General features: G+C 53.9%; 2 protein-coding genes and 1 pseudogene across 2 annotated transcripts; 1 reads left to right on the forward strand and 2 right to left on the reverse strand.

The window, feature by feature from the left end:
• Window positions 1–2497: 2497 nt before the first annotated feature.
• NECAB3 (N-terminal EF-hand calcium binding protein 3) lies at window positions 2498–36950 on the reverse strand. Its single transcript, XM_088538737.1, has 13 exons — window positions 36826–36950; window positions 30658–30682; window positions 29929–30037; window positions 23802–23827; window positions 23293–23390; window positions 7273–7409; window positions 7049–7170; window positions 6201–6280; window positions 5751–5804; window positions 5143–5255; window positions 3607–3684; window positions 3136–3227; window positions 2498–2539 (listed from the first exon to the last, which is right to left on the reverse strand). Exons 1-13 carry the CDS (start codon window positions 36916–36918, stop codon window positions 2511–2513), a joined length of 1056 nt encoding a protein of 351 aa, XP_088394863.1. The 5' UTR covers window positions 36919–36950; the 3' UTR covers window positions 2498–2510.
• LOC148590701 (actin-like protein 10) lies at window positions 13542–14813 on the forward strand (annotated as a pseudogene).
• Window positions 36951–45499: 8549 nt separating the features above from the next.
• LOC148590702 (transcription factor E2F1-like) lies at window positions 45500–51042 on the reverse strand. Its single transcript, XM_088538724.1, has 7 exons — window positions 50851–51042; window positions 49525–49615; window positions 48606–48825; window positions 47694–47846; window positions 46786–46900; window positions 46467–46671; window positions 45500–45815 (listed from the first exon to the last, which is right to left on the reverse strand). The coding sequence occupies exons 1-7, from the start codon at window positions 51040–51042 to the stop codon at window positions 45565–45567; spliced, it is 1227 nt and encodes a 408-aa protein (XP_088394850.1). The 3' UTR covers window positions 45500–45564.
• Window positions 51043–56627: the final 5585 nt, after the last annotated feature.

Genomic DNA, 56627 nt, shown 5'->3' on the forward strand with positions numbered 1-56627 from the left:
GAGTGAGCCCGCCCGCGATTCACACTGATTTCGCATGCCATGTGCAAACAGGAGCTAGAAAACCATCTATTCAGCAAAGCTGTGTTTCCATAACTGTTCTTTCCCATGGTTGCTGGGTTGGGCCCCAGTGAGGCAAGTAATTCCCAGATTATTTTTGATCACTTTTTTCAGTAGGAGGCGAAGAAGAGCGATGTAATGAATAGTCATTGAATTTGCCGAGGTGTCTGCTGGCTTTCATTGGTATGCCCACGGATAAACAGGTTACCTGCTGAACCAGCTTTGTTCCCAAGGAGAGACTAGGGCAGCCCCAAAGTGCAGCAGCCCTGGGGCTGCCATCCTTGCTCAAAAGTAGCAGGAAAAAAAGTCCTGGAAATAGTCTTTTGCCATAACTGCTGCAAAACTTTAAAACTATCTCAGTCTGACTCACCAGGATCCAGCATTAAGGAGGGCTGAGGAGACGCAGAGAAGGGCAGGGGGTGCCATGGTCCTCGGCAGCACTGCTCACCCCAGAGCTCATGGCTGGGGTGGCTGCCCCAGACTTGTGGCCACGGCCACATTCGGGGTTGCCGCAGGTAGAAAACACCTGGTTACAGCATGCCAAGGATTACTGCAGCCCTGCCATAATGCCAGCAAGCAAGCTGTGCCCAACTGCTATTCGGAGGCAGAGAGAGCAAGCAGAGCTGAAAGGAATTGCTTGTAAATAGATCGTCTTCCATAATTTTCATGCAACTTGTGTATTAAAAATTAACCCCAATGTAAATGAATGAAATACTAACAGTCATGATTAGAATGATTGCCTTTTCTTCTTTTTTTATTTTCCTAACATGGAATGATAAATGTGAAATTCTGCTATGAGAAGACTTGTTGGATTAAGTTTTCTATTTGGTTTCTTTTTTGGCATTTAATTCTGTAAAAGGAATTTTGCTACTTCATTCCTGTGTATAACTTATTTAATGTACTGTATAAAGGAACCCAAACTGTTACAGATGTATTTAGTTTTGTTCTACTCAAAGTAGTCAATAAAAAGACTATATTCATCATATCAGCGACTGCCTTCCCTTTTCTAGGGGAGCAGAGCAGCGCCTCCGGGCAAGTCCCCTGTCCGTGGGAGGGCATCTGGGGCCTGCACAATCACTTGTTTAAAAAGAAAATCTCAAAAGTCAGGGCCAAAACATGCTGTTGTGTGCTGGTTTCCTCTGAAAACACCCCACTGAAATCATGTCCCTGGAGAGGTGCCAGCAAGGGAAAGCCCAGGGCCCTTCCCAGCCGTCTTCCTCCAGCAAATTGCAGCTTTGAGAGGGGACCTGAGAGTCCCCAGTGTCATTAGGTAAAGAACCAGATGCTGGGAGATAAAGTGGACAGACGATGCTCTGACATCTCCAGTTCACTGGGCTTTACCTTTGCTTCGCCGCCTCCAGAGCATCATCTCGTGCCGTCCCAGGGAGCCCAGGGTCCTGCTGAGGCTTGGTGGCTTGTCAGGACTTTCCAAAGCCTCAAGGAAACAGAACTGGGGCTGGTGGAGGGTGTTGGACATGGAGGCGATATGCACCTGGGGCAAGCTGGGTGCATTATGGTTGCCCTCACGCCCCCCTGGCCAGCCCACATGGGCAACTAGGGGGCATTCCTGCTAGCCCGACATCGCTGTGCAGATGGGTTGGTAACATGCAAAAGCTGTGCAGCTGAGGACTAATTGCATTTTAACAAATGCAAATGGAGCACGGGGAAGAGCAATTCAAACAAACTTGTCTGCCGTGTCGCAGCCCGGCTCCCGCGCTCCTGCTGTGGCCGGGGACACGGCCCTGCATGGCCATGCCTGGCGTCGCCCCACGCGGGGAGCATCCCCCCACCTTTGCCTATGGGGCTGTGTTTTTCTGGGGACTTTTGCAAGACACACATGGCCTGGGCAGGGCAGGAAGTCAGTGCCAGCCTTGCTGGGCCACCTGGGCCGTTAGCTGAGCAGAGACATCATGGATATGATGCTGGGTGTAGGTGGATGCTGAGCATCTGCTTGGGGCAATGGGAATTTGTGGCTTTTCCATGCTGAGAGGAATGAGGTACTTGCAGGTGTCTCCTCCCTCTGCCACCCTCCAGTGACACCCTGGGTGGGCACAGGGAGGACCATAGGGGGTTGCTCAGCTCTGCAAGGGGATTTCTGGCCTCCTCACATGTTACTCCCCGTGCCCGGGTACAGAGCTGCTCTGGCACGGTCCTGCCACCAACAGCACCGAAGGGCCTCAAAGTCACGGAGCACTTTATTGGGGCCGCACACCTCAGGTACAGAGCCGGGGGGCAGTGTGGGGCAGGGAGGGGCGGAGGATGGCCCCTCGCCCCATCTGCCTGGAGGGCATTTTTCATGGCGGTGAGGGGACAACTAAATCCCCCGGGAAATGAGGGGGACAGGGACAGGGCGAGCAGGTAGTGGGGAGCATGGAGGCAGGCGCCACACTGCAAGAGGTGGCCGTGATGAAGGTGCCAGCTCCTTGCGTGTGCCGGCCACTTCCCGAAGCCCCCTAATTGTTGTTCATGATCCACCAGGAGGCTGCAGAGAGAAGCAGGGAGAGGGTCAGGGAAGGCACGGCAACGGCACCGTCACTGTCATGGCAAGGGGGGGGCAGACGGCCAAGGGGCTCTGTCCTCGCTCAGGGAGAGCTGGCAGTTCCAGCCACGCACCCTCCGCAGGCCCTGTGTGCCAGGAACGCAGCTCCGCAGCACAGCCCGGCTCCCCGCAGCGCCACCACCGGAGACACCCGTCCCACAGGAGCCGCAAGCGGCTCTGGATGCGGATCCCAGATCCCTCCAAAGAGCCCAGGGAACACAGGCAGCAGGGCCCGGCAGGTCAAGGAGAAGGCCACAGGCATGGGATGACTTCCAAATTAATCAACATTTTAGCTTATTTTGGGCAAGATCCAAGGGAGTGAGAGTAGCGTAGGGTTTGGCTGGGTCTTACCACCCTCTCCCAGGTTCTCATTGATAAAGTTCTGCTGGCTTCCCAGGGCCAGGCCCATCCCCTGAGCCTGGTCTCTGCACCTTCGAGCCTTACAGTGAAGCCTGGACATGGCCATTCACATGGGCCATCAGGGCCACCAGCTGAGATACCCCCATCCCTGCCACATCGGCCCGCGCATCCCCGCTCACCTGGGAAGAGCATGGTGGTGAGAAGCTCTGGAGCCTCCAGCAAGCTTATGATGGACCGTTGGAAGGTCCTGCTGTGGCTGGACTGCAAGTGGCTGCAAAGCATTGGGCAGAGTGAGAATGGTGCTGGGAGCTTCCACTCCATCACAGGGGGGTTGCAGGAGAGGAGCCTCGCGCAGGGGTCCCTGCCCATGCATGGGGAGCAGGGTTGCACCCGCACTGCCTGACGCAGTGCATCTGCCACTGCTCCATTGCCCCAACCCCTCTCCTGGGCCTTCAGCTGCCTCTGCCGCCAGGGTCAACAGGGGCACTGAGACAAGGAGGGCTCATGCTCTCTGAGACGGGAGCACTGGACAGATCAGTTGGACAGGCTCTAAGGAGGTGGCCACAAAGCATTTTAGCCCCCTCTGACCCAGGCTATCTGAGATCATCTAGACCCAAGTCCCCAGCAAACATACAAGGAAAGTCTCCAACCTTCTCCACGAAGACACATCTTGCCAGAACTCATAGAGGATGAAGCAGGCTTCGTCGGTCAGCTTGCAGGTGGACACACTGTGGGGACAGGAGAAGCCCTGAGACAGGGCCTGGTGAGCTGGGGTGAAAGGGGTGCCCAGCACAGCCATGCCAGGCTCTGCGCCCTCGGGAATGATGGGCACTGTGCTACCTGTAGGCCTCCTCAGCAGGAGGATTTCAAAGAGAAGCAGTGCCAGCAATGACTGCTAAGAATAGCACACTGCTCCAGATGACCATGAAGATGCCCCTAACGGCCCCTGAAGTAGATGCCAATTCCCAAATCACACTTCCCATCTTCCCTTCTGCTGGAGCACCTGGAATAGGGCTGAGGTTTCTCCAGCCCACAGCATGGCAGAGGGACAAGCAATGTGAGGGCAAGCAAGCAGGAGCATGAAGCTGCAGGGCTGGTTATTCCAGCTGGGGAAGAGCTTCCCCTAGCTGCTGCTCAGAGTGTTGTGCTGCCTGGAGGAGCCAAGTCCAGAATGAAAAAGCAAGTCGTGCCCAAGCCAGCAGCAATACAGCTGTGGCCCCACACATGAGAGCCACAAGGGGCTTTGCAATTCCTGCCACGAACCAGGACAGCAGAGCCTCCGTGGGCTTTGCTCCGACTCACGTGGAAAGCCTGCTCATGCAAAACCACTGGCTGTCAAAATGGCTAGTTCTTCTGAGAGAAACTCCCTATAGTTCTGAAGGGAAAAAAAACACATTGTGTATTAAGACAAGCATTTTCTCCTTGAAACCCTCTGTGGGAGAAGGAAGGAGCTTCTCAAGGAGCAGCTGTGCAATTGCCAGGACACCCAGCTGTGGCGTGACACCAAAAGTCAAACCTGGGTCTCCGTCCTCAGTAGTTTGCTGTGAACTCTGGACTGGTGCTGGGTCCAGAGCCCTGGCCTTACATCACAGGTTAGTTTTTGGTGGACTTGGACACTTCCCAGCAGCACTGCACACATTTTAGTGAAAGGGAAACTGTGACATGAGCTCGTCCCCTTCCTCTCCAAGCCTTCAAAGCCAGAGCAACGAGCACACTCGCTTGCACGCACATGCCACATCCGTTTGTGGCGCTGTGGTTGGCACGGAAACTGTTCTCCTCCTTGCCAGGCACTAACAAGTGGTTCTTCTTGCTGGGGAACTGCAGCAGGAGGCAGGAGGGTCCCACTCAGCTGACATTGCCGCAGATCCAGCCTCAGTGGGCCAAGTCCAAGCTTGTGCCAGTGGCCCACAGGTGACCCAAGGGGCCACCCTGCCCACTCACCCCGGTTCATGCAGGGGAGAACCATGCTCAGAAGCCTTCCCCTCAGACCTGTCCCTCACTGTAAGCCCAGGACCCCATATGTCATGCAGGCATCTGTGCTGAGAGCTATGACTGTACCCCAAAGCAGGAACGCTGCCTGCTCAGCAAAGCTTTATCACGCATGTGGAGTGCAGCATCACAATCTGCAGGGACAAGGGTCCCCTGTTTGGCTATGTCACCAACAGCCCTGCTACCCAAGCACTTACTGCAGGCAGCTGCTCTGCCCAGCGGTGACCTCCGTGTAGGACCTGAATGCCTGGTGAAACTCCTTGACGCCGCTCTTCGCTACTGAGATCTGCCTCTTGGCCACAAGGATGTGCTGCAAGGGAACAGCGGCACAGGTGGTCAGGCACAGCCAGCTGCAAGCACACCAGGGCTGCCCTGGCTCTCCTGCCCCCCGTTCTGTGTCAAGCAAGTGTTCCTGTGGCTGCAGGAACACTCCCCAGCTGAAAGGGTCACGTGGGCCTTGGGACTTTTCCTCTGGGATTTTGCATGGCCTAAGGAGGCTTGGAGCCAGTCTGGGACACGTGGGCACTCACATGCAGAAGCTCATCCCTAGCTGCTCATGGCCATGGGTACTGCCTGGGCTCTGCACAGACCTCAGGGTTTCTCTTTAGAAGGAACCACAGTCCTCTCAGCTCACAGCTCAGCCCAATCCCAGCCAGTGCCAGGGCGGTGAATCCATTCCCAGACCAACACCAGAACCTATGCCAGGTGGCTCTGGCCTCAGGGCACTCAGGCCATGTGTGTGTGTGAGGGGATCTGTGAGCACTGCTGTGTGGCCTGCAATGGCAGGCTCAGGAGCAGGACTTACATCATCTCTGTCCTTGCTCAGTGCTTCTTCCTTCAGAGGCTCCAGGCGTGGGCTCTGCATTTCACATCAGCAGAAAAATCATTGTCACCACAAGAATTTTATCACAACACAAAACACAGTGATGATCAGGCTTGGCATAGCTTGGTGCACTGCTCCAGAGAGGTTGGCTCTGGTAGCCAGGGCAGGATGTGACCCATATCTGTGGAGCCAGATTGCCTTGTTGGATCAGCACAGGCCACTGAAGGAGAAACCAGCGAGAAGTTCTCAGAGCTGAGGGAGAAACAGCAGGTTCCCGGCAGGAACAGCAAGGGAGGAAGCACATTGCAATTCAGCACTGCTGGACCGCGGCAGCTCCAGAGAGGAGGAAGCCAGGACTAAAACACCAGGGTGCAGGCCTGATCAGAGCAAGGTGAGGAGCAGCCCCCGAGCCCACCTCCCTCCGTCACACACCTTGCACTCCAGTTTCTCAATAAGCTGTTGGAGCCGGTTAATCTGTGCCATCCACTGGTTGTTGTCTTCAATGCAAATGCCTGCACAGGAAGGACAGAGAGATGTCACCCCCAGGCAGTGGCATTCCAGCCTCACCGATGCTGCCCAGTTTGGTGCTCCATACTATTGCCAGCAGCAAGAGCAAAACCTGGCAGAAGCTCCATGTGGTTTTGCATGTAAGGGATCTGGGCACTCAGTGCTTCCATATAGGATACTCAGAGTGGGCAGAGGCGCTTGTGGCAGAATTATGAGGACATGTATGTCCAGGTAGATGTACAAAGGAGCCAGGAATGATAACCAGGTGATAAGGAGATAGTCTCCCTATGGGATCCCGAGCCAGGCACTATTATCCCAGGACAGCAGGGATACTCGGCACCTCTAGCACCTCTAGTCGGCAGATCCCTGGAGCTCTGCAGTCTTCTGGGGGACCCAAAAAAAGGTGACTAGGCCATACATGTCTGGCCATGTTGTGCACCCTATAGCTGGGGAGGAAATCCCGCTATCCTTCTATTTCCAGGGGTGCTGATTAATTAATTTGACTGAAAATGCCTGAGAAAATGGCAAAAGCTTCTAAACTGCTGATTTAAATGAAAAATCTGATTGTTTCATCTTACAACTTTTCCCCACTGCCCAAGAGATACAAAATCCTAGAGAAGTTCCACCCAACTCCTGTGTGGGACCATCCACATTCTGTCCTGGACAAGATCCCACTGTGCTGTGTCCCAGAGTGGGTACAGAAACACAGACCCCAGGCACAGACCTAAGGATGGCAGAGTTATGGGGATGGCTCCTTGCCTGCCTGCAGGTACCTGTTGTCAGCACGCCGGAATAGGGGTCCACTGGGGACAGACAGATGTTTTTCTGTCCTCTGCGCCCACATCGTCTTCCTGACCGCAGGCCAGTCAAGATGTCCGATCTATTTACGTCCTTCCTGAAAGAATAAAACTCAAAGAGGAGTTGGAGGAAGCTGTTGTATGGCAGACAATGCACTGCCTGGCACGTCCCGCTGTGTGTCCCACCGTGCATCTGTTACCTCTCTCGTCCTGCCTGCTCCTCCATGATGTCCACGGCACACTCAAGCGAGGTCTGCAATGACTGCAGCTGGGACACGGTTTCTCGCAGCAGGAAGCGGGTCAGGAACTGCTCCATCTTGGAGGAGGTCTCATACCGCTGCAAGGAAGGGGAACAGCACTGTCGGATGTCCCCAAGACACAGAGCACAGCTCTGTGCAAGGGAGACAGGGATTCCCAGCACAGGGTGGGCATTCCATCATTGAAACTCCAATCTCTGCTGCATGAGTGGTATGGAAACCAGACCACAAGCTATATCTGCTGGTTCTGCCCTCCTGGCAGCCACTTGCCTCCAAGGAGGACAGTGTGCCCACACAGGTAACAAGCAACAAGTCTGCTGGCTAAGCGCCATGTACTCCATGGGGAGGTGTATGAGCAGCCAGCTTGATGCTTTCAACATTGCAAAATGCCGTCCTGGAATTTAACAGCACCATTATGCTGCTTCCTATGACCAGACCAGCTGACCTATATCTGACTATAGCTGCCAGTGTTTATATACTGCCAGGTATCATCTCCTACCTCAAAGACTCCCAGGCCTGCATGTATTGAAGGACTTGGGTGCCTGACACACATGGAGCTCCCAAGCTGCAGAATGTGTGGAGCCTTCCCATGCTGTTTCTCCCGCCACATCTGCAGGCACCTTTCCCAGTCAGAACAGAGCTCCACAAAGGCACTGCCTGATGCCCCAGGACCTGGTGGGACTGGAAGGTACATTGCGCTCTCCCAGCCACTAGGTCCTGGTCAGATGTGGGGAGGTACAAGCACAGTGTCCATGACAGGGCTGACCAGCAAACCCAGTCTTGGCACAGTCTGGCCCCCGGGAGGTATCACAGCACTTGCAGATGCAGACAGTGATTAATTAGCGACACGACCACGCTTGCCAAAACTGGCTGCAACAGCTTCCCTTTTGCGCCACTTATCCCTATAAACATGCGTCTGCTCTTCCTCTTCTGGAGTCCTCCACACTCATGTCTCCTCCTGGCTTTCCTCCTGGCTCTGTGGCACCGTCCTCCAGGGACACACTGAAATAAAGTGATTGCCAGTGGCAGCGGCGCGGCTAAGCAGGGTCTGATCTGGTGTCAGCCAGCAACTGAGCAATGGGAGAAGGCCTGAGGCCTCTCAAGCCATGGGGCAGTAACCTGGTTATGAGGAAACGCTGCGAGGGGTGGATGTCAGCCTGAGCCCTATCAGGACACAGTTCATTTTTAGGTGAACTGTCGAGGAACACTAACACTGTGCCTCTGATTGATACACTAACTGTCCTCTGCACCCACGCTGCCTTCCTGACCGGCCCGTCAAGGTCAGGCAGGCCAGGCTACGAGACAGTGCAACAGTTACGTGGGCTGTTCTTAAGGCAAATTGAGGAGAACATCTGGCGTTAGCTGCACTGAGAGTTATCCTAGCATGTCCTTGTCTGATTTTTCTGATCACAGATCCATGGTAAGATCCAAAATCAAGGAGCTGTGCCAGGAGCTGTTTTAAACCTATCATCTGCTGCCTTGCCTTCTCTCCAATATGATTTGACAATTTCTGAAATACCTTGGAAAAGTTTAGCCTGAAGAGATACCACCTCCCTTTGCACAAGCACAGGCTCTGGGGAAACACACTGGGGCACCCACTCACATGCCAGAATCCATCTGTCTGGGTCAGATACTTGGCACCCTCCTGCCTTCAATGCTCTGCTACATAAACCAGGGCTCTTGTATGGTATATTGTGCTGTAATTTGGAAAAGAGTTGAGTTTGGAAAGTTTATTCCCCACCACTTGCTGTTTTCTTACGATACAAAACAAATCAACCCCCCCAAAAAATTATGGCCTCACATGGGTGCAGAGAGTTGTCTTTTTACTGGTATGGACCCTAACAAGCTTCCTTTTCTAAACAGCACTAAGACATAGTTGTATTTGGACAGTATCCCTTTCGAGCCTGGCCGAGTGCTACAGGAAAGGACATCAAGGATTCCTTAGTGTGTTGCTCTCTCCTAAGCCCAATCCAGAACAGGGTCCCAGGTTGGCACGGGGAAGACCTGGGCACATAAAACCCAAGTCTTCCCAACAGAGTTACTAAGGATCCCAGGACTAATTTGCAAGAGCTGGATGCTTATTCATATTATGCCAGTTCACTGCCCATGGTTCTGCTCTCTTCACGTGCAACTCTTAATCTGAGCCTTGCCTTTAGTTTCCACCTCTCACCCTCACCCACCCCTGCACGGTTTGATGCCCCCACACACGGCACAGATGCATTTTCAACACAGGTGATGGCAGTGTGGCAGGGAGAAGAGCACATCTTGGCCCAGAGGCCCTTCCGTGCTCCCACACACTGTGGGAGCACTGTGGTTGCCAGAAATTATTCTGTGGGTTTTTATTTTCCTCTGGTGCAGTAGGTTGCCTGGCAAGAATGTCCTGCCAAGTTCCACGTCGTCCTTCCCCTCATTGCCAGCTCCTCTCTGTGGCAAGCACAGGAGAAGGCAGCCCCAGGACCCCCTTGGCCATTGTAAGGTCACGTCCCTGTTCCATGAGCATCACAAATGCTCCTCAGTGTTCACTGTCAGACCTGGCTTTACCAGCTGCAGCAGAAGGACAAGCAGCAGATCAACTCCTGCAAAGACCTTGGCCAAGCTACAGTATGGGAAACAGCAGTTCCAGAAATGAAGTCAAACAAAAGAAACAAGAAAATCACCTAGATCAAGGCAATGGAAAGGAGAAAGGAAGACCCACGGTAACTCCCTTCCCTGTACACCCTGACAGCTTGCTTGGTCCTCTCACATGCACCTGATGAGGGCTCCAGGAATCCTCACTGGGGTTGCATTAGCCCAGAAAAAAACAAAACAAGAGGGGCAAATATACTAATAGCTTTCCAAGGTGCTAACTTGTTCTCGCAAGCAAAGGCCTAAAGTGATCTTGGTGGACAGAGGGCCTAAGCTTAAACTGCAGCAGTGAAGGACTTGAGAGATGATGGGAAACGCCCTCCAATGTAGGGAGAGGGAAGCACCAGGCTTGATGGCCTGAAGCGCCATGGGCTGTGTTGGAGTATCTGGGAAACAGGTCACACAACCTTTCAAGAATGATCCAGTCAGAGTTACTTTGTCTCTGAGAAGGGTATCATCTGCACTGTAGGTCTCTTCCAAGTGTATTCCTACCATTCTATGTCCATCCATAACCTCACTCGGATTTCACTGTCAAACCTCATACACAGGTACATGCCATCCTTACATTAGTGTGTGGCAGCTTTCCGTCTGGTGGCTCTTGGTGGCTTTCCCCATGGAAGGTTGATGGCTGCTGGATGTATATGTGCATGGGACACTTGAGGATCCTCTTCTAGCCATCAGCTCTCTGTATGGGAATGTTGTTCCATTGTGGGCATTTGGCAATAGGGAAAAAAAGGAGTCTTGGAGCTCTAGTATTGTTCTCTATGCCATATAATGCAAGCAATCAAATTAAAAAATGGTGTATTTTTGATCAATAATCCTAGTACAATTACACCAAGAGCATTCCACCCTGAGGCTGTTTCTTGTTCACTCCCATGTGACCAGAATGAAAAGGGTCACACAAAACTTTTAGAAGGATCTCAAGAGACCACAATCTACCCAGAAGAGCAGGAGATGCTTCTGGCGACACTCCAGAGCAGAGCACCCTGTAGGGAGTGCAGATCCCACCAGTAACTTGTCTTGCAGAGCAGACAGGCTGGGCTGGGACGAGGAGAGGGACTTTCCACACAGCCTGAGCAAGTTGGAGCTGTGAGATTTGACTGTCCTTATTTTGATTCCCAGATGAAAAAGACATTGCAGTCTCAATTCAGGAACCACTCTCTCAGGACCAATAACCTTGCTTGGATTGCCGTACCTCCCAGATGCAAAGTGAAGATCCTGCGCAGGCCAGGGCTGTGCTACCTTGAAGGCAAAATATCCCCATCCACATCCTCACGCCCTTCAGCAGAGCGTGGAGCTGGTGATTCTGAAACCCAGATGAGGATTGATGGCCATATGCTGCCTTGGAGGTCTTCTGGTCTGTATTCAGGTCTTCTGGTGAGGTCAGAAAACATGGAAGAACGGGATTCCTGGGTTCTAAATAAGCGTGAAGCTCTGGTACACTGTTCATGCTGTGGCTGTCTCTGGGTAGCTAAGCTGTGAGGCACCTTTGTGCCCACAGAAGCTACATGGCTTCCTCAGAGAATAAAGCAATAAAAGCACATCATAGAGTTGTTTGTGTCTGATGGAGTGAGGACAGAAAGACAGAAGTAACCCTTGCTGTAGTGTGTGCAGATCTCTGATGCACATCTGTCCCCCAGGAAACATTTAGGGTAGACACGCAGGGGAGGGAATTGTGGCAGTTGTGGCCCTGAACCATGAATCCTGCTGATATGGCCAGGGACAACTCTCAGCTCTTGCATGGAGATTTGGACAGGGGCCCAAAGGGCTGGATAGGTGGCTGTGGGAGTTCTGGCATTGTGAACACAAGGTTAGGAAGCACGGGAGACTGTCACAACACACCACAGGAAAACTGAGGCTGGGATTTAGCTGGGAATGTGGTTCAACATCCAAGGCATGGGAAGCCCTCAGCTTGGCCAAGGCTAATGTGACAGCTGTCCTAAGTCTCGTAACAGCCTCCATCTTTCTCACCACATAGTGTTTGCTTTCAGAGAATACAGGAACTAGAAGGAACTGCAGGCCAGGACTGTGTCTGAGCAGGAGTATTTCCCAGGCAGTTAACTCTCCCCTGGCCAAATCCCACAGGTCTTCTTACTCCAGGCTGGACTCCTACTGCAGTGGTGCCTAGTACACAGGTCCAAGTAGTGTCTGGGTAAATGAAGCAGACTTAGTCTCTCTTCTTTGCCGCTCCCAGCAGAGTTTATTTTAGATATAATTCCATTAATGGCATCCTTGGAGAAGAAAAAAAAATTATTCCTTTTGCTGCAAATGCACCTTCATGTGTGAGGTCACAGCAGGGAGTGTGCACCAGAACCAGCCTCAGAACCTCTACCCTGACCCGATAGGCCCCACCCAGGCCCGGGACCCAGTTCCACAGGCATCCAGGAGGCACAGAGCAGAAGATGGACATCCACGGACTCTCAGGGCTGCTCCTGCTCAGGAAGGGTGTCAGGTTGGGCAGAGCGTCCCTTGCGGCTTTCAATGGTCCACACACTGCTCCATTGCTCCCAGGGCTTTTAGGACAAGGCACATAAAGCAAAGGAGTTGCAGCAGGCTAACTCCTAAGGAGCCTAAGGAGTCCCACATCAGGGCTCCCTTCTTAATTTCCAATGTGCTCTAACTCACGGCTTTTTATGCTGACTTGCTCTTATGCAAGGGCTTAAACGGCCACTCCACATCCCAGCCCTTCATCACCCACACATCAAGAGGGACAGCTGCCAGGAAATGGCTGATGGCTGTGTTTAGCTGTGAATCCCAGATGATTCTCCTTGTGACATTTGGAGTCGAAATCTAATTTTAAGAAAGCAAACTATGTCAGGAAAGCAGAAACAGGGTCCTTAATTTTGAGTAGGCCTCCCATAAAGCCACAGTTGGTACATCTCAGAGCATGCCATCTGTTTTTTCCTTTATGCCTGGCCTCTGTAGCTCTCTTTTGTTGAAGGACAGTCCTGGGTGTGTTTTGGGGAAGTTGGTGAGTTGGAAGGCCTTGCGCATGCCTGAACTGCAGCTTTCCAAAGGTTGACTTTTTGTCACCTTGATGCTGCAAGGACACGGCTCTTGGCAGAAGATGCCATGGGTGCAATGAACAGGCACAGTCCTGGAGCTCAGCTCCATGCCATTTACTGTGGTTTCTGCTCGCAGCACCAATCTCTTGACCTTCATATGACCACTCTCTTTTCAAGTCCGCTTTTCATTTGCTTACTTAAAACCATCTGGAATTTTGTCCTTCCTCTGTTAGGCATCCTGAGGGCCTTAGGCAAGACCTCTGCAGAGTTGCCCTCAACACATTTAGCAGCAGTCCTACCTGACCCCAGCCACTGTGTGGCAAATCTCAAACCCCAAGGAAAGCAGATGAGGTGCCTGAGAGAGGATGTTCAGTGAGGCAGGGAACAAGTGGATGAAGAAAGGTGACAAGTGGCAAGGTTGAGGAACACAGCCCAAGAGCTGCCTGTAGGTCAGCACAGGCCCCCTCTGCCAGAGCTGTGACTCTTCTCTTGTTCCCCTGCAGAGTGAGACTTTCCCTCTATCTATCTCAGCCCTGATGGTGCCCCTGAGGCCAGAGTTCTTTTGGAGTGACAGGAGTCATCATGGAAAAGACTGCAGTCATTATAGATAATGGCAGCAGCTTCAGCTGGGCAGGCTCTGCAGGCCCGTGAAAACCCGTGTTCGTGCTAAGGACCATGTCTCTGCACCTCAGCTGCCCGGGGGCAATATGGGACACCCCATGTCATCTCACTCCAGCTGAAAGGGGGATTAGCTTTGCCACAGAACCCACGATATATTCACTCAAGCACAGAATCATTGTAGACTGGGGACATTATGGAAAACCTGTGGAGCCACCTCTTCTTCTGTGACTTGAAAGCCCTTACAGAGGAACACCCAGTGCTCATGAACTGACTCTCCCTCTTGCCTCATCACTAATCAGAAAAAGGTGGCAGAAGTTCTTTTTGAGACCTTCAAAGTGCCCATCTTGTACATGACTAACAAGGGGTTCCTCTCCCTTTGTGCCTATGGCAGTCACTGGTCTGGCCATGGAAGCAAGGGTAGGAGTGTCTCATGTCACCTCTGTCTGCTTGGGCCAGACCTGGAGGGAGGCTACTCACCACCTTGATGGGGCTGGCAGCTCTCTCCCCAACTATCTGCGTAACCTGCTGATGAAGAGCTGCAACGATCCCCCAATTTTGAAAGCCTTGAAGCAGAAGACTGTGATCTCGCTGAAGAAGCAATATTGCTATGTCTCCATGGACTATGAAGGAGACCTCCAAGACCAAGCTCACCATCACTCAGCAGGATTCCAAACCCCTGATGGACACTGGATAACCCCAGATAAGGAAGCCACTCTTTCAACCAGAGCCACTCTTTCAACCAAAGCTTCTCAATCAAAGTTCCCCAGGGCTCCACCTTTTGGCCTTCAAAGCCTCCAGAAGATACCAGATTACTGCAGGAGGGACATGATGGGTAATGTTGTGCTATCAGGAGACTCCTCAATGTTTCCTGACTTTCCCGTGAGGATGTCCTTGGAGCCGAACGCTTTATTCCATGGCACAGGCTGCTGCATTAAACCCCTGGCTACCCCAGAGAGCAGCACGGCAGCCTGGGCTGGAGACTTGATGACGGAATCATTCAAGTCCTTCCAGCACTTGTGGATGGGAAAGGACAAGTACAAGGAGCATGGTGCAGAGTACATGCATATGAAGTTCCAGGAGCCAGTCACCAACCATGTATTCAGAATGTCCAACTGGCAGGACTGCACTTCTGCTGGAAAAAAGCTCAAAGTTGCTATGGAAGGAAGGTCTCACATATCACCTTTGTCAATGCTGCCTGCTCAGGGCAAAGTCAAGGCTGTGGGTGGTGACTGAGGGCCAGCCACACATTACTGACGGAATACAAAGCAGTTTCTAATGTCCCAAAACAGCTATACTGCATCTAAGCTACACTCCAGGTTATTTCTGGGCCCACGCAACATTACGGCAATAAGCACGTCTCCAAACAGGCCTGCAACACAACTGCAACTTGCATTGTGCATTCAAGACACTCTGATCATATGGGTACAGCCAGTTAAAGACTGAGCCCTTATGCTCAAGGTCATGCACATCCTGAACACCGCGCCAAAGATGGCCTTTCTGAGTTCATTGCCTGCAGTTATCTGCACAGGAACAGGGTCTCCTCCTGCAGGCACAAGGTATCCCACAGAAAGGATAGCTGGATAGCTCTCCTACACAGGACTGGTGCTAAGAGGTCAAGTATGGAGTCTCCAGGAGAGCTGGCTGGCCTGCAGGAACATGCACTGGGAGAGTTCTTTCCTTGAAGAGACGATGAAACAGACTGAACATGTCATCGTTGCCCTCCCTGTGGTATTCTCAGGCACTCAACAGTGCTGCAGCACAGATCAGGAGCCAGACCAACATCACCCTTTGCAGGCACTGTGACTCCCTTGTGTCCAAAATAGATTCCCCTGACCCTATCAGCATTATTAAGGTAAAATACTTCCAATTCCTATTGTGTTTCTCTCCAAGACACAGAAGAAATTAGGATTTTGAATTCTAAGAGCTCTGCATGAAAACACTTGAATGTAACCCTTCTGATATTGGTGTTAAAAATCCATCTTGGAGGATGGACAGGAGGAAGGAGCTTGAGCCCCATGTGGTTTCCTGGCTACTCAAGTGTAGCTCTATGCCAGAGTGAGCCAGAAGTCCAGCCCCATAACTGTGTCAATGTGGGGCTGCTGGAGCCCCACAGCTTGGAGGCTTGTGAAGGAAATGACACAGGAGAATCTGCTACAGCAGCAGCAGTTAGGTTTTGGTAGCTGGCTCACTGCTGGTAACCTCCACTCTGTTTCCTTCACTGGAATGGGGTACTGATAACGTTCACGACCCCGGTGCAGCAGAACTAGGCCTGCAGTGCCATTTCAGCAACTGTATCTTGGCTTCTCTGAAGGCCACTACAACTTCACAACTGATCCTCAAATTCTGCTCTACCCCTGAACTGATATGGTTGGTTTCTTTTGCAGGAGATAAGTTGCAGAAGTCCTACTCAGAGATGCTTGTGCCTGGTAGAAAACTCGCAACCCTCTGCCCTTGCACCCATCTCGGGGATGTCTTACACCTCAGGCTGGGACTGGAAGGGCTGCCAGTCTTCCCAAAGGGCTCCTGGACATAGTGACGGCTTGGAGCCACATATCCCTGCCCCTCCACTGCTGCACAGCCTGTCACCTCCACTGGTGGCGGTGCCATCTCTGCAGCACAGCAGAGGAGCAATGCGTGGCCACCTCCTGCACATCTCATTCTGAGGGAATGCAGCTAGGATCTGGAGGACAGGCTAGACACCCACATGGCAGAGAGATGAAAAGTCTCTGATCTAATTACCCAGATGGACCCACTCACCCAAGCTCCATTCTGGAGCTGGGAATAGCTGTGTTTAAAGACATAACCCCAAAGAGCTGCAGTGTTAACGAATACCAGTTCCTGGCCTTGAAAGCCAAGAGGAAACCTCTTCTACAGAGAGCTACCTCAGGTGGAAAGGACAGACGCAGCTGATTGCTGTCTACTTCCCCCCTCTCAGTATAGGCAGAGAGCACTTCGTGTTGCTCTCAATGGATTTTCATCCATGTTCTAAAACAAACCTCATTTCAGCCAGAGGAAGAAGCTGCTGAGAAACAGCTGAATTGCTGCAGCAGTAGCGCGGTCACAGCTCAGTGCCTCTGTGCATCCCCCAGCCAACCATCCTAGCCTGCTCCCACCAGGCCCTCCTGGTTCTGCTCAAAGAGAGGAGGTTGCACAGCCATCACCAGCCAGAAACTTCCCAAGGAGCTGAGCTAACCCAGACCTGAGGCAGATAGATTCCATGGGATGTGAGGATCACAGGAAGGGACCCTAGTGTGGACCAGGCAGATACCAGGGGCAAAGGCTCACAGGCAACAGTGGACCCCTGGCTCTTCCCCATGCAGCTATCCAGGTAGCCTGGGGATTCACATTCACTGGGAAGAATTAACCAGACAATTCCTGACAAGGATTCTGTGCATTTTTGCCTGGACACCCCAGGGCAACGGCTTTGGAGATGAGCAGGAGTGAGAGCAGCAGATGGAGGAGACACAAGACTAAAGCCAATGGAGAACCTCCTCCTCCTCGGAGCTGCTCCCCTGTCCCGAGAGCTCCCCAGGTCTCAGCCTGCTTTTTCCCCTCGATGGCCAAGGCCCAATCCAAACCCAGAGGGGCAGGTCTGGCTTTAGGAAGCTCAGAGCCACTCCACTGCCCACTCACTCAACCTTCTCCCTACCAAAATCCCCACTAAAATCCCCACCAGCACAACCCATTTTGCCTTTCAGATGGAAGTGGTCCAGAATTCAAATGTCTTCACCCCTCTCTCTGTGCTGAGAGTGCTTCCCACAGCAAGCTGCCTTTGCAACCATACAGACCTGCTTAATGAGATGTTACTCCAGGCCCTGCCACTGCCTAGAAAGCCTTCTACTGGGCTGGCTGCAGCCCCCACTGCCTCGGCCTATTGATATTTCCCCTTGCACAGGGCTGTGTGCTCCTTCCTGACCAAGTCAGGGGACTTGGGTCAAGGACGAGCGCTGGGAGCAGCTGCAGCCTCCAGCCAGCCTCGCAGCGCTTGCCAGCCTTTCTGATTCCAAAGGCTGCCCTAATTGCTGAGCTCTGAGCTCCAAAAAATGTTCGGGTGACCTTGAGGAGGCCACACCGTGGCCACTTCAGGCCCAATTCATGACATGCTGAGGCTATCTCCTGCTAAAACAGGATGCAAGCTGAAGCTCAAACCTCACAGATTTTCTAAGAGAAGACCTAATAATAATTCTTTTCTGCATCAGGCTTGTGCTGCACCAAAGGAATTTATCTGAATATGGGTTTCAGCAGAAGGTTAGGTTTTATCTCAGGAGGAGGCAAAGGGGCAGCTGCCCCCACAGACATCATTTCACCACTGCCAAGGGCACATGAGGTCTGTCTCTCAGGCCTGCCCCCCATGGCCTTCCCATCCCCACAGCTCAGGGTCCCTGTGGTCAGAGGGGACCAGCACTTTGTCCTGCCCTGCCCAGGATCCAACTCACTGTTTAGGCAGGCATGGGGGTCATCATCTGCCCGCATTTGGGGCTGCCTCTGTGTGGTGCATAGTGCTGTGACACCCTTGGGCTGCCATTATAGGGGCACCTTCAGCAATACACAACCCTGAGAGAGCGGCCAGGCTCCAAACTAGACCTTTTGGGAGGCTGAAACATGGTCCTCCTCACAGAGCAACAAACACATGCTCACACAGCTTTGAAGCTCGCCCAGCATCTCTCAGTGCATCCCCTTGCTTCACTGCTCTTCAAGGGCAATGCACCAACCCATGCTGTGGGCTGGGGACCCAACCCAAACACAGAGTGCATATGACAAGCTAGCTCCTTCCCAACTCTCACCTAAGCAAACACAGCACATGCAGGAGAACATCACCAGAGGGAAATGTGGAAATGAGCATTTCTCAGGAAGGCCTCATGAAAGTCCCAGCAATCCAGCAGAAAGCACTAGAGCTCCCAACACCAGGGCCCGTCACATGCAGAACAGGACTCCTCACAGGACACAGCAGGGCAAGGCTTTCTCACCACATCATCCTCAACTCCCACTTTGAAAATGTCTCTCTTCCCCTGACACCAAGTAACGGACAGCTTGTGCTTAGGGTCAAAGGAAACGTTTTTCGGACATCAAACACTAGTCCACCCATTTGCACCAGTGGGAAAATGTGATGCCAGGGGAGGGAGTCCACTGAAAATGTAGAATCCACTGGAAAACAGTTAGATATTTCTTACAGGAAAATTCTTCCTGTTCCTGCAAACTAACTTATAAATACATTTCCAAGTTAAATGCTCCTATTGCCCCACTGGCAGGAATCATGTGGCCACCTATCCTACTGAAAATGTACTTCCACTGTGGCTCAGTCACCAGATGACCCCCTTGGCAGAGCTCACTTGGAGAGAAACAGCCAACCCTCTTGTCAGGTATTGCAGCGAGGCATCCAAACCTATCTGAAAATAGAATCTCAATTAAAATATGTTTTGCTGAACACACAGTATACAGCACTTTCTTGGAAGGGAGGAAATAACAAGAATGAGATAGAGATGGTTTGTTGCGGAGAGGTATTTCCAGCACCATTGACCAAGATCAAGGTCTCAAGCCTCTGCTCCAGGATCAGAGATTCCTGATGTGTGGCAATGGGCAGAAAGAGATGCCCACCTTGTCCCCAGCAGGACCACTCCTGCAGTGCCTCATACTGCTGATTGCACAAAGTTTGTTGCCTCTACCAAGATATTTGCTGTCTATACCAAGGTCTGTTGCAAATACGTCTTCAAGAAGTTTTAATGGTTTCTTATGACAGTGGTTAGACTCCAGACATGGAATGGGATACATGGCCACATGCTTCCTGACAATGGAGAAATAGTTAGCTTGCAGGAACAGGAATATTTTAGCACACGGTTTCCCTATAAGAAATACCCAACTGTTTTCCCAAGATATTTCTATAGATCACTACCTGCTCTAGCAGTTGCAAATGCAAAGTTCTGTGATGGAATAAGGCATATTTAGTATACTGCAGCATAGGTACCAATGGTGATACTTCACAAATGCCAATGGAAGTGATGGAATTTGGAGCGGCGGGGGGAAGAGGAGATCTCCCCTCTTTAAAAGGCATCTTTCCATTACAGTGTTTCTACTAATGCAGAGAGGAAGGATGTGAACACAGGAATACCTAATGATTTGGGTTTGTTTTTTCCAACGTGCGGATTTGCAAGAGAAGTCATGAGCAAATTTACTGCCTACATGTCCAATACTCCCAACAAAACCCTACAGTTTCCAGGAAGGAGCACTGTGCAGGGCAGGATAATCCAGAGCCCAGGGCTGGGCCACATGTCTGCCACGGGCTGACGTTGTGAGGATGGGAGCAGCACTGTGAGTGCAGCACTGAGTGCAGCCCCGTTGAGGCCCCCAAGCACCATCTCCCACCAATCATCCTGACCAGACTAAACAGGTGGAAGAGCAAGCCCACAAAAATGCGTTACAACAGAGAAAGTCTGTTTCCCTTTTCCAGGAAAAACTTGTGACATCGGAAATCCCAGCTCCATTTGCTAGCTCCTGGGTTCCAGGGCTTGTCCAGGGCTTGTCCTTCCAACAGAAAGGAACAAAAATCCTGTCATTGCTCTCTGCTTTGTGTCCTGCCTCCTGCAAATGTCAGCCAAGAAAAGACATCATGGCCCACAGGAATTGCACAAAGAGGATTTGGCCGTGACCCAGCGCTTAAGCCTGGTGAGTCTCCTGTCTGTCACGCTGAGAGTCTGTCACCATCCCTGGAAGGGGATGCAGTGCCAAGCAAGAGCCCAGAGAGAGCAAGTGCTCGAGCTCACAGAGAGGGGCAGAAGGAGATAAGGAAAAGCGAGAAGTTCATTTAAGAAAATGAATGGGTCAAGGTGCAGACTGCATGGGCCCCCAGAGCCGTGTGTGTGGTAACGCTCACTGCAATGTTTAACCCAGAAACTATTAAATGAACAAATACATCATGCCAATACTGCAAAGCAGGCAGTAATTGCACTGTCCTTTGGAGGAAGACATGAACACATAATGAATTCATTATAAAAAAATGAAGGGAAAGCAAGCATAGCTCTCTGAAGACGACTTGTTCTCTCTCTGATGTTGCGTTTAATAAACTTGTACAGAGAGATGCTGCTGAGCCTGGATCTGGCCAGAGGTAGCTTAGAGGGCACGTGAAATTCTGGCAGGCAACAGCAAGACACAAATAACACTTCCACGACCGCTCCACAGAGCTGTCAGCCAAGGCCTGCGCCTCCCTCCGTTTTCTTCTCTGCTGGATCAATAAGTAACCGAGTTTTTCCCCATCTGCCTTCTCTGTATTGCCTGACTCATCCTTGCCAAAACCTCCCCAGATCAGTCTGCCCTTAGCAGGTAGCTGATGTGGAGAAGTTCAGCCCAAGTATCCTGCTATCCTATCTGGGTGGTTTTGTGCCACTCTGCTGCAGCACTGGGGAGCAGGACAGCCCCAGGTGGTCACCCACCTCTGCAGAGCCAGAGACCCTCAGCTGGGGACAGCTCTGCCCTGAAGCACAACCACATGGAACATGGGTATCTCTGTCAAGCCACCAGGACCTATCCACATTCGCCCCCAATCCATGAGAGTGTCACCTTTATACTGACCATGATGGCTTCCATCCCACACCCGAGGAGCATTGGCAGCACACAGAGCCAATGCCTGGAAGTCTCACTGAGGAGGTAATTAATCCATGCCTAACATTGAATAACCACCACTGTGATCACACTATTAACTCTCTGCCTAATTGGAGAAAGGACTAGAGCATCCCAAAGGATGCCTGGGATCGCTCCTGCCTCCCAGCCAAGCAGAAAGAAGCCTCTCAGATACATCCGCAGCTCACTTCAGCCACAAGAGCCCTGTGGCCACACGTGCTGGTACAAAATCCTATTTCTTCCCCCGTTTCCATGAGCACAAGTCATGCAGCCATTTCACAGGATGCATCTAACAGGGAAATCTGAAGTGAAAGCGTGGGACAGCCCTTCCCACAGCTGTCACACAGCATCAATCCCAAACATACCGCCAAACCATCCTGCACGCCACCGATACCAGCAGGGATGCTGCTCCCCGAGAAAGGTTCCCATCCCATATTCTGTATTGAGCCTTCAAAGCCCCAGGATGCAGCCCAAACCTCTGCCCCCCAGTGCAGAGCAGGCAGCTTGTGGCAGGACGCTGCTCAGCCTAATTATCGCTCTCAGACCTGCCTTGCAACCGTACAGGCTGCAGGGAGGAGCAGAGCGTTCGCAGCAGGGATGGACTCAGCAAAAAGCTGGCAGCCTTGGCAGGAAACTCTTTTGACCATCCTTGATTTCCCAAAGCAGCCTCCTCTCTCTCTGGTGATTCCCGACCATAAGTGCGGGCCAGGCTGAGCCTGAGCTGCCTGGGGCAAGTCTGGCACCGACTCGACTCAGGGGTCCCTGCTTCACTTCACACCTGCCTGGGGACAAGACCTTCCTGTGGCTCGACGATGCTGATATCTGCAGTTGCCATCTGAACTGCTCCCTCCTCCAGCAGCTGCCACTTCCCCAACCACCGTTGCACTCAGTAAGTTGCCAGTGTTTGGCTTGCAGGGCTCCCAGGTTCCCGGGGGGGCACAGAGAGCCTAGCAGGCTCTTCAAGAGTGCTTCTGAGGAGAAAGAGCCTATAGAGACTTGGGGGAAACAAAGGGAGTATCTACCACAAAGAGGAAGAAAAAGCAGCAGCCACTTGCTCTGCAAGCTTTGCAAGCACCCTGCTTGCAAACATTACCCACCATGATGACTTGACAGACTCTTCCAGACGCGTGGCTTCACCATGGTTGGGTGGTGGGACCCATTTTTGCAAAGCCAGCCCCATTCCATTGGATTTGGACCATCTTGTGAGTTTGGGACCTCATCTTTGCAGAGGAGATGGATGTTCAATCTTGACTACAGTTACCTGTGCAAGTCCTCACCCGCCTCAGTCTCTGGTGATTGGTGCCACCAGGGTGGAAGGGCCAGAGAGCAAAGACCACCACAAGCACCAGCCTCACATCAGGTTGTGACTGTGCTGGCAGTACCTCCTCTACACTGTGTCACTCCACGGGAGCATCCCAAAATCCCAAACACTGGTAACAGCTCCCTCTGCCTTGGGTGGGCCCCGCCGGGCAGCAGCCCCAAAACAGAGCAGGCAGCTCTGTTTTGAGAGCACGAGCACCTTGAAAGGGGTAGCCGAGTCACTATCATGAGTTCCCTGGCCAAGGGTCTCACAAATGGGGGAATTAGACATCTCCACAGTCCAGTGCTAGTGCAGAGCAGTGAGAGCTTAGGCTCCTACATGAGGAGCAGTCTCAGCTCCTAGGACCTTGCCCAACTGGTAGGATCCTGTCTCAGACTGGGAACTACAGCCCATTCCCAAGGCCGCCCCCAAGGGAATGATTTTCTGCTGCACAGTAGGAGAAAGAGCAATGCTCCCAGAAATTTTTTCAGGGCAGACTGAGAGGAGCTAAAGGACAATCACTGCTGGAACCGTGCTGGAAAGGAGAGCCCACCAATGCGTCCTGAGCGCCAAAACCACTCCCTCCTCCAGCACTTGCTGCGTGTCGGGACCACTGAGGCACACACAGGTAACCTGACATGCTGGGGAGACACCACCTTTGCTGTCCACAGCCTTTTACGAACACAGATGGGCAACTCCACATGGTTTAGCACTAAGGAAGAAGCCAAGATCACTGCAACTTCTGTTCTAACCCACCTGCCCTGTCACCCCAACACTGTGCTGCAGTGACCCCAGTCTTACCAGCTTGGTTTTGTCCATGGCAGCCAGGACAGCAGAGTTGAGGGCTTCCAGGGCAGAAAGCACGTGTCTGTATTCTCCAAGATATGCCGAGAAATAATCTGAAATGGGAGGGAAGACCCCAGTCAGCTCCCCAAGCATCACCTTCCCCTTCCAGCCATGCAAAACCCCAACATCTGCCTGCCCTTGTCCTGGGCCACCTCATGTTTTGCCCACCTGGCCTGGCCATGGCCAGGAGGGTACCAGGCTTAGCCCTCAGCCCTGCATGGCCCAGGATGCAATGCTCACGTCCCTCTCTTGGGAGCACCAAAACTGAAAGCCCTTCCTACCTCCAGGGACAAAATGTCCTGGAGAAAAGCACAAACGCCCTGTGACACCCCAGCAGGAAGGCTGGGATCCAAGTGATTGCACCAATGGTGTCACACGGGCAGAAGTCAGCCCCAACCACGCCAACAGTGCACACCCTGCCACAGAGTCTGCTGTCTGGAGGGCAGGAGCAGCAGTCCACTTACCGCACAGTTTCTCTGTGTCCACGTTGCTGAAAAAAAAAAAAAGAAAAAGGAAAAGGAAAAAAAACAGACTTTGGTTAGAAGGTCAGGGTGACTTAAGAGAAGGAACAGTGTCTTCAGGGCTCGTTTCAAGTCTCAATAAGTTTGTTATTGCTCTGCTGGCATATTTTTAAGAGGTCTATTAGACTAAACAGTGTCCCTCCAAAGCCACACTCTTCCCATGCCCCAGGAGCCCCTGGATGCTGCTCCTGCCAAGTGGCCCTCTCCTGCACCCCATTTGGTCCTAAACTTTTTATGGGTTGAGCAGGGTCCTGGAGTCCTGTGGGACCTGGCTGCCAGGTCCCAGCCATCTCCAGTAGCCAGTAGCCACAGTGCAGGGTAAACTCTGGGTATTTGGGGATGCACCGCTTGGGTCTGCGGTCCCTGCAAGCTTCAGTAGGACCTTCTTGGACAAGGAGGGTCCTGGCCATAAAGTGCAGAGGGAGGATGACACGGAGCCCCAAAATAGCTGCCAGCATTTGGGATGAGCATCAGACACAAACACAGCTTTCCCTGGAGCTGACAGACAAATTCAGGCAGCTCAAGTTGCTACGGCGTAGCTGCCTGGCAGGCCTGGCATTGCCAGAAGAGCCCCGAGGAAAACACCCTGGGATATAGTTTATTCAAACCAGCCTCCTTCTGAGCAATTCTGCTGTGTCAAAATGCCCTAAGTCCTGAAGCTACTTTTATTCCCAGCTGGGAAGGCAGAAAAGAGTATGAAAGAAAGAGATGTTTAATGCTCCGGTGCTGTCACATGTGGATGCGCAGGTGACACCTGGAGTGCAGGTGGCTGCAGCCCCCTGCTCGGGTGCTCACGGTGCTGCTGCTGCAGCCGCTGCTGCTCCACTCCCAAAGGCAACACAGCAGAAATGTCCTCAGGAAAATGAGCTGAGAGTGTGTCCAAACCGCCTAGAGCCAGACATAGCCCGAAGGATTTAAAGCCTTTGTACAACTTCCCACAAAGATCAACAGCTGGTTTCAGGGTTTCTGCCTTTCTACTTCTACTTCATTTTCTGTAGTAATAGGTAGAGCTTCAAATCATGAAAACATGTAAACTGCTTTGGGTGAGGACAAACCCAGGCTTCTCAATTTTGTTCTGTTGCATCTTAAATCTAAGGTTTTCCCATTCCTTATGTGGGAAACATCATCTCCTGCCACTGCTTCTACTGGGGAGAGACCTTTCCTCCCAGTCCCACAAAGCTCTGACACTGCAGCAGGTTGCACAGCGCTGCAGGGTCACACTAAGCAAAACAACCCCAACCCCTCATGGAGAAGAGCAGGCAGCCAGACTCGGGTGCAAGGCAAGCAGGCAAGTGTCCATGAACCAGGGCAGTATCCCCAGCAGCCCTGGGATGTGACATGGGCTCACGGGGCCCCAAGCACCCTGAGCAGATCAGAATGGTCCCATACTCTTCCCTCCAAAGCGCTTATCCTGAGACTCTCCTCATTTCCTCGTTGCTGAGGAAATACCTGGGCTCAAATCCCTGATTAATCATAATCATCACTGAGCTTGAATTGATGATGAAGAATGTCACCACTGCCATTAGGATTTGTCAGAACATTCCTGGAATTTATGCAAGAAAACAGCTATCAGCTTCAGCAAAGCAGATGGGAAGTTTTCTTACAATTTCTTGTTCATGTTGGAAATCTCTGATCATCACAGATCTGGATTCCAAACCTCTACAGTAAATTCTAGACAGTTTTGGTTACTTTCACGAGTTCAAAGACTAGCAGAAGCTGAGAGTTTGAGTATCTGACCAAGCAGAGGGACAGGAAAAAAATTTACACAGCTCAGTTCTTCCACTGAACCAGAAACTCCAGGTTATTTCATCTGAGAGCTTTATAAAAATACAGGGGTCAGTGCTCCTACAGAAATCTCTGCTTTATCACCCAAAGCTTCACAAGGCTCAAGATCAGACCCTGGTTCTCAGCAGCCTACCACACATCTCCTCTCACGGGGACCTGACCACTCTCTCTTGCAGAAAGGATGATTTTCTGGACCTCATTTTTAATAAATTCCCCTGGCTGCTTCCCTGATCTGCCCCTGACAGAGATATCACAGAATGCTTGATATCACAGAGATATCAAGATATCACAGAGATCACTGTGATACCACAGAGATATCACAGATACGCAAGAGCTATGGGACACTTGCCTGGGTAGATCTCCTCAGCCCCCACAAAGAGCAAGAAGCACACAACGTAAAGACATTCACTCCAAAGGTCTTGAGGAATGAGCCCCCCAAGCTCCCCTTCCTCCCCCAGGTTAAGGAGAAGGATCTAGGGTGACAACAGAGCTCCTGGCACTTTTCCTGTGGCTTCTGGGGTGCCAACAGCAGGGAGGACCTGGCTCCTGCACAGAGCATGTCCTTGGCCATGTGAAGTCGCTGGAAGCACACCCTACTTCTCCCAAAGATACTTTTGCTGCAAAGGAAGCTTTTCACATCTTCCAGAAACATTTCTCTTTTCTTTCAGTGCATGAAAAGGTAATTTTGCAGGGAGACATATTGCTCACTCTGCTCCAGTGCCAGATGTGGCATTAAGCTCCCTGACAACTTAGGAAAAAAAAAAAAAAAAAAAAGGAACCAAGTTGTGCTAAGAAGCTACAGAGAAAAGTTCAATTCCATTTTGTCATAAAGTCTTCTTTTTAAATGTCAGATGATAAGAACAAACAGCTGTTTTCAAGATGCAATTAAGTAATTGTGATTAATGCAGAATTAAAAAAAGATAAACAGTCTTGTGGTCTTGTGAGGAAATGTGAAATCTTCAACCAAAATCATTGAAACACACTTTTTGGATTCAAAGTTTGTTTTACAGAAATGCTATGACTTGCTTTAATCATTTGCCCCATCCAGGTCATGCTGAGGACATGCTGAGACACACTGAAGGTTTTATTCCACTTGCTCTAAACTACCTGATGGAGCTGCCTGAGTGTACCCAGCACCAGCGTGAGCACCAGATAAAAAGGGAGGCGGAAGGAGGACCAGGCAGGAAGGAAGGACAGAGAGGAAAAGAGAGCGCAATGCTGTGGTGCTCTGGAAGGAGAACGAATAATGTATGAGAGCTCTAAAATATTAATCCTCCCAGATGTCAGCTCAGTTCCCCAGCAGAGCAGATGTGGGCTTGGGGGATGAAAGGCAGCAAGGATATGTCCAGGCAGCACGTTGCTACCCAGAGAAGGTTACAAGCCTGGGCATAAACATCTTTACTCTCTCCTTGGGTCAAGCTGACTCTGACAAAGAAATGCAGTCCTTTCAACCCAAATCTGAGGAACACGGCATCCTTGAGGCTAAAGCCACTTACTGGATTAGGCGTGAAAATCTCTGCCGAGGTAATACAGCCATCCAACAAGACAGAAGTTCCTATCTTGAAAAAAAAATGTGGGACATATAAGAAGAAAATCAGCTACACTGTACAGCTGACCATGCTTGTGCTAAATTCCTGTCCAAGAAGAAAAGGTGAGTGAGTTACAGCCCAAAACCCTGCACAGGAGGAGCCTGTGATTTTGAGGAACCTAACTGTTTTCCAGCATTGTGTCACTGAGTTATATGCCTCTTTTTTGCTGCTCTTATTTAAATCCATGAAGCTAGTCTGCCTATTTGGTCCCCCAGGAGAAGTCTTACCCCAGGCCCACTGCTGCTCCATCCTAAGGACCTGCATATGGACTCCACAGGGCAGAAAAGAAAATTTGCTCACTGACACCTTTTGGGCTCATTCTACAAATGTGTGGCAACTTTTTCCTTGTTTTTCTTGATTCTCCAGAGCTTATCCACTGTGATGGGCAGGAATAAGACCCCCAGGATGGCCCTGCTCCAAGCAGGCTCTCCAAGCACTATGGCAACTGGGGACAACCTTCTCATCTGAATCTCATCTCCATTCCATGTTGGTGGCAGGGCTGCTTTTCTTCACTGCTATCTTTCAGTCCCAGGTTGCGTAAAAATATATTCACTGTTTCTTTTTCTCCTGCAGACTCACCTGCCAGGACAGGACCCAACATGCAGCAGCCTTAGGAAGCCGCATACCCTGAGGGGCTGACTCCAAAGCGAAGGCCCTCTGCAGAGCTCCAGGTTTGGAGAAAGAGCTCTTCACACAAGAGGAAGTTAGATTGCTCTCATACATCTCAGGCTCCAGGCCAGGATCGGGAGTAATGCCCTCAAGATCTGGAGCAGGACAAGACTGCAACACTGACCTAGAAACAAGTGCTGGACTCAAAATTGGTGCCTCACGAGAGCCACAGCCTCCCCTTCTCCTTTGAGATGGGCATTTCCCATGGCTTCGCAGATGGATGCCAAGTAGAGCTTCACTGGCCATCACCCCAGGCTCCTGCAGATTCTGCCAGCAACGTACTGCCATACGTTGTTTAGGCCATGGGATGCCATTTGCCTGGATGCTCAGTGCAGACCCTCACTCTGCAAGGTCGCATCTCATAGTGCTCCTGCACCAGCTGGGGACTAGGCCGAAGAGATCTCCCTTCCTCACCATGCAGCTCCCCTGCTGCCAAATCCTAAATCCTGTCCCTCTCTCTCCTGCTCAAACCAGCACACTCTGACCCATTGGATCCTTCCTCTACTTCCTCCATCCATGGAAAACCTTGTCTAGCTGCTCCGTCATGCCCCATGGCAGCCCTGCCCTCTCCATCCCTGAAAAGCAAAGCTGAACTGTCCACATATCTTTGACTGACCCCGCACTTGTAGGTGCAAACCATGCACCAGCCACATCTAGGGACACTAAGCACACCCATGGCTGGACCATCCCACCCTCTACTGCAGAAATCGGGGCATCCTACCAGGGCTGGAGGGAAGAAGATCACATATGTTTGCTTTAAGTTACTAAATGCAGGACTTAGGAAACCAGCTGCAGAGTCTCCTCTGCTCTTCACAGCATAAAGAGATCAAAGACACAGTGGTCATGCCCTGTTAATAGATGTCACCAGCTCAATGCTGCATCTGCCACGTTGTCATAGTTACCACACTGTCATTACCAGGAACGATTTATAGAGACAGCGCCGTGGCAGACAGGGCCATACACAGCCCTTGGAGGCAGCCCATTCTCCTGGGGCCATGTTCTTGCACAGAGCCTGCAGAGGTGCCCAGCTACCAGTGCAACCACCAGCCTTCAACCACCAGTGGGACAAGCAGACCTCAGTCTCTGCTGTCTGGGCTCCTCCTCTCCCTTTGACACAGTGAGTGTGGAATTGCCCCAGTCCAGGTCAGCTGGGGCTCATGAGCTTCCATCTATGGCACTCGTGGCACATGCCAGCTCATGATAAATGGCCATCGTACAGCCAAGGCTGATGCACAGGGGTAGCTCTTCCCATGTAGCATCATAGCACGCTGCCCCAGAGCCAAGCAGCAGAATTGCAGCTCAGCAGCACATCAAACTGCCTACAGACAACAGTGGCTTAGCCTGCAGGTTGCTTTTCTTATTTGCCATGCACCGCGGTGGTACCTGCTAAATCCCTGGGATCACAGCCCAGAAGAGAAGGTCTTTGAAGGACCCCTCCTGCTGCCCACATTCTACATGCCAAACCATGTACACATTCTCTAGATAGCACCAGTCTAGAGAAGACCAGAGCTAGGTGCAATTACTGCTCTCGTTGTTCAAGAGTTTCTTTTTTTAAAAGTAGCTGGCCTATATTCACTTTTACACTGACACTCATAAAGTCCATTTCTGGTGGAACAGCCCTTATGTAAGTGCAAAGCAGTCAGCAGGGTCAGCAGTTGCAAAGATAACTGTCTGTTCCTTGCCTTCACAGCACCACATGCTCCTCCTGCATATACAGAACCTTTTCTATAGAGCTGCATATTTCTGGAATTAAGTTTTGTGAACCAACAGAATGCAATTTTAAATGGATGTTTGCTTACGTGGTACTAAAGTAAATCTGATAATGACTGTTCTCAAAATGCCTGGCTTCTCTCATCACCCATACTCGTAGCAGGTGCTCAATGGACTTTAACATCTGCAGCTTGCAAGAGGTGCATTTATCTCATCCGGATTATTTATTGCATCCGCCTCCACATGCCCTCCATCTGCAGTCAAACACTTTTACACCCTCTTTTGTCTTCTCTCCTCCGTGCCACCACGGTACGTACTCTGAATGACGCCTGTCAATGCCACTGAACAACTCCCACAGCTCCTCCGAGCTCAGGACTCCATCAGAAAAGTAGTTCTTGAACTCCTCAAATGACAGCTTCCCATCATCTGTATTGAAATAAAAGGGAAGAATAATTATATGTCTGCGAAGAGAAGTCTACAGGCTGCAGTTATCCTCCATGCAACCCCTTCGCTTGGAGAGTGGAACTGCTGGGCGCTTGCTGCATATTAATCACAGCAGAGACTTCAGCACATCCCAACACACTGAGTGTCACTGGCAAAAAGGAAAAGGATCACTGGCAAACAAGGCCAGTGTTGCTGGAATTCCAGGTAGGAATTTCAGCTAGCCCCAACCCTTCCCAAAGATCTTGCTGAAATCATTATCAGACACGTGTTTGACATGATGTCCTATAGACTTTTCAAGCTGCATTTCTATTGGGCTCACCACAGAATAAAGTCTATTACAAATAGCACATTGAAGATGTCACTTTTTTTTTCCCCCTTTTGTGGAGAATTTTAACTCCTGAGATGCATCCCCAGCCAAGAGGAACAGCTCAAAGAAGGGACTTGTGATTTTGGATTTCTTGGTGCCAAATGTAAAAGCTGTTAGCAGAGTTTGTCTCCCAAATTTCCTGGATGCTCCACAGGGCACCCATTGCTGGTGCATCCCACTTCCCCAGTCCCAACCAAACTTTATTTCTGCTCCAGCACCACAGGGGAGCACTCACCATTCTTGTCGGCTCGACGGAAAATCTGCAAGGGAAAAAACACAACAGGCTTTAGAGACACAGCAGGGAGAGCAGCACTGCTGGCTGCAAGGTAGGTTTGGAAACCTCTTCACAGCCCCAGCAGCTGTGCAAAAGCTAAGGCCAGGGTAGTGGGGCAGTGAGGGACAAAATTAGGTGAGTTTGCTAGAAGAAGAATTCCCTTTGCAAATAATTAAAAGCACTTCTCTCCTCTGATTCACAAAGCCAGGATGTTGCCAGCCTCGCATCTGCACAGAGCATCTTCTGGAGAGCATAAGGTGGGGATGAGTTAGGAAGAGCATTACCGTGCTTTTGCGACAGCCTTGTGAGGGAAAGTGTTTAATTTTTCAGACCTTTAAATGAAAGTGCATTAAGCATAAAAACACTCTGTAATGGAAGCACTTTGTGTCTCATCTCTGACATGCCAACCATCTGCACCAAAGAGCCGCTTTCGTCTGGCACTTTGCAATCACCTTTTGCAACACTTCTTCCTGGGAAGCGTGCACACACGCAGTCCTCTCAAGGCTGTGCACACACACAGCCTTCCTCAAGTGCAATTAATAACGGAGTCTGCCGAGGACTTTCTGATGAAACATTAGCTGTTTTCAAGCAGTAACTTTGCAGAAACGCACTGGTGTGTGAGCACACTGCCACCAAGAAAGGCTCTCCTCACCCCAGGGTAGACTTTCTCCCTGCTTCATGGGAGCACTTCAACAGCTCACAAATAGCCCCTGGGTCAGGGTCCCAACCCGCCTTCCCAACCGTGAGATCCAGCAGAAAACTGGGGCTTCCTCTCCCTGTCTTTCTCCCTTTTTAGGCATAAGCATCTGTGGTTGAGCAGAGGCGCAACCAGGTTTCCAGCAGCTCATCCTAACACAGCTGGCAACAAAATCTTGCACATAGCAGGAATTTCTCTTTTTCATTTCTTTTGGGTCTGATGAAAGACGATTCATGAAATAGAGCACCACGAGGGGAAACCTGACTTCATTACATCCTTTCCCAAGAAGCTGCAAAGGAGAAAGAGCTGATAAAACTCCCCCAGCTGAGCTCTGCCCTTGCCATGCAAGGACGCACCACCGCCAACCACCCGCTGGCCCCGGCTCTGCTCCCATGCTGCTTGTCAAGAGCATTGCTGCGCTTCTGCCAACCACCACAGTCTGGAATACAGGTTCCTACAAATGCCACCTTCTACTCATTTGCTGCTTGCAGGCAAAACAAGCTGGAGCAGCTGCCTGGAGAAATGCCTGCTGCTCATTCCCGAAGAAGCTGCTGCTTTGCAAGTGGACAAGAGGTTTATCCCATGCTGACCCCAGCATGATGCTCCTTGGTCCTTTCCCATGGCAGATCTGCAGGAGTAGGGATGTCCTGCCCCGAGGATGCTGTTCGGAGCAGGGCTCCGGGCAAACCCTGCTCCAGCTGCGGCAGGGGATGGAGCCTGCCCTGAGCTGAGCAGCGTTAGGTAACAGGTCCGAAGGGAGATGGACTTTTGCCCGGGCATGGCTGCTGATCTTGCATGAAAATATACCAGAGCACTCTTCGAGCATCCATTAGGACTCACTGGATGCACTTTGGAGCTTTATAGCTACCAACTAAGTACAGAAACCTGCAGTTTTCACCCGCTAGGGATTTTCCTGACTTTTAAAGCAAAACGTTCCCTGGGCAAAAAGGTCTGCTTGTGCATCTGTTTTCATTCTGGTTCTCAGAGTGCCAAGGGCTGTAGAGGCTGTGCAGGGACACAGTGGCTATTCCTGTCCAAAGTGGCATAGCCCTGGGAGCACCAGTGGGTGCTGCCTGGCTGTGATGGCCCTGCCACCTCTCTGCCTCGAACACGGCTCCCAGGACCTGCCAGATTTCCTCTGCTCGGGACACAATTTCCTTGCTCTGCAGTTTAACCTGGGCTCCCACAGCATCCTCAGGCACTTGGGGACAAAGGTGACACTTTGGGAACACTAGCAGCAACCGGTTTTCGCCCAGATGCAGGAGCCAGGGAGAGGAGAATCTCCAGCAGCAGGCAAGCTGCAAAAAGCCCATCCATGGGAAAGGCCAGGTCTGCAGAGCCTCTGGGCACATGGCAAGGACTCGCAGCTCGTGCAATGGCATTCCTGCCACCATGCTTCCCACCTAACTGCCACTGAGGCTGGCTATCTCCCCACACCCCTTGTGCGCTGCCCAGAGTCACCCCAGCACTTACCAAGCACAGATTCAAGTGACCCCAAACATTTCCCATTCCCAGAAGGATGAGGGGAGCAGATTAGGACCAGCAGGAAGGAGCACATGATGAGACACAGCATTTGGAGGATTCTGCCCAGTAGAGCCAGAGAATCCCCTATCTTCTCTAGGTGACCAGGTGCAGAAAAATCCCATCCCAGAGGATGACTTGGATCTGAAGGTGTCAGAGGCTGCCTGAGCCCTGTCTGCCTCTTGCCCAAAGAGCTGCTCCCACAGCACGTGTCCCCCTGCAAGGCTGCCCAGAACATAGCAAGGTGGTTTCCCAGGGCTTACTGCCTCCTGTGATGGATATGTGATGGGAATTGCATTCAGCAAACAAAGCTCTCCATAGGCAACACCTCTGCTGAGGTGGGACAGAAACACCCAGCCCCTACTCCTGCCCACCCAGAAGGGTGGTGGGAATAAAACAGAACTAGCATGGCAGGAAGACAGTGGAGGGACCACGATGTGCTCAGCACTCAAAGCCTCACAAATAGAGGTGCAGTTTTGCATGTTTGGCACTTTCGCACCCCTCCCATGAGGTCAGGAAGGCTGGAGCTCCCAAATCTGGCCTCCGTGTAAACCCCAGCACACGGAGCTAATGCTTCTGCCTCGCGCGCAGGAGCCTCCGCTCCAGCAGCAAGAAAAAAAAAGCAAGAAAATCCAGAGCTGCAGATGTGAGGGAAGAATCTCACAGAGGATGGAGACCCTTGCAGGGAAAATGATAGTAAGAGCTACCCTGAGGTTCACCCAGCACCTGCATCCAAGTAGTACTGAGGAAATCCTCCTCCACTACCCATGGGCAACTTGACATGGCAAACAGACCAGGAAAGATAAGCCAGCCCATCCCTGGTCTGTCTTGGGGACCCTGTCTTGGGAAGGGTTTGCCCTCCCTACCAGCACTCCAGGAGGCAAAGGGATCCCCTGTACCCCGTCCTGACGAGGGGGGACATAGCCCTGCTTGAACCCCTATGGGTCCAACCTCCTGCCCCCACCACAACAGCGGGGTTGAGCCTCTGGAAGCTTGATCTGTGAGAAAGAAAGTAGCTCCTGCAGGCAAACCCCATGAAGCGAGCTGGAAGCCAGCCAGTTCCTGAGACTCATAGGACAAAACATTAAAATCACTTTGCCAAGATACTGGAAGCATTTTGCCAAGCCCTGGAGCTGACCTGGGAGCAAGAGGACCCAGGGGAGGGAGGCAGGGAAGCTGAGAGCACCCGGGGAGCAGCTGGCACACACAGAGCATCGCTGGTAGCACCGTTAACACTTTACATTTTAATTGCGCTAATGCTACTCAGAAGGGTGAATCTGGGGCAAAGCGAGCGCCCACAAGAATGGAGCTGAGATACGGCTGTCACTAACGAACTCCTCCTCCAGCCCATGTTCCTTCAGCCAAATAATTAGTGCAGTTAACGGTGCTGGCAGGAGAGCCCGACTGTCTGAAACACTTCCATGGGGCTGGGGGGGAGAAGTCACCCTGCTCACTTCAGCGGCAAGAACCCCCTCAAAGGGAGGGGGGCTGAGCCTTCCTACTATTCCTTGGGAAAACACGGCCCACCCGAGGAGTCCTCAGGAGCTCAGACAGCCTCGTCCTGCTGAGAGCTGCAGGAACTCCTGCTGGAGTCGAGAAGATTTTTAATGAGTATCACTGGACTGCAGCACTGCTGGCACGGAGGTGATGCCCAATACCACCCTCAGCTGCCCAGGAGCAGGGGGGACAAACTGACCCGACCCACCAGCCCTCACTCGTGTTCTCCTCCCCTGCTCTGAGACAGGGCACCTCCTCACACATCTCCATCACAGCCATCAGGGGAGGGGATCCTGAGCTGTAGGACCACGGCCAGCAGCAGCGAGGTTGGAGGAAGAACATCTCTGATTTCTGATTCTATGATTTCTCCCTCTGCAGCAGTCTCCCATGGAAAATGCCCAGTGCTGGGATCTGCCCACAACAGTCATCTCTGTTTCCACCCTAGCAAGAAAATTCAATGATGCTTTAAAGCAGAAAAGCAGAAAAGCTGCAGAAGCAGCTGCCTTGGCCTCTTCCTGACTGCAGGTGCTCAGATGTACAAGCTGGGCACCGGCTCCTAAGGCAAGAAGGCTTCCTCACACACGAGCAGTTGTGTTTGGCCCAGAGAAGCGCCAAAGTTTCACTCCAACAATATGGATATGCCTGCCCATTGTTCCCTGCAAAACGTGGAATGCAGGCTAAGCCCTGAGCTCTGCCATCTGCCCTAAGAGCCATGTGGAAGTAATGGGCACCCACCTGCACTGCTGGAACTACCGGGCGCCCTGCTAGACCTGTGGGGCTGCATCCAAGATGCAGGAGATGGCACCTGCAGAGAGAGGCACTGCCCCCTTGGGAGCCCCACAGGGCTCCATCTCGCTAGGGGCACCCTCGCTGCAGGCTCGAGGGAACAGCGCATGCCAGGACCTGCCTAATGACAGGCATTGGCTGTGCTGTCAATTCCTGCGAGCCACCCACAGCTCCCAGGGTCTCCGACCGCCCTCCCAGCCTGAGCCAGCAGCATCCCCCTTTCTGAGCTCCCAGGACACTGAGCCCTCCGTGGGCCGAGGACTTGGCAGGCAAGGGGCATATTCTGCCTGCCAGACCTGCATCACTGGAGGCGCTGCAAGACATCTTTTATAGATTTCCAGGGAGCCTCATGTTAGACACGAAGCTCCTGCGCCAGCAGTCACGACAGTCAGCTTCAGTAAAACACAGGGGGGCAGGTGTCAGGGGAGGAGTATTTCTAGCCTCCCAGAGGAGGCAAACTGAGAGCACAACATATATATATATATATATATAAGGAAATGTAGTATATTTTAGGCATATTGTGATTTTTGGCTTGATTCATGACCTGTGGACTAAAGCCCTGGCCTGTGACACCGTCGTGCATGGCATGGGCCAGGCTTTTGCTTGCATGGGTGCATGCACATCTGCAGCGCTAACTCACTTCTTTTGGCTAACTAGGATCCTGCACAGACAGGAAAGGATGGTGCCTGCTCCAGCTGCCCGATATCTGCGACAACCCTCCAAAAACCAAACAGCAAAGCCATGGCAGCACATGGCAGCACGGGAGCCTGCCCAGCACCGTCGCTGGCTCCAGCCCCATCCTGGCAAACCCACATCTGGGCAGCCTAAATGATTTGGCTGCTGCTTTCAATTTAGGATCCAGATATGTGATGCTTTTAATTTAGAAGCATAATACCTGCCCTTTTCAGTTTCCTTCCCAGCACCAATATCCTTTTCCAACTTAGCTGGCAGGTCCAGGGATGACTAAGGATTTGACGTTGGTCTGCACCTTTCACCAGCGGGTGTTTGTCCCTGTTTAGCACCTGCTCAGAGCTCAATGGTGACAGGAGATTTTGGTCCTGGGTGGTGACACTGTCCTGATGCCACTTTAATGACCGGAGCACACCAGGCTCTTGCCACCAAGGGCTAGCCCCAGTGCTTTCCATGGCTGCAAATGAGAGGCTTTGGGGGAAGAGAGGTGCTGTGATTTAATCTCTCCCTGTGGGTGCTCGGAGAAGCCGCTGTCCCTGGTACCCCAAGCCAGTCCCATGTCACCTGCCCACCCACTCGATCCCGCACCTCGAGGCGTGGGGCTGTGCTTTGCCGAGCAGCTTGGACATGGCAGCAGCATCCCGGAGGCTGCTCACTGCAGCCATACCCGCTCCCAAAATGATCCCAAAGGGAAAGGGATGGATTCGCACAGTGACAACCTGCATTCCCTTGCCCCGGGCCAGGGTACAGAAGTTGCCGCCGTCCCAAGGCAGAGCCCCGCGCCAGAGCCTGCGGGGCTGGCGGCACCGGGATCGGCCCGCGAGGTGCCCGTCCCGTCCGGGAGCGGGGCTGGGGACCCGGGGGGGTTCCCACGGGGACACGAGGGTCCCTCCTCCTCCTCCTCCTCCTCCTCCTCCCGGCCCTGGCACGGTACTCACGTCGTGGAAGATGGGCAGCGGCTGGCGGCGGGGCGCGGGCCCGGCCTTGCCCGACAGCAGGCACATGGCCAGCAGCTCCGCGCACGCCATCATGGCCCGGCCGGCGCGCCGCAGCAGCGGGCGCAGCGGAGCGGCACCGGGCGCGGCGGAGCCCTAGGGGCGCTGCGGGACTGAGCGGAGCGGTGCTGTAGGGGCGGAGCGCGGCGGGAGCAGGTGCCGCGGGGCCGGGGGCGGCCGGGAGCGGTCGCGGGGCCGGGGGCGGCCGCGGGGCCGGGCGGAGCGGAGCGGAGCGGAGCCGGCGGCCCCGGGCTCGGTTCACCACACGCCTCCGCGCCGCCGGGCAACTTTGCTGCGCCGAGTGCCCGCCCCCGCGGTCTTCTGGTTGGCCGAGCGCGCTGATTGGCACCCGCGCCCCGCGCCTCTCATTGGCCGAGGCGGCGGCGGGGGGGCAGGGCAGCCTCAGTCATCCCGCTGCGGGCTCCGGTGCCCCCCGCGGGGCCCTGCGTGGTCCTGGGGTAGCCCCTGGGGACTCAGTTTGCCGCGGGGAAGTCCTAGGTGCTCCTGCTATGATGGCATTTGGCCTTGGCGCCTCCCTGGATGATCCCTACGTGGTGCTGGTTGGCCCTACTGTGACCCTATCTGGCGCTGCTTTGCAGCCCCAGCAGCCTAGAGGCTGTGGTCTCAGAATCACACAGAATCCCAGAGTGGTTCAGGTTGGCAGGGACCTCTAGAGATGATCTAGTCCATCCCCCTGCTCCAGCAGGGACACCCAGAGCATGGGGCACAGGGTGGCATCCACGCGGATTTGGAAGACCTGCAGAGAAGGAGCCTCCACAACCTCTCTGGGCAGCCTGTGCCAGGGCTCTGACACCCTCACACTAAAGAGGTTCATCCTCAGCTTACACCACTATATCTGCTGCCTGTTCCTACTGTGCATGTCGTGGGCACCGAGGGCAGAGCCAGGCCACAGCGAGCAGGGTCTGCCCCGGGGACTTAGTGTGGTGTCCCACCTCCTGCTCGGACATCCCACCTACTGCTCTGAGGTCCCTGGGGACCAGAGTGACAGTAATGGTCCTCTAGTGGTTCTGGTGTCACCCTGGAAAAAGTAGCTGGGTGGTATATGGAGAGATACAGGAAATCCAGGGAGTATGTTTGGAACATCTTAGTCACTGAATTAAAATATTTGCACCGTTTTGACAGTGGCACAGCAACAGCTCGGTCAGCCATGATCTTTTTTTTTTTTTTTTTTTTTTTCCCCATGTGGGTGTCTCTCTGTCAGTCATCCTGGCTAAATCTTAAGCTTTGCCTCCAACAAGATCCTCATTCTGCTGCCTTAGAAGAGAGGAGACTCCAGGCTCGTTCCCTCTCTGTGAGCTCCTTGAACTTCACTTCCAGTGGAAACACTCCAGATTGCCTGTAAAACATGGAACATCCAGGACTGGGAGCAAATACAGCTCACCATATGCAGCTTTCAGCTCAAGGCAGAGTAGGTGCTAATGCATTATATTTTTAATGAAGACCTAGGCACAATTCCCATTCCAGGGAGCCCTTCAGAAGCCTGGTGGCCTGTCCTTCTTTGGGACCTGGCCAAGCGCTGTGATGGTGCCTTCAGCTGGACGTGCAAGCATCATTGCTCCGACGCCTGCTGGGGTGGCAAGGAAGAGCAGCAGCTGCTGTGGCTGGGATGCAGAGGGATCTGCCGGATCCCTCGCAGGGCTCCATTGAAACAAGCCTGCCGGGGGGGCAGGCTTTGCTCTGTTCCACGGTGTCCCTAGCGGCTGCCAGAGTCCCCAGCAATCATCCCCTGCCATTAGGGGCTGTTTCAGGTGGCTTCTCCGTGTTGCTGACAATGGCTGCTCTGTGTCCATAGTGACAGGCAGCCGTCTCCCCGCATGTGGCCCTGATCACGCCATCTCTCGCTGTGCCGCGCTGCGGGGGACACGTACACTGCAGGATGACACCTCCCATGCTCCTGTCCTGCCCCAGGAGCTCAGGCGCAAGGAAGAGGAGTCCCTCCTTTCCAGAGCAGGCAGCCTGGCCCTGCCCTTGCCTGGCACATGTGGAAAGGACTAGTAGCCACATGCACATCTTTATCTCAGTCCATCCTCAAACAGAAAATGCGGCTGCGACATATTAGGCAGAAGTAGGTTCATACTTTCGAGTCCCTTGCAGTTCTGGGTGTCAGCACCATGGTGGCTTGAAAGTCTAGTTTTTTTACAGTCCCCCATCCCAGAGGGTCAGTTAGGACACATTACTGCTCCAAAGGCTGCATTTTCATGAAAGAAAATCCCTTTCCACCCCATTTGGGATGCAGCATAAATCCACTTTTCAGCCCTGCCAGCAGCAGTAGCAGTTATACCCCGGAACCCTGCTTATTTCAGCATGCTCCCCTTGGCCCCATGCTCATGCATGCAAGCCCAATACAGGTGTCCCTGTAAAAATGACAGCCCGATGGCCACAGGTCCACACCAGCTCTTCAGCTGGGCTGCTGGTGGGCTGCACCTGAACAGGTCTGCAGGTAGAAATACAGCCACAAAACTATGAACTGGGCTCAGTGCCCACAGAAATGCTGGGGATGGCCACAGGAAAAGTGGACTGGTACAGAACTGCCCCTCAGCATCCAGAAGGACCTTGCAGCTCTGCCAGCCACATTTCACAGGGCTACACCAGGTAGGATTTGAGGAGCTGTATCCCATCCTACCTGGTGTGTGGGGAACATGCCCCACCTGCAGCAAAGCTTCTGGCACGGAGGAGGACAAGGCAAGGACATGTGCAGAGTGCTTGGCAACTGCTTCATCTGCACCCTGCTATCATGAGAGAGAGCAATAACCTAGCGGCTGGGGGATCTCGTGCACCCAGCACCAGCTGATGACCCCCTGGGCACCACATGAAACCATGTCTGGGCAGAGCTTCACACCACTCTTGTTCTGCATGGCTTGGCCTTGCCCTGCAGTTGATTTTTGGCATGGTGACATTCCTTCCATCCCTCTAAAGTATTGCCTAGGATTTTAGCCACAAAAAGGGGCATGCCACAATTTCATTTGGATGCAAAACTGTAGTTTGGCTGGCCTCTGTTGGCACTCTCTCTTCCTTCTCAAGGATCTCTGGAGGGCAGCAGATGTTGCTGAGCTCAGCTTGTCTTAACTTAAATTTCAGAGCTGAGATGCTTCTCTAGACCAACGTGACCAAGCTGTGGCACGTGTAGTTTCCTTGCTCTCCTCCACCCCCAGGGACAACCATCTGCAAGCAGAGCATGGGTTGATTGCGAGGCTGCATCATGGCTATTTTTACAACCTCCCTGCTGCTCCTGCTGTATGCAAGGGAAGAGAGGTGGAAAAAGTGCACCTGGGACTTGAAGCTGAACAGGGGGATGCTCACAGACCCTGAGCCCTTCCCTCCCAGAGGGCAGCAAGAAAATTCCTTGTGCTGAAGAGCTGGAGCTGCCAAACATGGCTGTCACGGGGATGAAGCACGCAGCTAAGGCCCACAGGCCAAACAGACATGCATGACCATTCCTCCTTCCACCATTTCTGTCTGTAACCCTCCTCCTGGCTCTTTCACTCATCGGTTGCCACAGGAATTGGAGAAGGGATGTGGCACAAGCTGCTGCTGGCTGTGTCTGCTGCGATCTGGACAACTGCAACAGCTGGAAAACCTGAACTGATAGGGCTTCCTTTTACCTCTATTAACAAACCCCATTGGCTTTTCTGTGCTCCCGTGCTGCCAAAACACACAGTCTGTCCTGATCAGGGGCTCCTTAAGTTCAGCAGAAGTTTCAGCCTTGGAAGAAGCAACTGTAAAGTGCCGAGAGAAGATCCTGACCACACTAAAACCCAGAGCCAAACTTCTGCTTGGAGAAGGCGGTGGCTTCTCACATGGCCTTCCAGGAGAGGCTTCAACAGCCGCTCTTGGCAGGCTGTGTTGTCACAAGTCCTGACCAGGGGGTCACACCAGCGGGTTTCACGGTCACAAGAACCCAAGCCCTCTTCCCACCGATTGCTCCTGCCTGTACCCCTGCAGCAGCAAACCTGTGAGCAAGGGACAGGGACACAGTCGCTCATGAATAAATGAAGTACCCACTTACCAGTGGCTCCATGAATAAACGATGCTGCACTTCACCTTCCTATGTTATTTATTTTCGGAAGGAATAAGCAGTTTTTTGCAGAATCTGAAATATTTAAGTACGTGGCAGCATGCAGAAGTGAGCCAGAAAGCAGAGGCTGTGCCCAGCCGAAGCTCAGCTTGCACGGGGTGCGCCAAACCCCACTGCTATGAGGGAAAACCTACAGGGGCATCACTGACCTTCTGACACAGGGACAGGAACCTGGCTCCTTCCCACTAGAACAAACCTTCACTGTTAAAGCCTGCAGAGATGAGTTGCCTCAACCCGACAGCGAGGGGAAACTGCAGAGGCAAGAGGAGCCTCATCCCCTGCGTGGAGTCACGAGGAAAAGGGAGACAAGCCGGGGCGTTTCCTGTGGGGGTTCCCACCTTGGCGCAGCTGCTTTTCTCCATGAATGAAAGAAAAATCGGCCACGTGTGCAGATCTGCAGCACTTGGCAGCCCCAGGGGAGCTCCCGTGAAGTGCCCCTGGCCACTGCTTTGACCAGGGGATCAACATCCAGAGGCTGGGACTCAGGGTGCCCACATCGGCAGAGGGCACCACAGGCACATGGGGAGCCATGAGGGGAGCCGTGCTGCCTGCACGTGGGCTGTGCACAGTGCAAATGGTGACCAACTTTGTGCCATATCCCCATGTAATACAGGTACTCAAGAACCTGCCAGCCTGTCCCTGCACCGGCCAGCACAGCTACTCCTCCTGTTTTGGCCATGGCCCAATATGTCCCCATTCAACCCTGGTGCCAGATGGGCACAGGGAGACACTCTCGCCCTGCTCTGCGCTTGCGGTTTTGCCGTTTCCTCTGGCACAGCTCAGGCTCGCAGCACTTTGTGGTCGCTGCAAGTGTTTGCTGTTCTTAATGGAGCAGCAGCGTGACAGTATTGAGCATGTCTCCAAGGCTAGATGGAGAAAGCATGCCTTGCTACCTGTGTGCTTACTGCGGAAAAGAGGATGACACAAGGCAGGATGTGGTGTGCACCTCCTCAGTAGCACACCATGTCTCCTTGGACCAACAAGAAAAGCAGTCCAGAGCCTGAAGGCATGGCAAGTAACTCATAAAACCCACAAAGTCACAACCATCGGCAGCCAGAGCCCTGGGTCACTTTCCAAAGTTAACACATAATGTTCAGAAATGAGGAAAGCTCCTCCATGAATTACCTGCTGATTCAAAACAGAAGCAGGGAAACCCTTCAGCTGCAAAATGAATCATCCCTGGGAGGCAAAGCAGGTTATTTTTATATTGCTCTGACGAGGCGTGGAGAAACCAATGCCTCCATGCGGCTGTGTGCTCCTCCATTTGCATTGCCACAGCAGTGGAGGAGCTTCATCCCTGCTTGGACCCACGGCGAAGGAGCTCAGCCACATGTGGAACCTTGTTTCGAGGGGCACCAGGATTCCTCTTCCTGCATTACCAGGAATCTACAGTCATGCGGCAGCACAACAATAGATGCCACTGATGTCAGTGCAGGCAGGTTTACAGTGAGTGGTAAGTATTGCTGTGCTTGGATGAGAAACTAATGAAATGCCCTTCCTTGGGGTAACCCACAACACATTGCTCTCTTGTTTTACGGCCTTCTAGACTGATGGGAAACCTTTCCAAGAAGACCCCATAGGAGCAGGTGGCTGTTTGCAGAGGATGGTTGTGGTGGGATGGCCTCCTTCCCAAGGCCACCACCAACCACCATACAACAAAGTTACTCAGTGATGTACCCACCAACCTTCCAACCTTTCCATATAGGAGATGCCTTTGGCTTCAAGGTGATGAAGGTGCTGGTCTGGCCGCAGGGGCAGAGCTCAGGGGCTGTTCCCAGTGAATTGCAGTAGCTTTCGCCCTTCTGCAATGGTTTCTGTCCAGGAAGGTATGACAGACCCTTCACTATTACTGATGCAGCCCTGCAATATGGAAACAGAGAGCCCGTCCCTTTCTCTGCCCTCTCCCCACCCTGGTCATGGGGCCTGCTGTTTGTCCATGGTGAACAACCAAAGTCATTTCCCCTTCAGCTCCCCCTGATGTTTTTGCCTAGAGAAAGCCGATGGGATCTCTTGGCCATTTCTCATGCTTTTTTCTAACAGATCAGTGTGGGAGCCTCCGATACACGTGCTGGGACTGCTCCAGTGAAGCCCTCTGGGCCTTGAAATATCAGCCAGCATCTCTGCTCTGATGTCCCCAGGGCCTCCTCCAGCTGCTCCCCAGCTTCACCAGCACCGAGGCCAGGCCCCACTTCAGAGCATCATTAAAGTGCAGGAGCACTGAGGGAAGAGCTGGCACTGCACCAGGCTGCCTGGGAACTCCATTCCGTAATGCAAGGGAAGGGATCCCCCAACGGAGATGTCCCAGCCACTCCTGAGAGAGGGGTGCTGGCTTTGTGCCTCTCCTGGCAGTTCCTCCTGGCCAGTTTCTGGTCCCTGCTCAGCCCTTTCACCCCTCTCGGGGTGTCACCCCTAGGCCCTGCGCACACTGCGTTGTGTGGGCAGCCCAGGCGCTGCAAGCAGGATTTGCTCCCTGGCCTCCATGTGCAGCACACAGCTCCTCAATTTCCCTCTCAGCTCCTTTCCTTCTTCCTAGTTATTTTTCCCTCAAAATTTTACCCTCCGCCACCAGCTGTGATTTGCAGGCAAGAAATGCATTGAAGACCAAAACGTCCAACTGTGCTAGACCTCCTGCACACCCCTGTGCTGGCCTTGGTGGTGGGCTTGGGCTGGCCAGCAGCACTGCTTGCTGTGCCCCTAAGCTGCCCCTGGCCATGTGGTACCCACAGGGTGCTCTGGACAGGCTGCCCCGTAGCCCAGAAACCACATCTCCAAGTAGCTGCAGAAGCCAGCATGGGAGCGGGAGCTTATGCAATGTGGTCCAGAGTGAAATATTTATCGCTCTTTTAAAATAAGTGACATGAGGGCAGGGAAGCAGAAGCAGGGAGAGAGCAAGGTGCACAAAGCCAGGAAGGAAGCAGCGTTCCTGCACAGTGTGGCCTTCGCATCCCCAGAGCTGCTGCCACCTTTGGCAGGTGATGCCAGGGTTGGGAATGAGGACATAGGGCAGCTCTCTCAGGGCAGACTGTGTTGTACAGTGCAAGTTGAGGCACCCATCCCAACACCATCATCCAAGGTGCTGTGCCCGCTTAGGGCACAAGCACTTTCCCTTGCAAGGCTCCGAGCCTGTTCCCATGGGGCACTCAGCACCCACATCTGGGCTGGTGGCACTGGCACCCACCTGAATCCTGCTCACATTCCCACAGTGTGGAATGAGGCACCATAGCAACTGCCTTTGCAACAAGGCTGCCTGTGTTAAACACCATCTTGAGAAAGGACACAGCTGCTCTTGTCCAAGTTTTTAAAAAAATATCATAATTCGGTCCCCTTTAGAGGAGAGGGACTAAAAATAAATACATAAAATAAATAAAGGATGCCACACTTTCGGAGTTTGGCAAACGGCAGGGCATCAGTAGAAACCTTTATTAAACACGAAGCTCAGAAGAACACAAAACTGGTTAAAAGGCAGTAAGTGAAAGTGCGTCTCCAGCTGGACTCTTGTGGCTGTCCGGGCTGGGGACAACCCTGAACAGCGAGGAAAGCCCCTTCATTTCCCTTTTCGCTCCCCTGTGCTGCTTCCTGCCCCACAGGCTGTGGCAGGGCCGGGGGGACAGTGATGAGGAAGCCACGGGGAGGTAGTGCTACCCCAAGTGCTGCATGAAGCCTGTGAGAGAAAGCCTGGAGATGGCGTCTGGTCCTTGTTGGTGCTGGCGGCCCCACACGGCCCTGGGAGGCCTCTGCTTGGCCATGAGGCTCGTCTGGGACGATGGCACAGAGAGAGCAGAGCCAGGGCCAGGCCCAGGGTCAACACCATGGAAGGGACTGGAGACAGTGTGCGGTGGGTGCTGCTGTCCCCCACTGTCTGGGGACTCCTCCCAAAGCCGGGGCCTCCCCACCTGGAGCCCTGCCGCTCGCCCCTGCCGGGCTCCCTCCTCTGCCGCCATGGCGGCACCTCTCGAGGCCGATGGGCGAGCTGCGCTCATGCCCTGGCACCCGCTCACGTCGCATAAATAATAAATAAATACCCCACGCTGCAGGGCTGCTGTGCTCTCCGCAGGGAGGCAGGCCAGGCCCTGTGGTCCCTCTGCCACCTCCTGTCCCCACCACACCGTCCCCAGGAAACGACAATAATAAATTAATCACGTCTATACACAGGACTGCTTAAAGCTCTGCTGGGGGCCTAGCCCGGCTGCCCTTGCTGAGGGTCCCGCGGAGGGGTGGCAAGCGGGGAGCTGAGATGGCCCCCATGGGTCCCTCCACCTCACCACCCTGCCGCGGGGCCCCACACAGCTGCAGGGACACAGGGGCAAGGGAGGGAAGCGTAGCCGCTGGCCCAGGCAGGCCCAGGCAGGGGGAAGCCGCCAAGGATGGGCGACCACAAGGAGCCAACACCATGCGGGAGCGGCTGCCAAGGAAGGCACGTGCGCCAGGAGCAAGTGAAAGGCAAACCCAAGCCCAATGGGACGTCCTCCAGGCTGTTCCCCTTCACGCCTGGGGGTACAAACACATCCCTCCTGCCCCAGCTTCACCCAACAGGCCACTGAGGCTGGCAGCCCCACAGAGGAATGGTGACCACTCCTGCCACCACCTCAGAAGTCCAAGGGCGTGAAGTCCCCAAAGTCACAGTCAAAGAGTTCGCTGATGCCCTCGCCCTCTTCCAGGCCGAAGTGGTAATCCTGGGGCTGTGGTGGGGACAGGTTGATGAATTCGTCTGTCAAGAAGCCTGAGAAATCGTCCTTGCTCTGCTCCAGGAGGGCATCCATGGAGGCCAGCGGCGAGAGGCTCACATCATCCGCAGGGCACTTGCTGGGTAGTGCGGCCTCTCTGGGCAGCAGGGGCTCTGAGGAGACAGGGAGAGCTGCCGGACCTGCAGCACAGTCCTGGCCCACTGTGCCAGGAGTCCCCCGGAACCCCCAAAATCTGCACCAGGCACGGGAAACAGCAGGAGTAAAGGGTTATCATGCTAAGGGTTAATTTTCTTAGCTAATGACAAAGGACACTTTGGTAAGGCCGAGTGATGCTAAAACAATAATGAAATTGGGCAACACTGCTCATAATGGTCACATATGCAGCTCGCAGTTATGCTCACTGTCTCGTGAGAGCAAGCACAAGTTGCACAAGTCCCCATGGTGCCAGAACAATTTTTGGGCGCTGCTATATCCCTGCTGATGTCGAGACCAGACCAGGAGCCCAGCCTGGCTGGGCAGAGGACACCGCCTTCCCATGCCATGGTGCAAGGCGCAGCCTTTGCAGCTCCATCCTGCACGTTCCTGTGGACCAGGACATGCCGAGGGGTTGCTGGGAGGTCTCTGATGCCTGCCAGCCCCTGAGGGATGCAAATTGGGATTAAACCGGTGGGGGGTTCCTGCTGTTGGCAGCCCCCAGCCTGAGCTGCTCCACAGTCATGTCAGAGCTCCCATCCCCCCAGCTGTGCAGGCACCAAGCCGTTTCGCAGCCTCCTCGAGTCGCACGCTCTGCCCTGGCCGCTCACCTTGCTCGCCAGGCAGCAGTGGCATGTTCACGTCCTGGGCCGGATGCAGGAGCGGCGAGGCTCTGGGCTGCAAAGAGATGGGCGATGAATCCTCCACGGACGCTCTGAATGGGCTCTTGACAGGGCTGCAGACTCCAGAGCTGTCTTCGGGACAGAGGAACACGTCAATGGGACCCTGAGTGCTTTTCACGGACACCTGGAAAGCCTGGGAGGAAGGAGACAAGTGAGCACAATGAAGCCCTGAGGATGCCAAGCTGTGAGCTCACCATAGCCAAGGGCCCTGCAGAGCCAGGGAGCTGGCTGGAGGCCCCTGGCTTACCTCCGTGGGGTCCGAGACCTGTAACTGGGTCTCTGGGGGGGCCTTGATAACCATCACCATCTGCTCAGAGGGGTCCACAATACTCCGGAGATCCTGGCAGGTCACATAGGCTGCGGTGTGGCCGGTTAAGGAGCAGATGTGGGGGATGCCATCATGCGATAGGGGCATCAGAAGCACTGCGATGGGCTGGGAGATGCCTAGTGAACTAGGTGGCACCTCCTGATGCCAAATACAGCCCCAGCCAGTTGGCACTGGTGAGCAGCTCAGTGGCCCTGCACAGAGATAACTGCGGGCATCAAGGCTAGACCATCCTCTGCCCAAACCCAACTAGGCACCATCCCTGCCACGCTGGATTGGCAGAGCCCTCACAGTGACCGTGAGGCAGCGGTCTCGGGTGCAGGCCAAAAGAGCAGGGCACTGCCAGCATCTAGGAGCCCGCACAAGGAGAAGACAGGATGCAGCACTCCATGTTCAAAGGCTGAAAAGGGAGCAGCACTAGCCCACCTCGTTTCAGGAACTGTCAAGCAGTGCCAAGCATGATTGTTGGGTTGCAGATGTGCCCCACAGCCGTGCAAGTCCCAGAGTCAGACTCGGAGTCCCAAAGGACAGAATCAAAAGTTGCCTTCGCCCAAGAACTACCTATTGCAAAGCTGAGATCATCTGGCTCACAGATTCCTGAGACCAGACACAGGGTTCACTCTCCAGCACTGTCCCCTTCTCAGGCCCACACACACTCCCTGCAGGTGGTGAATCCCAAGAAGGGGACAACGGGACCTGGGGAGGGCTCTTTGGCCTGTGTTCGGGGGCAAGAGGTAGCTGCTCCCCAGCTACCCCTCCATGCCCATGTGCTGCAGGGCCTGGGGTTCCTGGCAGCCCCAGCACCCAGACCGTCCCTCAGAGAAGGATATTGCTGGTTCCCAGGGTCCTCTGTGAGCAGCCTCAGCTGGACAGTGCACGTCTGGATGAGGTCGTCCAGCTGCCGCTCAGCTGCCTGCAGGTCCCGCAGCTCCTTTTCTAGCACTCGGTGCTGGCTGGAGGATCCCATGGCAGCCTGGCTGCCCCTGGAGGAAACATGGGCCTCTGTCACCTTTGGCGTGGCCATGTCCCAGGCAGCACTTGCACAGCAGGACAGATAAATTCCTCCACTCTGCACCCTTCATTCATGCCTGGAAGATGCCCATGGCTTTGCCAGTGGATTGTCCCACTCGCAAGCAAGAAAATCCCAGGTCACTCTGCCCTTGTGCTGCACCAGTAAGCCTGGGAGTCTCCCAAGAATGTGGCTGCAGCAAACCGTGGCTCACTCGTACCCAGAATGTCCCCCAGCAGCCATCCCACCTGGGGACCCTGCCACCTTGGGCCTAGGGAGCGGGTCCTGTGGGCATTTCCCACCAGGACAAACCTGGATTGAAAGAGCTGTTCTGGGCTCCTCTCCAAGCCATCACAACCCAAACAAATACCCTGTTTCCCAGACTCCAGCTGAGCCCCCAGAGGTGTCAGCTCTACCTGCAAGGCCCCAGCCCACAGACAACAGAGATTTGAAGACAACATTGGGAAATAAGTGCTCAGGAGTGATCCGTGATCATATGCAGCCCTCTCCAAAGGTCATGGCCCACCAGAGCAGAACATACAACTCCAGGGCAGATGCTTAGGATCCAGCTGCCAACAGCAGCGTGACACTCCCCTGAGCTTCTCATATCCAGCTGCTTCCCAGAGTTGCAAGACCCCAAAACTCCCACCCAGACACAAGTCCAAGCTGCTTCAAGAGCATCCTCCAGCCCTAGCCCAGGACACAGCCCACAGGAGCCCACTTTGGTACATACAGCCACTGGATGTTGTTCTTGGACTTCTTGGTGATAAGCTGGATGCCCTCGAGGACATTGGTGATGTCGTAGATGCGCCTCTTCTGCACCTTCAGGACCTCAGCTGCCCAGTTGAGATCCACCACACCATCAGGCGATTGGCTCAGGAGCTCCAGGAAGCGCTTGGTGGTGAGGTTCAGGGAGGTTTCATAGCGGGACTTCTCCCCGGGAGACTTGGTCCCTGCAAGCAGCCAAGGACCGTGGGCCCAGGTCCAGGGCCCACAGGACCCTGGACCAGTGGGCCAGGTCCATGCCAAGGACCGTGGGCCCAGGTCCAGGAGCATGTGCTCTCCTCCAGCTTGCCTACTGATGGCTGCCAGCACACTCAGACCCACCAGATCTGCTCGCACATCACAGGACCCATTTCAGCTTGAGCTGCCTGTGTTCAAAGCCTGCCTGGGCTGTCACCATCTGCTCACCCAGCGCTCCTCAGCCACAGGTCCTTGGCCACACCAGCCTGAAGCCCATGCTCAAAATACACCTTTTGAGTGGCCTCATGATCTGTGAGTGGGCTCAAGGCCCACTCCAGGCCTTGTCTTCCTCAACCTGCCCATCGCAGCAATCTCGGCACAATGAGATGAGTTGACCTGGCTTTTCTGAGTTGCCTACCTGCGCTGGGTCGTGTAAATATACATCAGTCCCGTGATGTGCCTTGCAACCCATGGAGGACAGGGGTTGGCTCTGCTGTGCCCTACCAGCTTCAGCTCCTGCTCCACAGCAGAAGCCTGTGCGAGGTGACCCGGAGGGATGGGTGGGAGCAACAGGGAACGAGCCCAGAGATGTAGTCCAGCCCACCCAGGCACTGTGGGTGCAGACCCGGGGACGGCGAAGGCCAGGCAGCACTCTCAGGGGACCACCACGGCGCAGTGCGGGCCAGTACCTTTAGCAGGATTCCTTGCTTTGCCACGGGCTGTGGGCAGGCTCTCTGCTATGTACTGGTGATCCGTCTCCAAGTTCAACTTCCTCTTCACCTGCAAGAGAAGGGCAGCTCCTCTCAGGGGTCGCACCCAGCGCAGCCTTGGCAGCTGAGCACCCTCGGTGGGGACCCACCGGCGGCCCTGCTGGGACCCCAGGGCTTTGGGAGTTGTGGAGCCTTCTGTGGCACAGCCCTCCGAGCTGGGACACCCAGCCCCGCTTCCCTACACACAGGCACTCGGCGCACGTCTGACAGGATCATGGGAGCCTGACGGGGAACGCGACATCCCAGGCATGTGACAGCACCCGACCCCCAGCCCCTTCAACCACTGAGCGACTGGGGTGCAGGAAGGGACTGTGGAGATGGGCACAGGAGATATCCTCATGGGTGGATTTGTGTCCCAGCAAGGGATGAACTTAACTGGCAGCAGATGGGAAAGCGCAGGGTGGCAGGTGCTGCTGTCAGCAGAGTGACACCAGGCCCCCGCTACCGCACAGCCTGTAGGGCGTAGGGGTACCAAACCCCAGCCAGGGGGTCCCCTCAGCCTCTTCCAATGAAATATTCGGCAGCCTGCTGTGACAGCTGGCTGGGCCCACTGCCCTCATATCCTATGCAGTCAGGAAGGGACTGCAAGGGGCGGTGCTGTAGGAAAGCCCCAAGTGCGGCACAGGAACTGGCCCTGGTAGAGGGACACAGGGCATCCCACCCGTGGGCACAGTACAGACACCCTGGGGTGGCACTCCCAGCGCAGTGCTGGCTGATCCAAGCAGCACCTGCCCAGGAACCAGAGGCTGGATCTTCGGTGGCCGCCAAGGGGGTGCCAGGGACCGTCCCACACTGGGTACAGCAAAAGCCACCAAACATGAGCTGCTAGAGGGCTCCCGCGCGCATCGCCATGACCCGGGCTGGCGACACGGGACTCCTGTGAGCGACTCCCCAGCACACAGCAGTGGCGAGGCAGGAACCTGCAGGCTCCGACGCGTCTGGCCTTTGTAGCAGGCTGCGGCCCCTGATGCAAGGCTGGGCCCAGCGTGGCAGATGTGCTGCGTGGCAGGGCCCGGCCCCACCGACGTCCCCAGACGTAGTGGCACGGCCCTGAGTAACGTGGCCTGGCGCGGCAGGGCTGAGCAGGGTGCACACGGTGCCATATGGCCCGGCACTGTGCAGCCCTGCATACCCCCACGGCACAGCACGGCGAAGCACGGCACAGCCCCGGGCCGCGCTGCAGGCGCCGTCACGCGCCACCTCCCACCCGTCCCCGCCGCGTCGCGCCGCGTCCCCGTCGGTTACCGGCGGACGGCCCAGCGCAGGTCGGCGCGGCACAGCGCCCGGGCGGGCGGGCTGCGGCGTGGCGAAGAGTAGCAGGTCGGCGTCAGGGCGGCCGCCCGGCGGCAGCGGCTCCTCGGCCGCCGAGACGATGAGGAGGCGCGGGGAGGCGGCGCCCAGCAGCGCCGCCAGCCCCGCCGCGCCGCCCGCCGCCATGGCCTCACATCGCCGGCGGCGCGGCGCGGGCAGCGCGCGGCTCGGCGCTCAGGGCGGCGCGGCGGGCAGGGCGCGGCGGCGCGGCGGGCAGCGCGCGGGGGCGCGGCCCATGCTCGGGGCAGCGCGCGCGAGCGGGCGCCCCGGCGCGCGCGCTGCAGCCGCCGCCCCGCGTATTGTTGCCGCCGCCGCCCGGCCCCGCACGCCTTTGCGCGCCAAATCCTTTTTGCCGCGAAAGCGGCGCGAGCCGCGCCGCCTCCCGCCTATTGGCTGCATCTGCCGCCGGGCGCTGCGCCGCCGGCGCAGGGCCCCTCCCCATTGGCTGGCGCCGCCGGATCGATGGGCGGTGCCTGGCCGCCCATTGGCCGCGGCGCGCGGCGGCGGACGCGCTGACCGTCTGCCAATCGGCGGCGCCGCTCCGCGGGAGGGGCCAATCAGGGGGGAGCTCGCGGACGCGGCGGCGGCGCCGCGAGGGCGAGGAGCGCGCCTTAAAGGGGACGCGCGCGGGTGCCCCCGGGATCCTGCGTCTGCTGTGCCCCGGGGTGCCCTCGTGCCCCTGGCCGGTGCTGCACAGCCCTTCCCCGCTCTGGCTCCGCAGTCTGTACACCATGGCCCTCCTCTCTGCCCAACAGCATCTTCCCTGCCCCAGCTCCCATGGCCCTTTCTCCACCCTACAGCCAGTGCCATGGTCCCTCTTTGTCCCACGACCTGTGTCCTGCAACTCCCTTGTGCCCCATGTCCGGTAGTGCCCTATGGCCCGCCTCTGCCCCATGCCAGTCCTGCACAGCCTGGGCCCCATAGCTCTTGCTCCACAGCCCCTCTATAGGCACTGTGGCCTGTGCCCTCCATTGCCAGCCCCACACAGCCGCTACGCCCCCGGCTCCTCCCATGTTTCCCCCCATGGGGCTGGTTCCCCCTGGTTGTGACCCACAGTAGTTCCCGCAGCCAGGGCCGCCCCATAGGTGCAGGGACGGAGAGGGACTCTTGGGCAACCAGGTCCCCACAGCAACCAGGTCCCCACAATGTCATCAGTAGGTTGGGTGGCAGGAACAGGATGGAGAGAGCTGAGTTGGGGCTGCCTGGGAAAGGCAGTGTCCGAGTGTACTGCCATTGCCTTGCAGTCCCCATGCTCAGTCTGCCACCAGGCCCTTCCTCCATGATAACCTTTTACTACCTGTCCTCATTTTGACAATCTTCTCACTGAAACTTGTTGCGAGCAGTCACCAAAAACGCATCTCCCTCCCGTGCTAAGGAAAGCAGGAAGGAGCTGCGGTGCTGCCAGCAGCTCAGGGCCCTTGTCTGGCCCAGCCTGCAGCACCATGTGAGCACATGGTTCTTCATGGTCAAAATACCCACTGTGTCCTGGGCCTGGAGAGCTGATGGGAGAAAATGGGTAGAAGGTTCCTGAGTGGACACCTATGTTCTCCCTTGCTGCTTGTGCTGTGGCTTTGGACTCCAAAGCTACTGCTCTTAGGGGCCCAGCTTGCATAGAAAGAGCAGGATATTGAAACCATCCATCTGCTCTGTCCGTTTCCTGTGTGATTCATGGCATTTTGTGCTTCCAAACCCCAAACAGCTGTGGATCTCGACATCTTCCTCAGCTGGGAATTGCTCCTTGCAGGAGCCTTCCAGGGTGAGGGTACGCAGGGCTCCCCCTCAAAGGGCTGGCAGCAGCCACAGCGCTGGGGCTGTCTGAGGCAGAGCCACCACCCCAATATTTTCTGCTTTCCCCAGTAGCTCCCTGCGGATCTCAGGAGGCAGCTGAGCCAGGACAGGGTTTGTTCTCTCCATCAGGAAAGAAACGCTTCTTGCCTTGGAAAGGGAACAGCAGGTGCCTGTGTCGGAGCCAGTGCTTGGAGGAGACGGGCAGCCGGGAACATCGCCGTATGCAGCGGGGGGACCGATAAGGCACCCCCGCCACGCGACCGTGGCAGCTGGGCCCCCAGCACCCGCGTGTGGGGAGCTGATAACGCCTCAGCCGAATGAACAGGCAAAATTAGAAAGGGGGGAAAAATACACATAGACACAACTCAGTGCCCAGGCAGGGCCTTCCTGACTGTGCCAGCACTGCGGGGATGGGACGATGCCTCCGCAGAAGCTCCGGGCTGGAGGATTATCCTGATCGTGAAGCATAGGCAACAGTTAGGCGCAGTGATTGTGCACAGTTAATGCTCCCTTCATCTAGGGAAAAACTAAAAGCAGAAATGCCGGGCTGGAGTGAGGGACTCTTACTGTCCCCAGGGAGGCTGGGCCAGGCGCCGCCGGCACCGTTTGGGCTGCAGCTGCTGCACCAGCTGCTCCCGCTCTGCTCACAAAAACTGCCACGCCAGCAGCGCCAAGCGGCAGGAACCATGGGGACAGCGAGGGCCACGGCGAAGTTGTGTTTTCCATTCATGCGGCAGCTTATTCAGGGGTGAGCAAAGCCACTTAACCTCGGGAACAGGCAGGCTGTTGTGCCTCAGCCTCCCCGGGGACTGGCCAGCATCCAGTTAGCTGGGGCTGCTGCAGGGAAGGATGCGCAAGTTGTCAGGACTCCTGTCCCTACCCAAAGCACCAATGGCAAAGGGAAATTAAAGCAAAGGTGGATCCACAGCAAATGCACGTGCAGGAATGGAGGAAAGAGAGTTTTCTTGCATCCCTAAGAGAGCAAATACGAATCCCATCTACGAATACCCTCCCTGCGGACGTGCGTGTCTGCCACGGCTGGTGGCCTGGCAGGACACCGCATCTTGTTCCCACACATCTGTTCCCAGCAGTCCCAACCAGACACCTTTATCCCATAGATGTCCTTGTGAGAGAATTGCTCGAGAAAGGGGAAATTAGAGAAAAACTAGGGCCTAACAGAAGTTCTGACATTACAGAGGCTTGCTTGAGGTGAGAGACAGTGGCCACTTTCAGGGTGGTTGGTACGTGGAGAATCTACTTCTCCATGACTCCCTCGGCAACGGAATCTGCCCTCCTAGCACACACTACTAAGAGTAAACGAACAGTGGAGCAGAATGGAGACACCATGGCCAAACTTTGTTAGTTTCCCTGCAGAGCTGGTAATCCGATGGTGCTGTGCAGCTGACGAGTGAATGGAGGGTGGAGCAGAGTGAAGGCCCCGTAGCCAAACGCTGTCATGCTCCCTGCAGAGGTGGCAGCCTGGTTGTACCATGCATCGTAACTGCTGGATCAGCTCATGGGCTGAACCCCTTTCCTCCCCTCAGGTCAGGACACTGCCTGAAGAGGCTTCTTGAGGTCGAGATCCCTCTCCCATCTTCTGCGTGAGTGACAGTTGTGCATTTGTACATTAGAGCTAGCTAAGAACCCCACACTGTCATAGAGAATTTCCTGTACTGACAGCCGAAACCCGTTCTCTAAATGTTGCATTTGAATAAATCGTGCTATTTGTGAACTCAATTCGCTGTTTTGAAGGCGATTGGACCTACAGTTGACAGACTGTTTGTGAATCCAGTACTGCCAGAGTGGGGCCTAGGGATACCAAATACTTATGGTATCTCTATCAAGGGATGAGTCTGACTGCCCCCAGTCCCTCTAACCTTTGAGGATCAGCTGGAATGCAAGGGGATCTTCCTGAAAAACCTTGGGAAGGTTTCTACCACTGTATCTGGGTAACTTCACAGTCATGAGGTCCTTTTCCTCCTGCACCCCTCAAAGCTCTGAACCAAAGGGTTGAGGGATGCAGAGGCTGGAAGGGCTGCTTGATCCCCTTCGACCTGCAGAAACAGAGCTGGAGAGCCCACGGCCTGGGGTATGCATCAAATCCACACACTGAACAAGAATAAAAGAAAGTTTCATTCTCAGTCCAACGTTTCAGATGAACCTTTAATCACCCTGTTTAAACTGGCCTTGCTGAATCTGTCCCTAAAGCACTTGTGCTCGTGTTGCATTTATAACTAGAAGAAAGGGAAAGATAAAGAAGCTTCATTTCTGATTTAGCTTGGAGAAAGACCTCCATTAGCATGGAGATGTCTTGGAAACACATTTAGCGCTCATCAGCTGCAGCTTGGTCCTGCGTTCAGGACAAGGAGCCAACACACCAGAACATTCCACACCACAGACCATGCTTCTGAATTTTACCTAAACCCAAAGCGGGACTCTAACTTCACCTCCTTTCAAGTTCACCACCCAAAAGGTTCCCCCTGACACTGAGGCACCTTTAATCCCAACGGCAGCACAATGAGCACAATGTCACAGCACGGGAAAAGAGAGGAAAAAAAAAAAAAAAAAAGCTCACTTACAGCTTCATCTGGAGGGGAAGAAAGGCTTGAGGGGTATGGGAGGGTAGAAAGGCGTCTCAAGATACGACTGTAGTTTGGAGGTGTTAGCTTGCCCTTCTGTGGACCAGGCTAGACCCACCAGCCTTACAGCAGCTAAGCAGCAGGAGGTCTTGTGTCAAAGCTTCCTAGCACTCCTATCTCAGGAGGTACCTTCTGCCCCAGACCTGGACCTCCCGTTCTGCTGACAGAATGCCACCAGGCAGTCTGCATGCTGGGACTGCTTTATCTCCATTGCTGCAGGCGCTAACTCAACAGCAGGTTTCTTCATAGCTCAACTTGGAAGAGACATCAATATAATTTGTGTGTCCTAATTTTGCCTAGCTAATGGGAAGGACAAGAGGCTGGTGTTCAGCATCTTCTACCCTACACTGCCACAAGCTCTCTGCCCTAAAGACAAGTATTTGGGCAATGGCCAGTGCAGGGCACTGAAGCTGAGACTCCACATACTGGCAGGACAGTCACCAACAGCAGGACTCCTCCAGCTCTCTGCCTGCAGGGTTAATCTCCTCCGTAAAAGTCCCAACTCTCCGCAGCCTGCCAGACTACACGGATACCACGGAATACTTTGCCCTGTAGCCAAGTCACCCAAGGAATATCAAGAGACCAGATTAGCTATTCTAGCTAATTCAGGGTGGGAACCATTCATTTTTCTTCCTATAAACCTGTTTTTTCCTGTGTACACTGCGTGTGTCTGGTTTGTATGTGTTACGAATCAGCCAGCCTAGCCCCAATTTGACTCACTTGGTCCAAAGATGTGGCAACACCGAACAATCCAAACAGCTGGCACCTCTGCCTCCGCAGCTCAGATCCTTATCCCAGCCAAGCAATGTTAGATCAGGCAGCTAAATGTGACAGGGTGGTCAAACCTGCACGGGCTGCTGTCCAGCTGGTAACATGAGAACACAGCTGATGCCGAATATATACAATTTGTGTGTTAGTTATCTACATACAGTGTTAATAACATGCAATAATTAAACATTGGCTTAAACATTTTAACTTAATGATAACACTAAAAGAAATAGGACAAAAATAGCTTTTTATTATAGAAAGAACAATATTATCTAAAGACTGATTATATAGAAAGTATCTCTAAATAAAGTTGGCAGGAAACCTGCACTGGGTTGATGTACTGTGCTGATTACAGAAGAGGTTGATTCACAGAGGATAGAGCTATTCAGCAGCAAGCTGCCCACTCTTCTGCATTCCCACCCACCAAATTTTTAAAGCCCCAAATCAAGATGCTCCTACCATCATTTGCAGCTACGTTAATCAGAGTTACCTGAATTTATGTTCTTCCCTTATGCT

This window comes from Tinamus guttatus, unplaced genomic scaffold, assembly GCF_059628265.1.
Source record: "Tinamus guttatus ecotype Peru unplaced genomic scaffold, ASM5962826v1 Tinamus_guttatus_pri_ptg001150l, whole genome shotgun sequence".
Taxonomy (NCBI): Eukaryota; Metazoa; Chordata; class Aves; order Tinamiformes; family Tinamidae; genus Tinamus; species Tinamus guttatus.

Coding starts and splice junctions, on each gene's coding strand:
- NECAB3 (XM_088538737.1), bottom strand. CDS start 36,918: ATGATGGCGTGCGCGGAGCTGCTGGCCATGTGCCTGCTGTCGGGCAAG. Junction 30,683..36,825: donor CGCTGCCCATCTTCCACGAC/GTGAGTACCGTG, acceptor TTTCCCTTGCAG/ATTTTCCGTCGAGCCGACAA. Junction 3,685..5,142: donor GGGCAGAGCAGCTGCCTGCA/GTAAGTGCTTGG, acceptor CTGTCCCCACAG/TGTGTCCACCTGCAAGCTGA.
- LOC148590702 (XM_088538724.1), bottom strand. CDS start 51,042: ATGGCGGCGGGCGGCGCGGCGGGGCTGGCGGCGCTGCTGGGCGCCGCC. Junction 48,826..49,524: donor AGCAAGGAATCCTGCTAAAG/GTACTGGCCCGC, acceptor GGCTGCTTGCAG/GGACCAAGTCTCCCGGGGAG. Junction 47,847..48,605: donor AAGAACAACATCCAGTGGCT/GTATGTACCAAA, acceptor TGTTTCCTCCAG/GGGCAGCCAGGCTGCCATGG.